The sequence below is a fragment of the Lygodium microphyllum genome, chromosome 27 (assembly GCF_053477565.2).
Source record: "Lygodium microphyllum isolate KBCC chromosome 27, Lygodium_microphyllum_v1.1.10, whole genome shotgun sequence".
NCBI lineage: Eukaryota > Viridiplantae > Streptophyta > Polypodiopsida > Schizaeales > Lygodiaceae > Lygodium > Lygodium microphyllum.
In genome coordinates, this window is record NC_141161.1 from 124,409,065 (window position 1) to 124,481,153 (window position 72,089).

The window sequence follows — 72,089 nt, forward strand, 5'->3', positions numbered from 1 at the left end:
CTCAGTAATGTCCCACACTTGAGGACCCAGTTCGTGTGTTGTCGGAGGTGCAGTGCAGAGCTTAGGGTGACAGGTCTGGAAGCCCTACCCTTGATGTGCCCTAAGCGTGAAGTGGGGAGAGGGGCTAGGGGTGAACCCTAGGTGTGGTGAGCAAAGTGAGCCTTCGTGCTTTTTTTCTCTCCTCTTTTTTTTTTTTTGAAGATTGCATACAAAGAAGGCATTTTGGCTAGTGCCTATCACCTTCAGCCGAAGCGTGGGGTGGTCGCAGGCATTGGGAAAGGCGCGGCTTTGTAGGTATTCTTTAATAGCGGCCCGGGTCTTTAGAGGCATGGATGACAAGAAGGGATGACTACACCTTGTGAAGCGGGTATCATTCATATTCTCTAAGATTTCTAGGCAAAAGGAGGGAAGCATGGTTGCCCTCATCATTAATCTAGTCATAGCCCTACTATCTATTCCTAAGTTGATGTCAAAAAAGAGGGGGGGGAAGGTGGGCTTCCTCGGCTGCAGGCCTCTGCATTAATAGGAATTTGATCAACCTAAGATATTTGCAGGTGGTTAGGAAGGTTGGATTCGGGCAAGAAGAAAAGTCTACGAGAAAGCGGTTGATGGATGGAAGGAGATCCTCTACTCTAAAAACTAGGCATTCCTTGGGATTTCGGGCATTTACATTATATATTCTAGGAAAGTCAAAATCCCCATGAATAGTGCGATCATAATCAACTCCATGCCTACGGGGGTAGGGCATGTAGGTGGGGTCGTTATGTTTTTCAGGAAGTGAGCTGCAGAAGGCGGTCCAAGCGTCAAAATTGGCATCCCAAATCCTCCTCCGCCACTTTGGCTCTGCCTCGTAGCCTTGGACAGATTTGGGAACCTGGTTCACCTTGTCCTATCAGTAATCTGCAGGCTCTTGCCTCCACTTAGTTATAATAAGGCTCCTATCTTCTATCCATCTATTTGCCAGGTCATTGGCCAGGTCCTTGATCTTGGATAGGATGCCTAGAGGCAATGCACGGTCCAGCGAGCGTGGATAGGCAAATGACAGCTCAAATGGTCTCGTCTGGAACTCTCGGTCACGCCATATGATCAATTCCTGAGGCCAATCGATAGGGTTGGGATCCCCTCGTAGTGGCAGCGGCTCGTCAGGGAATTTTTTGGGTAGTGATCGTGCTCTGCGTTGTGCGTCCTCTATCAGTTTTTGCCTTCTTCTTCTGGCTGCCACAATGCGCTCAGGCATGTGGGCATCTTCGGGCTCTTCTGGCAAGAGGCCTGATAGAGGTGGACTAGGTGTTCTTCGTTGTTCTTCTTCAGCATCCTGCTCCAAGTCCGGGCCCTCTTCGGCATTCTGCTCGGCGTTGTGCCTCCTCTGCCAGTTCCTGCCTTCTTCTTTTGGCTGCCACAATGTGCTCAGGCATGTGGGCATCTTCGGGCTCTTCTGGCGGGAGGTCTGGTAGAGGCGGACTGGGCGTTCTTTGTTGTTTTTTTGCTCCAAGTCCAGGCCCTCTTTGGCATTCTGCTCGGCATTGTGCCTTTGCTAGTTCCTGCCTTCTTCTTTTGGCTGCCACAATGTGCTCAGGCATGTGGGCATCTTCGGGCTCTTCTGGTGGGAGGTCTGGTAGAGGCGGACTGGGCGTTCTTTGTTGTTTTTCTTCAGCATCCTGTTCCAAGTCCAAGCCCTCTTCGGCATTCTACTCGGCCACTACTGGGGCCACTTGTGGTGGTGGTGCGGGCTACTCCTATTCTTCGAACCCTAGTTCCTTGAGCTCAACGGTGGAGAGACCGGCACGGTGCAGGTAGTGGAATTGCTGCTCCTTGGTGATTCCCGTGCCGGTGGGAAGCTCAAGGCCATATCTTAGCGCTCGGGTAGTCATCTCCACCTTCCTTCTCACCCTCTCCACTGAATCATTGCCCTCTACTTGGGTGACATGTAGCACGGTGCTGAGAAGGGCTTGCCTTTGTGCGTTGGCGCATATATCGGTTGCTTTGGGGCCCTGGATTCGGCAAGCACTCTCTCGCACTCAACCACCGCCAAGCGCTCCGTTAACTGCCTAATTCTTGCAAAGTTGTTCTCTTCCCATGCATTGGCTCTTTCATCCATCTTCCTCCTTCCCTCTTCCAGCTCACTTGCTCATGTGGTTACCACCTGCTGCTGTTCATTTGTTAAGACCCAGAGTTGGTACCACTCCTTGGATTTTCGAGCCAGCTGTTCTTCGGTGATTTCTTTTGCTTGATTTGCAATACTGAACCTCTGTTCTCCCTTAGCAATTAGTTTTGACTTTTATTGCGCTAGTTGCTCGTGGCTCTGGATCTCTGCAAGGTGCAGTCTTCGTTGCGTGAAGGCCATGGCCATGAGGGCCTCTGTGTCTTCCTTGGCACCCTCCAATGCACCTCGCAGTCATTGTGCCTCCTGTTGCTGCCCTTGTGCTTCTGCTGCGGGGGTTGCCGGCCTTTCCCGTGCTAGGAACTCTATCTCTCTCTCCAGCCTATCTTGTTTCTTGAGTTCATACCATAGCTTCTCTGTGGTATTCTCCTGCCGCTCGCTTGGCTCGCCCTCTTGAGCTGCCAACTGTCCATACCCTTCTAGTCTAGCTGTTCTTTGTTCTAGGTCACCATATTGCTGCACTAGCAACTTTAAGCTCCACTACTTGGCCACCTGGTTTTGCTCTTCATCCTCTAGCCTCTGTCTCAGGCGACTTTCGTTATTTTGGGCTTCTTTCGTTTTTGCCTCCAGTTGATCTTGCAGCACTTTCACCTCCCTCTTTCGATTGGCTCCTTGCCTTGAAACTTCGAGCCTCAAGGCTGCCGAAGTTTCCCTTTCCTTTTCCAGCTCCAACAGGGCCACCTTCTTTTCTTTCTTTGCTTTATCCAACTATGCCAGGAGCTCAGCCACGTAAGCTCGTAGTCCGCACCAGGTGGCATGGGGGTAGGAGCTATGGTGGTTGACACTTCTAGCTTTTGCCGTTTTGGGTCTTTCCTGGACTCAGCATCTGCAATGGCGGGACTTTTCGCTCCAGTCTCTGGCACAATCTCAGCCACTTTACTGACGAGCATCTGCATCATGCTCATCAGCTGGGCCATGAGAGGACGTGGGTTGCAGGGCAACTGTGGTGTCGGTTGGCACCGGCACGAAGGAGGAAGGCAGGGGGTGTAATAGTGACTTCCCCTTGCCTACGATCATTGGGGCTGCTTTCGCGTTGCCACTTGCTCTGGCCTCATGGTGGGGACTCAAGGAGTTGATCTCTCCTCTTCCATGAGTTTCCTCAACAGATCTACGAGAGTGGCCTCTGCCAACTCAGCTAGTTCTTTCATCCTCAGCTTGTTGGCTTCCTCCTCCGCCCTTCTTTGCCTTTCCTCTTCTCTAACTCTCTCGAGTTCTTCCTCTTCCTTCTTCCTTCGTTGCTCCTCCACTCTCCTTGACTCTCTTCGAGCCCTCTTCACCTTGACCCGCTCCTCTTTGCTCAGTCTCTCCTCCTTCTTTTTCTGGCTCTTGCCAGTCTTCATTTGCTTCTGTGGCTCGGCCGTTTGAGTGGTTGGTATTTCAGGCTCTTCTTCATCGCTTGCCGTCTTTTCGCTTGAGCCTTCTTCCTCATGGTGAGATGAGCTTGGTGCCTAGCTTGCTCTTCCTCCACGCCGACATCCTTGATAGCCTCGTCAATGATTGCAGTGAGGACACCTCCGTATCTTATTGTAGAGGCTTTTGTGGCAGGTTTCTTTCTTGTGGATCGTGTGATAGAGGCCGGAGATTCCCCACCAGCTGGTGTTGCGGCTGGAGCCAGAAGGGCGGTTGAACTCTTGATAGTCTTCTGGACAAAGCCGTTCCAGTCCACCTCCTCCGGAACTCCTACTGCAATGCTTTCCAGTAGTGGCACGCTGATTTTATTCATGAGTGCATTGTATCTGTGGCCCGAGAAAAGAGCGTGGATTATCTTAGCCTGCATCCTCATCGCAGGGTCTGAATGTTAGCCAGAATGATTCCATCAAGTGTGTCCACATCCTCTTTTTTGACTCCCAGCATGGCATACACATCTCTTTTTGGGTGTCTTTCTTTCTTGGGCACAAGCCCCAGGGCTCTCTCGACAATATCTGCGTTAAGGGGCACTTGCACCCTTCTTTCCTGATCACCCGCCCTCACTGTGATCGTGCCACAGCTCAGTCCTTCATCAAAGCTCCTTAAGAAATCCATGCACATGCTGTAGTCTACTGCCTGTTCGACATTCTCTATGTACTTTTGGAGGTTACATTTTTCCACCAGCTCCCTCACGGTCGGCTCTTCCAAGATGGCTTCATCTAGATTCATGGTATGCTTGAATGTGAATTGGCGAAATCCACACGTGTTGATTCCATACTTCGTCAGCTTCGCTTCCGTGAATGGGACTCTACCCTGTCTTGCCATGGTAGGTGCCTGTCATCACCCAAGTCAATGTTAGCATTATAACTTGATTCATTCCTAGCAAAACCCAAGAAAGAATGTGTGTGACAGTTTGCCATGAGGATTCAGAGGAATGAAACTTAGAAATAATTCACAACCAACATCTATTTCCTCCTTGCATTCTTGCCTATTTGAATTCGGTTGATCACTTTCAGCCTTTATACCTCTTGCTACATCACTTGGTTCGTCACTTGGTTGTCATTCGCTCTTCCCCCCCTTTTTTCCAAGTGTTAAGGGAATCCTTTTTAGGATTAGAAAGGGGAGGAGGAAGGCTCGCATGGGCTGTGTGGGGTGAGCTACTTGGCCAACAGCCAAGTATAAAGGTTAGGGTTATATTCAAACTGGGCATGACAATCAAGTTCACATGGTTGTATGGAAGCTTGAGTGATGTAGGTCAAGACATCATGAAAGATGTCCCCGGAGTTGAGGCGACTAGCAATGTGCAACTCCTCTTCTGTGAGAAATTGGTCAATGTATGGGTGGGCCAATACCTGATCATCTAAGTGTATGTTACGTGTAATGGCCAAAACTCTAAATGAAAGAGGTACCACATAAATAGGGTCGCGTTCAATTGTTTTGATTGCCCTCCTTTGCTCAGCATTGGTCATGATACGGTGACCTTTTTTCTCCCATTGGAGTCGTAAGGCATACCACAGTTGTAAGAATGGAGAAGCAGAGCTGGCAAGCCGCGTGATCTCCTCCAGTTCTCGTTCAGGTGTAGAGAGAGCAGGCTTGCGGTAAGAGGTGACTAGTCGTCTGAGAACAACTTGCTCCTTTGAGATTTCTCCATTAGCGATTAGCTCGGCCGCAATTTTGGGAAATTTGATGGTCATAAACTCGTAGTCTTCCCAAGTGCATTGCAATGCGCGAACATCAGAAGCACATGGTTCGTCAAGAAGTCCTAGGTCAAGCCTCTCATAGCTCCTAGCGAATGTGGTGAAGGTGTCATCCAACTCCTTGATGCATGTTACTACATCATTCCTCGAGGTCTCAGCGAGATTCTTGGCTGTTGAAAGGAAAGATCGTCTTTCGTACGAATGCTTAAGACCTGCTGGTGGTGATGGCGCAATTGGGTTGGACAGTGGTGACTCCATTGCTGGCGTCACAAATGGGACTTTGCACTCTGGAGCATTTGGAGATGCTGCAGTGGGCTTCAGTGGCATAGGAGGCGTGCTGCATTCTATTCGAGCCGGCATGGGGGTGCGCAACTCCTTTGACCCAGATGGTGTTGAGGCATCTAGCTTGGGACAATGAATGTGTTGGGGGTCCCTATGGTGCTAGTTCAGCGTTCTTTGCGGTTTGTGCTTTGTATGTGCCAGCCTGTCCAGTTGGAGTGGGGTTGCTTAGAGTTGAGCTCCTTGTGTGTCTACCCTTAGGCACCCATATCCAGGGGTTGCCCTCATAGTATCCTTGTGCTCGCAGGAGATCTTTCAATATCCATCGTGGCATGGTAATGCGCCTATGTCGATAGCATCTGGGCTGCCTCTTAGGCTGCGACGACCGATAGTTTTTGCGTTTATAAACATGTTTCTGCGGTTTACCAGGAGGTGGCCCTCGCCGTTTTGGCACCCATATGTGCGTGGGCTCTTTGGCCATGTGAATGGCTTGGGTGGGTTTGATTCTAGCAGTTGGAGCACGGGGTGAGATATCCATGCCCTTCTCCTTAGGCTTGGTCGTGGGAGTCTCTATCGGTGGCTCCACAGTTGTAGGAGGTGCAAGATGGCCCTTGCTGAAAGTAGTTACTATGCGCACATTGCCTACAGCAAGATGGATGCGATCTAGGTTGTAGTCCACATTGCACTTTGTCTGCTTTTTGAAAGTGCGGCCTAGTAGTGATTTATCACCAGCCCTCTTAGTGTTTGGTAACACATAAAAGACGACTGGGATGCTTTCAGACTCGACGGAGACAACGACTTGGCATTTTCCTAAGAGAGAGTAAGTGTTGCCCCCAAATGGGCTGAGTTGTGCATTTGTGGGCTGTAATTTAGGCTGACCGATGCGTGTCCAATGGTCACGTGTCAAGATATTACGGTCGGCACCTTCGTCGATCAGGGCATCAAAAGAATACGTTCGTTCTGCGGCGGTGATCGTGATTCATAGGTAGGCGGGTGCTACTGCTTCTTCATCTTGATCTATTAGTTCGGTAATTGTGGCCACCCAGATGTTGATAGGAGCTTCACACATAGGTGGCTCATGCAATGGATGGGAAGGAGGATAGTACTTTTTCATGCGACTGCCATTGAATAAGCCTATTCCTTCCCCTTTGAGCGTCTCCAACTTGACATTGCTCGTTTTACTAATTGCACACACCCGAAAAGGTCCCAGTCCTCGAAATTTCATTTTCTGTTTGTGACCTTTCACCGAGTAGAGTAGGACAAGGTCTCCTTGATCAAAGTTGCACTGGTTGACATGCTTGTCAAACCACATCTTTCGTCATGCCTTCTCACAAATTAGAGCGTGGGTGGCTAAAAGTTGAGTCTCCGTGAGATGCACTAACTCCACTAAGCGGTCAATCCAAGCTTCTCTTCCCTCCCAATGCTCATGAGCTGCTATTCTTAAGCTAGGGACAAAGAACTCTAAAGGTAGAATGGCCTCCGTTTCGTAGGTCAGCCTAAAGGGCGTTTGTCCGACAGCCATCTTATAAGCTGTACGATAGGCCCACAAGCCCACCATCAATTTATTATCCCAGTGTCTTCGTGATGTGGATACCATCTTAGTAAGCACATTGACTAGGATTTTATTCATGGACTCCGCTTGGCCATTTGCTTGAGGGTAGTAGGGAGAGGACCTTCTATGAACGATTAGGAAGGTTGAGAGCAGGTGGGATATCACTTCATTAATAAAGTGCATGCCTTGATCACTCACTAGTTCTATTGGACAACCAAACCGTGAAAAAACATGCTCCCACAGGAACTTTGCAGTGGTTCTAGCATCGTTCTTTCTAGTGGCTCTTGCCTCCACCCACTTTGTTAGGTAATCCATTGCCACAATGACGTAGCGTGCTTGGGAGTATTGCGCCGCAGGACTGATAGGTCCAATGAAGTCAATGCCCCATTTTTCGAAGGGCTATCGAGCTATTACGGGGGTCAACTCCATCTTGTCTTTGCGCATGGGTACCTTAGTCCTCTAGCACTCATCCCAGTGTTTGACAAACTTAGCAGCATCACGGAATAGGGTGGGCCACCATAGTTGGGATTGTAACACCTTATGGGCGGTTGTATCCCCACTAAAGTGCCCGCTAGCTATCCCGCCATGCACCTCTCTCAATACATCATGCATCTCGTGCTCACACACACATTTACGCAACAAACCGTCTTGTCCCAACCTATAGAGTTGGCCAGCAATCAGTTGGTATGGCTGGATTTTTAAGATAAGTCTTCTTAGCCTAGCTTTCTCAATAGGTCTCTCAAGCAGACCGTTCTCTAGCACTTGGATTACATCATCAGCCCAATATGGCATCAAATCAGCCCTGAACAAGTCTCCTTTGCTAGACAGGCCAAAGAGATGAGCATTCGGTAAGTCGTCAGGTATGCCTTGTCCAACAGCTTCTCCTATGGGTATGCGGGACATGTGATCCGCCATGTAGTGCTGCTTTCCCTTACATACAACCACAAAGAAATCCAACTCCAACAGGAGAAGTAACCATCTCGCTATGCGACATGTAGCGCACGGCTTGTTCACAAGATATAGCAAGGCTTGATGGTCAACGAAAAAGACGAAGGGTGTGGCCAACAGATAATGCCTAAATTTCTTTACAGCAAACACCATGGCTAGCCCTTTCCTTTTTGTAGTGGAATAGTTCATCTTTGTTTCAGGAGCTGCTTGCTGGCAAAGCTCACTGGGTAATCAAGATTATGTTCACCAGGCTGGCATAGAACATCTCCGATAGCAAACTTAGAGGCATCTATGTATACATGGAATGTTATACTCCAGTCTGGGGCTCGTAAGATTGGTGCAATGGCGAGAGCCTTCTTTAACTGTTCATACGCATGCTGGCATTCCTCAGTCCACTCGAATACAATTAGCAGCTTGTACAATGGTCTAGCAATCAGCGTGTAGTTCAGTACAAAGCGTCGGTAGTATCTCGTATGGCCTAAGAAACACTGAACGCTTTTGTAGTTAATGGGTGGTGGTAGGTCAACAATGACCCTGACTTTTGAGAAGTCGGTGGCAATGCCATTCCTTGACACTACGTGCCCTAGGATGCATTTGTGCTTCACCCAGAACTGGCACTTCAAGGGGTTCAATGAGAGTTTGTATAACCGACATCGTTCAAAGACAGCTCTCAACCTCTCTAAGTGTTCAGCCCAATTAGAGTGTATGCACAAGTCGTCTACGAACACCTCTAACTCGCTTCGTAGCATATCCTTGAAGATGGTGCACATTAATCATTGGAAGGTTACAGGTGCATTCATTAGCCCAAAGGGCATAATGATGTAGGTGAATACACCCCACTCCGTGGTGAAGGCAGTCTTGTGTTTGTCGTCAGGGTGTACTTGCACTTGATTATAGCCAGAGAAACCATCCAGGAAGCTGTAAGCTTCTTTGCCTGCCACCCTCTCTAGCATGTGCTTGGTATACGGTAAGGGATAGTTATCCCTCTTCGTAGCGGCATTAACCTTCTTGTAATTCACGCACACCCAAATTTTACCATTCTTTTTCATAATGATCACTATAGGCGATACCCAATCTGTGCGCTCAATCTCATATATAAATCCTGCCTTCATGAGCTTATCGATTTTTTCCTTCACTGCATGAGCGTGTTTGGGATTCATAGGGTAAGGTCGCTGCTTCATTAGCATTGCATCTAGAACCATTGGAATATTATGGGTCACAACCCTAGGATCGACTCCTCTAAGTTCCTCCAAGGACCAAGCAAACACATCGATATACTCTCGTGGGAGAGCAACAAGTCTAGCCTCCTCATCCTTGGTCAGGTCATCAGCAATGAACACATGTGGAGGCTTCTCACCTTCCCCTGCCAAGTCGACTTCCTTGACCTTGGCAGGTCCCTCAATTGGTTCATTGGCTTTCCCTTGTCTCTTTGCTCCTAGCAAAACCACCACTCTATCATCCTTCTTAAACTTCGTGAAGTGTTTGGGGAGGCCCTGCGGCTCTTTTGCCTCTCTGCTTCTGAGTCTTTAGTTTGCTTCTTGGTCTCCTCCCTTAACCGTCTGCACCTTAGGTGGACTGGCAAGTCCCCTTTGGTGCGTCTGACCTTAGAGGGTTGGGGTATTTCATGATCACTCTCTGTACTGACTTCAGACTCCGAGCTAAACTCACATCCCTTGCTTGAGGAAGGAGTTTCGCTAGGGGGTCGTAGTTCAGTAGGTGAATCCGTCTTTAGTATTGGAGCTACCGGTGACTGTGCCACCCTTGCCTGCTCGTAGTCCATGGCTCCCATGTGCTCAGCCAGGTCCTATCGCACTCCATCAGCATGACTCCTTTTTCATTCCAGCCTACCCTTTCCCTTCTAGGCCTAGAGTCTGCCTTGATTTGTTTGATTGATCTCCCTTCAGTGTCATATTCTATCATGTCTAACTCCTCTTCACTCTCGTCCCCCTCAAAGCAACAGTGCTCGTACCCCTCATCATCAGAATCTTGCCCCTCTGACTGCTCGTCATCCCCCAGGTTTTCCTCTCCAATCTCTTCTTCGTCGGTGACTAGAGCCCAATTGTATAATAGGTTAAAATCGTGAATTTTGGTCCATTTCCACTCATGCCCAACCAAGAGGTCACTTAGGGGTTTTAGATTAGCCACCTTGTTGCCCTTCAGTTTATCGGTTAGGCACTCTACGATTTCCTGAAGCTGCAGCTTGTTGGTGGGGATATGGAACGAGACTGGTCTCCCTGGGTCACGTGAGCTTCCTGCCATCATGTAGAGTGGCATAGTGGGCTCCTTTGCTGGCATGCTTGGTGATTTAGCAGCTTGCTTATATAGCTCTTCCTCATCTGAGAATGGTAGGTCAATGGTTGCCAAGACATGCATCCAATCTCGCTCTTCCTCAGGGCAAGGGATGTATTTGGTCAATGACCCATAGGGTTTGCTTGCATGGGCATCCCCTTTTAGCATGGTCAAGATAGCATCAAAGTCGGCTGGGGTAGTCTTCCAGGTGTCCATCTCGATCCTTACAGCTTCCGTCCTATTCCCCAAGAAGATGAGATTGTTCCCCCAATCTTCAACAACTCGCACGTTCCTCATCCAGGGTCGGCCTAGTAGTATGTTGTAGTCCACACCCTTCATGACAATGAAGTTTACGGAAAATTGCACTCCTGCGACCTTCACTGGCCAGTTCTTTAGGATCCCGAATGATCTGACCTTCATTCTGGTGGCCAATGTAACATTGAACCTAGCCGCTTCCATAGGTGGGTTTCCCCAGGCTTGTAGAATTGCGTGGTTCATGACACTGACCCCGGCGCTTGTGTATATGATTCCTTTTCGTGTTGCATCCCCCAAGGCTAAGATAGGTAGGACTGCATGCATCTCCGTGCCTTCCCAGAAAGCGTTGATGTGCAGTGACCTTGGAGCCGAGTGCAGCGTTAGGCCTTGAATTTGCATGATTGCGTCCTGCTCTTGCAAGTCAGCGGTAGTATGCTCCCCTTTTCCCTCCACCCAGTGCCTTAATTCTTGCCATAAGGGAGGGTGTTGCCGAAGCAAATCTCCCAGGCTCACGGTTACTGGGGTGGTTACTAAAGTGGTGAGGAGGTTGCTGGGTGGTTGGCTTCCTCCTTGGTCACCATTCTTTGGCCATATGTCCTGGTTAGCTGGTTGACAAGCTTCTCCTTGGTCTTGCCTCTGTGGCATCTCTCGTGGTGTGGGTGCGTTCCTCGATTGAGGTCGCAATGGCGAAATGGGTGTACTCACACTAGAGAGCTCTTCCATTCGGTCTTCCAGTATGGGTTCTACATCTTTAAGGTGTGTTCCTGGGCGTCCCTGACCCACTCCTTAACTTTGGCTATAGCCTCGAGTTGCCATCTGGGATGGGGGTACTCCCCTACCTTGGCAGTTCCTAGTTCTGCTGTCTTAGGAGCTGAGGTCTCTGCCTTGGCATCAGTGACCCCCTTTCCTACCACTAAGGTTGTAGCTTCCTCAGTCTTAAGGGTAAGTGACATGCAGTGGGATGGGCGTATCCTCATCGCCAAAGGTCTCCACACCGAATAGTCCCAAGGACACGCCTGGCACGTTGGCAGAACTACCTGATGGTTTCCATCTAGGACAGTCAGGAAATAGGTGTGTGATCCCACACTCTGTGCATTGAAGGTCAGCTTTGTCCTGGTTTGCTTGTTCCCTTTTCAGGCAACGTGATGAAATATGGCCTGGATGACGGCAAGTCCAACATGAGATTGGATCTTGACTTGGTCCTCCAAAGCCTCTACCTCTTCCTCTGCCCAGCGCCATTACCGGTACCGGTCGATAGTCCATTAGGACTGGATTGCCTTCCTCGTCATAGGAGATGTATGGGTTCACATAGCTTTCCTCTTCACTAGGTTCTTCCACATAGTGAACAGGAGCGTCACTCGGTGGTTGGGTTACATAGGGTCCTGGTGGTCTGGGTATGCCTATTGGGTTCATCTCTAGCCTAGGAATGGCTGGTCTTACATCATTTGGTGCTGGAAGCGCCAGCTGGGTTCCCCTGCCAAAGAAGTTAGGTGGCATATTGCCTAAGTATGGAGGGTTGTATTGTTGCACATATGGGAACCTCCTGGGAAATTTGCAGTGCAATGCGTCATGACCGAACCTACCACAATAGTTCGAACACAGCCTAGATCTAGGATCTTGACACTCGACTGGGAGGTGGTTTCCACCACAGTGTATACATTGCACATGAGTCTGCATAGGCTTCCTCATCTGTTCTTGCAATCGTGCAAGCTCCATTCTTACCTCAGCCAGCTCCTGGCCTGGGTCAACACCCTTTCCCTTATCCCATATGCTAGAGTTCTCTCTCTCTCTCCCAATGCCGTTGTCCGCTCTGAAGCTCTTTGGCTTGTACTGTCCTGACTGGAGTTCCTCATGCTTCGCTCCCTAAGCTGATCGTCCACCCTTATTAACTCTTCAAAAACTCTAGCCAACACGTCTCTGTGTAGGGTGGAGTTACTAGCCAAGGCCTTGTAGAGCTCCTCGCTTCGGATTCCATTTATAAACACGGTAGACATAGCCTTCTCGTTAGGTCGCTCATTGGCTGGGATCCTCTTGAAGAGGCTATGCACATGAGTGATGTAGTCTCTTACGTCTTCCTTTTCCCTCTGACTGACATTCATCAACCGGACGATGAGGTTGTCAGAGTACCTTGCCAGAGAACCTCTTGATAAAATGGTCTTTAAGATGGGCAAAGTTCGTGTGCTCGGCTGCATCTAGACTAGTGTACCAAATTCTCCCCTTATTACCTAAACACAGCTCGAAGGCTTGAGAGCGTTGTGCAAGGTCCGTGAGACCATTTGCTTCGCAAACTTGTTCGGACTGCTCCGCAAAGCTATATGGGTCATTGCTAGGTTCATACTTGTCTAGTTGCTTTGCTACAACAGGGATCCTAGATTGCCCCTTTGCCCCTTGTGTGGCCCCTAATCCCGAGAGTAATGTTATGGCTAAGGCTGTTGTGCTTTGCTCAACAGACATGTTGTCCATGAGCCGCCTGGCTACAAGTTCACTCAATGATAAGTTAGCCTCTACTGCTCGCTCTCTCTCTGCATTTGGTCCTGCTTTGGCTTCTCTAACCAGGGCTAGCCTCATACATGTCCACATCTTGTTGGAGTTTCCTAGCTTTTTGCTCGTGGTTATAGGCAATCATGGTCTCTAGCGCCCTTCTGATCGCCTTTCTTTCCTCTTCTAGGGTTGCTACCACTTCCTCTATTGGCCTACCTTGAACTACCGTCCTGGTCAACAAGTCATACTCATTGACTAACTCTTGCACTATGACTGGGAATTCTCCCAAGTCCAGTCGGTCCTCTCATCCGCCTCGTGATCCTGAATTGCTCCCACTTCCAGCTCCACAAGGTCGTCGATCAATTTGAGTAACTCCGATAGCGTCCAATCCTCTATATTGTCGCCTTCCGGATCTTCATGTCCTCTTAGGGTCCTACTGACGGGGCTTTCTAGTAGCCAGCTATGTTTTGGGATCTTCTCCTAGTAGTGGGTTCCTTGATGTTATTATGTTTCCTGATGAGCTCCTTGTTATTGAAAGCAGTCGTCAATCTTATCCACAACTTGTGCTTCGTGCTTTCTAGTGCTCAATGCGAAAATAGGCTTTTCCTTTTCTTGTAGTGCACCTTAGGTGATGAAATCAAAAAGTGAGGTGAGGATGCACAAAATGCTCAATGCAGACTCCACTCTACCCTTCACGTTCATAGCCTGATGTGGCTCTAAGTGCAGGTTCTGGCTGGGCTAAAGTTTTACTGAAAGACCCTATTGTATTCTCTATTATGCTTCAGGGTTGGTTGGTTGGCTGGTCGCCGAACGTCACGTCAAATTCCAAATTTGGTCTACTCAGTATCTAGCTGTTCGGGGTGAATCTTCGGTTATCCTATCTAGCCTCTAGCTTCTAAGGTTAAATTGGGTTCCCTGGGGGATCAGAGATGTGATCAAGGTGGCTAAGACTGTGGGACAGGTTTAAAAACCTTTTATTAAAGTTCTGGTGAACTGGTCCGATTCTAGGCTGGTCTGATTGTGGGGATCGGATGGACTGGTCCGATTCTTGGGATTGGACGGGCTGCTTTGAGTTTCCCACTAGGTATGGTGGTCAAATTCTACTTTGGTCTGATTTCCCTAGTCGGACAGGGGAGGTCCGATTACTGCAATGGGTCGAGTAGTCCAAATCCGGGACTAGGACACGCTGTCCAACTTTGACACCGAATCCGATTATAACAGTCAGATGGCTGGTCCGATTCTGGAGATCAGATCGAAAAAGTGGTCCAATTTTCAGACTGGTCTGATTTTGAAGATCAGATTGGAAAAGTGGTTCGAGTTTTGGAGTCGGACCGTTGGGCAGTCCTATTTTGGAACTCGGACGAACTGGTCCGACGGAGTGGACGATGACCCGCGGGTTGCACGTGATGCCTCAAGGTCAACGCCTACTCCACTGAATCATGCCGTGCCTTCCAAATAGATGCAAAGCAATAGAGGGAGCTGCCTGGCATACCTAGAAGCGATGTGGCGCTCGAATCGATCAGCACTTCGCGATCTCCCCGCAGCTCTCTCTCTCTTGCTCTCTCCCTGGCTCTCAAGCTCACTCTCTTCTTAGAAGGTAGAGTGTCAAATGTGGTGTTCCTGGTTCCATGGGACCCTTATTACCCCATCCCAGCTTGTTGTAAACTCAGAAAGTTGTCTACAGCAGTAGCAAAACCCTTTTGTTTTCCTTCTTTTTCCTATCCAAAACTTAACCTAATGCAACAGTAATCACAAACAAAGATGGAGATGGATTGTCCTACTCTAATATCCAACAACAAATCAAAATACTTACTTGCTCCAAAGATCAAAACCTCCTAAATCTCCTAACTATCTCAAGTACCGGTTCGGGCTGCAAACCCTACTTCTATGCTCGATTCGATGCACACGGAGCTCAAGGCTCGATTCCATCTATCTCGGCAATGGAACCAAAATGGAGGGGAGCTACAAAGCTCTACCCCGGGACCTATAGACCGCTTATTGATCAAGCGTTTCAAGCCGAGCGGCCATGGCTACCTCTCACATAGCCGACGTGCAATGCCTACCTTACGAGTGTAGTGAGCTTACCTTGATGCTCAATCGAGTTCCCTCCTCTCTCTTGAACTCCGGTAGCTCCATGATCCTTGTGGCAAGCTCCCTCTGTCAAGCTCCATCCTCCATAGCTGCGCAAGAGAAGAGAAGAGAAGATAAGAAGAGTAGATGAAGAGAGAAGATGGGGAGCTTCTTCTCCACGATCCCTCACTCTCACACACTCACTCCCTCACTCCCTCACACTCCCTCACTCAAGCACAAGCAAGAAGGCAAGAAACAAGAGGAGAAGAGGAAGAAGCTTTACCTACACACGAGAATGAACTTCTCATTCACTTTTGAACTTTATATACATGCCCTACTTTTTGGGCGGTCATCCCCACTTTTTACATGGCCGGCCATTAGCCTAGGCCCTCTTTTCCTATTTCCCACCATTCTAACTTATCCTGTTCCCACTAATGCATACATTCCAAACCCATAGGGAAGGGAAATTCGAGTACAACAATACCCTTGCTTCTGAATATTGCTATTTATAGGAAAACCACTCCATAAGAATGGTCTTCTTAACATTACGATTAGCAACCACATCTTGCACATCATCATCATCTTCGAAAAACATGTCTTCTATAAACAAGATAACCAATATCATTGATAACGGTCTCATAAACGAACTTCTTTGGGTAACCCTTTGTACACTTTCCTTTGTCCATACATGGATTGTGTAGATTAAATGGACCACATGGACCATGAACATTACATCCAATTATTGTCTCATGCAATGCCTCTGCAATACTAGGAAATTTTCTTTGTTCGATAGCTCAACATATACTATTCTGTCATAATGCTCCATTATTGTGGAAGGCTTGAATGGCTCTTCCAAAATCAATGACATATGAGTGTGTGGCAACCCCCTCTTTTGATACTCTATACCACTAACATATCTATCTATGCCACCAAATGTGGGAGGTAAAGGTGCCTGTGCCTAGTTGCTTGTGTATTACTACACTAATAGTACCCGCACACATGTACATTGCAAGTGGCAAGCACCCATCATTGTCACTTCATTCTTTATTCTTTTAGTGACATTGGATTAAGGGAAGAGTAGAGTAGTCACACATTGTGACTGTTCGAGTTTCCACATCACATGTCTCTCTCTCTTTCTCTCTCTCTCTCTCTCTCCTTCCACCATAGCTCTTACTTCCACTCACATGCTTCCACTCTGAGCTCACTCCCTTCAACTGGTATCAGAGTCATTGCAGCAGCATTGAGAAGCTCTTCCCCTTCGATTTACTTTAACTTAGATTTGAAAAGCTTCAACTCTTCAAAAATGGCAACCATGGCTTCACCTTCAATGGTATGCATTTGATCTTCCCTCCCTCCTGACTTGCTCTTACTCCCTAAGGCTTATTCCAGGGTTGGATTGGCCTTGTCCCTTAGTGTTTGAGCCTCCAGGGTAGTCAACATAGTTAGCAATAGGGCCAGCATAGCCAACATGATTTACACTTGCTGTGCTGCCCATCTTCTCTAACTTGTTACACTTCTTTTCCAACTCCCATGTGAATTTTGTCACTCTTAGACAGTTGGGACAACATCTGGCACACCTCTTGGCATTGGCCACTTGAGTTTTGGATCTCCCAACCTCCATTACTTGCTCTAAAATATAGCAAACCTGATATAATACAAGTTTGAATAGGATTTTATCAATAATTGGAGTTCACTTCAATCTCTACTAATACCCATATGCATATGCTTATATGCATTTATTATAGAGCACTAAAAATGTCAATATAAAAAATATAGATATTTGATACCTCATCTAGATGACCTCTTAGATAGACTAAGGATAGACTAACAAGAGCTAAGATATTTAGTATAATAAATCCTAAATCTAGGTACTGTAAAATTAGAATGGATTCTCCATGTGTATTTAAGACCACATTTAGGACACATTTTGGTCATTACAAATTTGTGGTACACCTTTTGACCTTACTAATGCACCTGTCACATTCACGATTGATTAATAAAATATTTCTTGGTTATCGATACTTTGTCATTGTATTCTTTGATAATATCTTAGTCTTTAGTAAATCAAAGCCATAAAGAAGAACTTCACCTTGTGTTTGCTTTACTACATATGAATTATTTGTATGCTAACCCTAATAAAATTTAATTCTTACTTGAAGATGAAACTCGAGAGGTTGAAAATATTCTTACCTTTACTTGAAACTTGTACTAAGTGGTAGGAAGGTTGGAGCTATGCTAAAGGATGCTCCACCAAAGTAAAGCCTCATTTGTCAAGATTCTTTGTCAAAATAATCATCAAACTAGCTCAACCAAGATAAGATAAGTTTTCCATCCCTTTATCCATCAAATTTAGTAAATTGAAAAGACTTACAACTTATTGTTTGATCCTTCTTCACTTGTTGAGCACTAAAGATGCCTTTTAGGATGTAAGCAATGCCATTCCTTAAGATGCTTGAGATGCCTTATAGGATGCAAGCAATGCAATTGGTTGAGATGCTTTAGTTTGGTAGCCATGCTCTGGAAGTGCTCAAGCTACTTTGGCTAGATTATGTTGAATTTTAACTTATTGTTGAAGAGAAATCGTGGGTAGAGGAGATCCCATGTCAATATTGTCAGCTTTGATAGGTCCCTACATCTTATAGCTTTTTGTAGATCCTAAAAATATGAACTTATTGAATCAGTCGGATCTATAATTTGGTTCAAGAAGAAAATTTTCCATCTTAGAGCTCACTCAATATAGTCCTTACTAATAAATATGCATGCAGTATTTTGCTTTAAGAATAAAATTTTTAGCCTCAAAGCTTGTAGAATATTGTCCTTGTTGATACATATGCTTATAATATTTTCAAGAGAAATGGGTAAAGAACAACCTCTTGAAAGCAAAATTAAATGGATTGTGGAAACAAGCTTTAGTGATTGTTTGTTATAGAGTCTTAATTAAGGCTTATATTTAGGCCTTAATAAATAGGGTTTGTGACATGAAAACATGCCACTAGGTTGAATGACAAGAAGTGATGGTGTGATGCACTCCAAGCTGTTGATTCCATGGCTAAGCATGGATGATGGTAGAAGAAGTGGTAGATGGTGGTTTTGAATGTTTGGCAAGATCAATTCCACATCCAAGGGTTGTGATTTCACTAGATCTATATGTAGTTGAAAACCACATCATAGAATAAAACCTTTAACTAGGGTGGTGGTTTTATGTGGGCTTTGATGGTTTTGGTAAATATGAAGAGCTTTGGGCCTTTATAGTAGGTGTTTTATACTATTGGTGCTAAGAAAATACTTTTAAAGCAAGAAATGTTGCGTATTGCGAGTCTCTACTAGACAAAAAGGGGATGTCTAATGATGATGATGATGGAGCCTTCTATGTATGGGATGAAGTCTTGCCTTCCTATTGAAGATTTGTTCCCCAATCACCCTTATGATTTGATTCCAATGCTATCCACCCATGCCATATAATAGTTTATTCTATATATTATTTAAATATTTGCTTCATGAACCCCCTAGCCAACCAGAAGGTTCCCAAGCCTAAAAGCCTATTGAGCCTATGTGGTAGCTATTTGGTAAAAGATTCTCTCTTTGAAACATTTGTAATCAATTTTCTAAGAAAAACTCCATCCTCCTCATAGAAAAAGGGGTATCCACTCTTTGTTCTTGCTCGTGAATAAAATATATTTGTCTCTCTCTAAACACCTCTAGGCTCTATATGCACGTGCATGCATGATGCCTAGAGAAGTAGTAGTACTGGCGCAAGTGCACATTCTAGTAATAAGTTACCAAAATTTTAGAGAACACACAAGAGATTAAGGGAATAAGAGAGACAAGAGTGCATGATAAGAGAATGGATACAATCTCCCTCCATGCATGAGTCAACACCTCCCTTGTGCGTATATTTAGTGAATTGCATTACTTTACTTTTTGTGTTCAAAAACCATGAAAAACATTCTTTTAGGATATTTGCTTTCCTTACTTGAATGACTTTCTTTTACTAATAATGGTTAATGCTTATCTAATTATTTCTAAGGCTTCTAACTTTACTCAAATAATTGTCTTCCATAAGGCCATAATACAAAGGCTATAACAATAATGAATATATCCTACAAATGAGCACACTGATGAATATTAATCCACACACTAATCGTGTTAAATAATAATCCATGCACTAAAGATGATCCTATGGTAAATACAAAAACCATTGCATCTACATTACTTTAGCTACTAATAATATACTAATCAACACAAAACATGTTGATACCTTGCCTATCCACCTAGCACAATGTGATATGTGCTGTTGAAAGCCTAGATGTGTAAAAGTCAATATTTACGTGAAAAATAAAAAAGTAGATAGAATTTACAAAATAGTTAATGACACATGCGATAAAAAAGTAGTTAATAGAATCTACAAAATACATCTAACAAATAATAAATATTCACATTTCCATAAACTAATTTAAATAGCACAATAGGTCTCTCTAATTTTGTGCCATGCTATCCCATGGCCCTTATCACCTAACATGGAGAAGGGCTCACGTCTTTGTGAGTAGGAGACAAAGTTGATATGCAAGTGAGCTTCATGAGTGGGAGAAAGTCTAGGTGAGATAGAGGTGTAGGCAAGGAGCACATGATCAAGAGGAGGAGATTGATCATTGCAAAGAGAGTAGTGATAACATAGGCCACTACAAAGAGCTTACACATCTCTCTCTCTCTCTCTCTCTCTCTCTCTCTCTCTCTCTCTCTCTCTCTCTCTCTCTCTCTCTCTCTCTCTCTCTCTCTCTCTCTCTCTCTCCCCTCATCGGTGTTGTTAGATGGTTGTGTGGACTCATTGAAAGCCATAGAGATGTTAAACAATCATGCATGAGTCAAGATAATGCATTCACATATTTCATGCCTATATGTATGATGTGCACACAATGACTATATTCAAAAATGCATCTTAGGAACTGTGTGTGTGTGTATCTCTCTCTACTATTGTTAGATGGTTGTGTGGACTCATTAAAAGCCATGTGCATCTCTAGGATGTTAAATAACTGTGCATGAGTCAAGATAATGCATTCACATATTCCATGCCTACATCTATGATGTGCACACAATGATTGTATTAAAAAATGTATCTTAGGATATGAATGCATGTACGTAAGTAATGTGTTGAAAGATATGACGATTGATGTATGCTCTAGGAAGAGATGCTCTGTATCCCATAAGCATAGTGAGGAGAGTGGAACAACCCAAAGGCTACATAAGCATGTACTTGTTTCTTATTTCAATGAAATGCTATTGTACTTTGTACTTCCAATCTATATCCTTGTCATGTCCTACTCAAGATTGTGTTTATGAGTCCAATCACTTAATCTTGGAACCTAATTCACTTGAGTAACAGCCATTGTCTCTTGTCTATGTCATCATGGCTCTAGTCTTTGCCTTTCAACCTCCATAACCAACCATGTTGAAGATATGTGTTTCTCAAGATGGTATCAAAGCCATGGTTAGCATGGTTTAGCTCTTCTCACAACCTCTCTAGCTCCCCACAACCTCAGTTAGGCTTAGCTCCATCAAATGACTTCATTTCTCACCTCCATCTTTACCCTACCTTCTTATCTGCCATAGCTAGCCCCTGCACCTACCCTACTTGGAGTTCTCATATCTCTATCTACATGGAAAATCTCACTGAGCTTCCTTATGGAGACTTCTTGTTGGACTCAGGGTGCACCATCCTACCACTTATAGCTTGAATTGCATGCTATAGGAGCCGAAATTATAGAAATTCATCATCATTCTATGCCATATCGGTTCGTACGGTCTGTTCTCCCTACACATGATGCCATCTACCTTGCAATCATAGGGCTTTTGAAGTGCACCTCATAGGCCTTCTACCCACCAGACATCTCTTGAAATGATTGCCCGTACACACTAGTGTCCGTGAAAAACTAGTTGGCCTATCAACCCTAAAACATGGCAACCATAGCCATTGACCTTCAAGCTTATAATACACTTCATTTTCTCACTCCTCTCAACTCACTCAAGTGTTTGCCACTGTGATCTAGTGCTCTTATCGGGACATAAAACGTGCCTGACATTGGCTCTAAGGCTCTAGTCAGGTCTCTATGTTCAACCAAAACAGCCCACGGCCTCACGACTAGGAGCGTCCGGAGGACATATTGATCTAACTTTTAATTTAGATATTTGCATTTGTATGGCTTGTAGTCCAACAGATAACCCTTCCCAAAGTCCTCATAGGGAGTACTCAAACATAATCGTATCACATAAACAAGGAGCATGCCTCGCCTAATTGCCATTGCTCAGTTCAACTCTTCTACACCTCAGGGATTGGTCCTGAGATGTACCGTTCAAACATAAAGCATGTACGATACATAATCCTCTCTTTTAATCAATCATTCTAGGAGATAAAAGATAATCCTCATTGATTAAGTCCCCCAAAGAAAACCGATCACTAGCCCTACAGCTTGGGATACCTCACCCTTAGCGTGGGTCAATGTTTATGAAGGCAATTGCCATGCATCCAAAATGATACCATGTGTTGGTCACATCAAAAAATAAAAAAATATCAGCATTTGTTGATAAATAAATAGAGAAAAATAGAAAAAATAGAAAAAAAAGATTTTTACACTTAAAAAATAGGAAAAAATAATACATATATTTGCGGATGTATGGTATGGTTAAAGGATGAGGTTTAGCCTTAGTTTAGGCCTATCTTTATGTTAAAGTGAGTATTTATAGCTCTTTATGGTAAAAAATACATGAAAATGCTCCCTAAACCTACCATCAAATGCACAACCCTAAACGGTAGGGAGAGGAAGGGGTAATAAGTGTTGATTATATGATGAATTTGATTTTTTAAATTCATTTTGCATATAGGATACGTGTGTTTTGAGAATTGAAGGGTTTAGTAGCACGAGCATGCTCGTTTGCTGACCCTATGCAACACAATAATTACGCTTAGAATGAATGCATGAAAAGAAATGGTTTTGCGCTGTCACAATGCTATTTTAAGTGAATAAAAATGGTTGATTACTATGAATCATCCATAACTGCATTGCTAAGAATCATTTTATTCCTCGTTTCATTCCATGAGAACACCATTAACACATCAAAACCCCCAAAATCCATGATTTACCCTAAAATCGCAATTTTGCAGGTCTTGGGTGTTCATAAAAAAATGAATAGACGACTAATTCTTGCTGAATTTCTTAATGTTTATCATAAAATAGATCATTGACAATCAAGAGCAGCCATTTTCAACAATTTGCAATCAAGATATATCATAAAACGATGAAATTTATAACTTACTCATAAAATTGTGCTTTATGCCACACGTTTCTCATATTTGGAAGGCCGCTAATGCTCGCTAGCAGCTGCTAACGCTCATTAATAATCATTAATGCTCCTCCAAACATCAATCTATGCTCCATCATGTCTTAGAGCATCATCTCCCAATCGAAATCTCTCAAATTAGCCTACCCTCTTCTCTCATTGATTGAATCATAGAAACATACATCAAGAGAAGAGAGAGAGAGAGGAGAGAGAAAGATTGATTTTTGAAGTTTCCATTTACGTAGCCATTTCATGCGATGAATCAAGCGATTGAGAGAAAAAAAAATCAAAGATTCCATGGAGATGATCAATTGGATTACTTGTTCTTGGCCTCTCACCACCCCTCTTCTACAAATCGTCATAAAGAAGGGGGGGGGGGCATTGTTTTGTTGTAGGTTGCCATAAAAAAATGCCCTCCCTTTAATTAAGATAATTTTAAATTGGCCCTTTTGTTGGGCCCTAAGGACCATGCCCACTTGAACTTTGGCCAAATTTTTGCCTTCCGGGTGCCTAGCTTTAGTTTCTTCCCCATTGTTTGGCACTTAGTTCAACATCTAAAAACTCATGTGCATCCGTTTGGAAGTCCCGAATGGCTTGGAACTTTTCTTGCTCTGATCTAGCATAAAAAGAACTTATAAAAAATCTAAAACAACTTCAAAGGTCAAACTTTCGAAGGAATTTGCATTCCTGTCTTCTACGATCCCTTAAAATTGTCAGCTTCGCGTCTTCTACTTCCGTCAGGCTTTAAATTCAACGTCCCCAAAAGGAAGCCAATTGCTAACCCTATAGCTTGGGATGCCTCACCCTCAATGTGGGTCAATGTTTATGAAGGTAATTGCCATGCATTTAGGATGATACCATGTGTTGAATGTAATGCAACTGTGAATGATTCATATAGTGATCAACCATTTTTATTAACTTAAAATAGCATTGTGATAGTGTGAAAAGAGTCGTTAGTAGCTGCATGTCTTTTGCTTCCATTGGGCTTTAAATCTAGCATTAAAATTGCATCATTCCTCTCTTTTTCAACATGTCTTGGGTATTTAAAATCTCACTCTCATTGGTGAGCATGGGATAGGGCAACTCAGCCCATCAAATCCACGAATTGATCTGCACAAAACAACAATAATAAAAATCATCAAGCTACTTACAAGATCAAGGCATGAAACACACGAGTGAGAGGTTTGGCATTATCTGATAGAAACCTAGAGCAAGTCACTAACCAACTGCTCCAACACAGATTGTGGCTAAAAAGAACCATCAAGGAGGTCAGCCTAGGTGGTGGCCTGAACTACCTATCCAACTTGGAATAACTACACCAAGAACTCCTACTAGGCGAGGATTCCTATAGCCTGCTCAGCATATTGTTTCATTTTATGATATTTTTCCTTTAAGTTTTTATACTTGGGCATATAAAAAGGAGGGAGCTGAGCGTAGTGACCCAAGGAGAATAGGGCATCGGCCTCAGGTGTCCTGACTCAGTACCCAAGAACCTACCAAGCCCTCGTGAGGCAACACTTAAGTCTTTGTTTCTTCCACACTCACTTTTATTTTCACTCCAACTGTCCTTAGTATTTTTCCTAGCTAGATGCTACCCTGACTCGTTCCTAAGAACCTACAGGCCCTCGCAAGGTGATGATCAACTGCTCTTAAGATGTTTCTTTTTTTTCTTTTCTATTTTAGGGGTTAGAATCCCTTTTTACATACCTTTGTATTTCTATATTTGAAATTTTTTGTTCTTTTTATTTTGGCAGGCTTCTCTAACGGCCTCACTACTAACAAAAGCTCTTAGAAATAGCTGCCTAGCAGGCTTGTAGAACATGGTCACTAGGACTACATTCTAAAATAGTTCTTAGAATGCTTGACAATGTCTTAACAAGAGGCAGCCAATTGCTCAGACCTCCCTTACCCACACCTAACCTTACCTTGGGACTTCATGCCTTAATTGCTAGTTCCCAACAAAAGAAAAATCCCCATGAGTACATAAACACATATAGCACAAAAAGAAAGTACTCATAAAGGAAAAATATCACCTGGACTTGGCCACAAGAGGCTTTTGTGCAACAAGAGGCTCCCCTAGGTTCCATTGAATCTATATAGCACAGCACTAACACATAAAACCATTAATTGCACCAGTACTAGACAGACACATGGCTCTCTTGGCCTAATGAAATATAGTACTTCACTGCAGAATAATTGGCCCTCTTAGCCTAACGAAATAATTCATGAAATGATCATTCAACAACCTACTGTTGAAACAAACCCTTGGTCTCGACATAACTCTATTGAAGCATAAAATTGACCAATGTTGAGGGATCCTTTGGTCCTATAGTGCATCAGGTTATTTGCTAAACCCCTGCATAAGTAGCAAGGGGTGTTCAACGAATATGATGATAAATGATCCTATGTGTCCATGACAGAATACGAAGGTGATCAACCGCCACACTTGATTCATAATCCATACTAACCAGTGACAACCAAAATCAGACATGTTAGCAAGAAATCCCCAAAGTAGCAATGAGCTAATATTAGGAGGTAATTGTAAGATTGCCCTAGGACCATAATTGAAAAAGATATCCTCAACAAAAGCATAATTGACCAGGGAATCTACAAAGCGATTTCACTATCGGGGAATAACTTGGCAAGTCACTGCCTCAAAAATATGCATAATATCCAAGGTTGCACAGTGGTACATCTGCATAATAGGATCCCTTGCACTGTAGGTCCCATTCAATTGATTGATCACTAGTTGTGAGGTACCTTTTCACCAATAACCCATGGATACCACCACGTCAAACTCCATTCAGTCCCATGATTAAGGCCTTGTATTCTGCCATGTTATTCGTAAAAGCAATGCCAAGATATGCTTCCATTGTCATAACAACTCTACGCCAGGGATCTCTAATGACCACACCAACACTCACATGATTATCGAGCCCTCTAGAAGATACAAAGTATAGACCTAGTCTTCATTGATAGGCCATACCATACTAATTAGCTCACTCATAATTATGATAATCAAAGTGGAGCTGGCAGAGAGGATGTGTAATAGGTATAATCGCTCCTTCCTTGTTGAACTCAATAGGGACACTCGTAAGAATCCCTTGACAATGGTGGCAGTAGACCTTAATATCCCACATGAAAGATCAGTCTTGCCACTCAATAACTTGATAACCTTTACTCCGTGTTAAAGCTAAATCTTGAAGGACCTACATATGCACCAAGCCCAACATCAGCCCCTTACACATAGTAAGGATTTAACTTATTAAAATTTATCTTATTTTTAAATTCTATCCCTTGCAAGTATCCTAAAAGGAATGTTGAGCCATTCTTTCCTATACAAACAATTTTATATGGCCCATCCCATTCGGGTTCTATTTTACCAAGAAATAGCTCACAACAAGCATCATAGTACATCACCAATTGACCCTTGACAGATTTATATTTATTAGCCCAAAGGTCGTGAAGTGCTTTCATTCTCTTCTTCCCTACCTCATGATGTAATAGAGCCTGCAATCAAATTTCATCAAGATGTGCAAGGTAAATAATTTCTCTTGCAATGCTTTTGCCTCACCCAACAAATGATTGAGAGCAAATCACACAGTGGGTAGCTCTATTTCCAATGCTAAGACACACTCTTTCCCATATATCAGCTGGAACGGGGTGTGGCATGTAGCTCTCTTGAATGTCATCTTGTAGGCCCAGATTGCCACATACAAATTCTTATCCCAATCTCGCTTACTTTCAGACACTATCCTGGATAAGATCCCTACAAGTTATTTATTTGTACTCTCGACTTGACCATTTGCTCGTGGATTATATGGGGTTGTTTTATTGTGTTTAATCTTCAAAGCTTTTGTTAAGGCTACTATAACCTTATTCAGAAAGTGTGTCCCTCGATCAACAGACATTAACTCCTTAGGTGGATCAAAATGGCAAACAATTTTCTCCATAATAAAACTGGCCATCTCCTTAGGGTTATCCTTCATTGTTGCTCAAGCTTTAGACCACTTTGAAAAGTAGTCCATCACTACAATCATATAATGCTTTCATGTAGTTGACGAAGGGTGTATTGGTCCAACAAAATCGATACCCCATTTTTCGAAGGGTAGCATAACTAAAATACGATTTGATGACTGCTTACAGATCTCCCTAGCATCATGTCTTTGACTGACATCCATCACTTAACATAATTGAAAGCATCTTGGAAAATCGGTAGCCACCAATATTTAGTACATAGAGATTAGCCACCCAATGAAATGTCCACCACATGCTGAATCATTGCATTCCTAAAAAATAAATGGTACCTCATTAGAGGTACTACACATCGATGATAAATCTCATCCACACCTTTTCGATACAAGACACCTGGTATAAACAAAAAGCATAGTGCTTTTGCTACTTAATCTTTCTCTTCTCAAACTTTGATAGAGTAGCCCTAACCTCTCCTGTAGATAGATAATACGTTACAGCTACATAGTAGGAAGGGATGTAAGCTATATCAATTTTGAATAAACCTTCAATGTTACTTTCTTTAGCTAGAATTTCCTTTGGCTCCCCAAAATCCACAAGACCTTCCAAATGCTATGTAGTTTTTGGTGGCTTACTCCTAATCTCATAGTAGAACTCCTGCAAAGTGATTAACCACTTTGCTAAACAGTCAGGCGCATCTACAACCTATTCATCAGTAGCCCAAGTCCGTTCGCCATTGTAAAAATACCATATTCTCATAGAGAATATAGTGCTTAAATTTCTTTGTCTCAAAAAACATTCCAAGGCACAATTTCTCCATATAAGTATAATTAACTTCAGATATTCCCCCCATCAGCTAGCAAAGACAATTGGATGATACCATTTCTCTTCCCAAATTTGGGCTAGACAATAGTTAATACTATGCATTGTTGCTGCTGAAAACATATAGAAGACCTCACCTCTTTTAGGTGCTTTTAATATTGGTGCTTTTGCTAGTTCTTGCTTCACATCCTCAAAAGATACCTAACATGCTTCACTCCAATTAAACAGATAGTTAAAAGATAACAGCTTTGTCAATGACAACATTATTTTTGCCAATGCATTGATAAATTTTCGATATTATCCCATTGATGATGACACAAAGCTATGTATCTCTTTTGGAGTGCGTGGCAGACTCATAGCGATTATGACCTTTATCTTTTCAAGGTCAGTTGCAATCCCTACTGAGCTAACCACATGGCCTAGTAACAACCCATAGGGCATCCCAAAGACACACTTTCTTGGATTAAGAGCAATGCAGAATTATTTGCAACACTCAAAATATTTTCTTAAAATGATCAACTGTTTATCCCTTATGGTAGTTGCCCCCAGATCATTGATGAAAACTTTTAACTCCTCTGGGTAGATGTCACCAAAAGTCTTATAAGCTGTATGTTGTGAACAACTAAGCACATTGCATAACCCAAAGGCCATCATGTGATATGCCAAGCTATCGAAGATAGTGATAAACATCATTTTTAGCTTATCTTCCTCTGTAATAGCCATTTGGTTATATCTAGCAAAGCAATCCATAAATGAATAGATCTCTCTACCCGCTAATTGATCTAAAATTTGATCACAATGAATGGTAATGGATAGTAATCCTTAACCAACTTCTTTTTATTAAGCTCTCTGAAATCTATGCAAAGCTGAATTTGATTATCATTCTTCTTCCTGATAATGACTAGTGAACACCACTTTGTGTGTTGTACTAAAAATATCAAGCCAGCTTTATGTAATTTTGTCAATTCTTGGAATAGCCCATCCCTTAGTTTGAAAGGCATACACCTTACTTTTTGACGCACAGGGTAGCTACCTCCCTTTAGGGGAATGGTATGAAGAGCCAGGCTAGGAGGAATATCTCTCAACTCGTGATAACTCCAAGTAAAGATGTTGCTGAATTCTTACATCAAGGACACATAGTTCTCCCTTTCTTCCAAACTGAGCATGGATCCTAATTTAATTGCCCATGAATCATTCATCATTCCAAGGTCGAACTCAATTATGTCTATGTCTCTTATCCTATCTTGAGCTTCTATCGGTTCATTTAAAGTTACATAATAGATATCCTTTGTATAGTGGACTCCTCTTTGGATTCATTAGTTAATGACATCTCACTAGTAGATGGATCCTCTAATACATCTAACTTCATAGAGGATAAAGGAATTCTCTCCCTTTGAGGAGATTTAGGGTAGGCATCTACTACTACATGTTTGGCACCTCTATTAAAGATCAATCAACTAGCGGGTATATCAACCTGATAGTCCACTTGTAAGATCCATGGTCTATTTAGCCATATTTGATAGCTAGGCTACCTTTTGCGAATATGATAACCCTAAAGTCCAAAATGCATTCCTCATTAGCGACGATGACGATATTCATGTGGACTTTAGTGATGCAACCTTTAGGTTATCTTAAATTGTCATAAACCATTTGGAGAATCGTGGAGGCATCTTTTTGGATTTCTAATTCTAATCTTTCCATTAATCTTGAACTCATGATGTTGACAGAGGATCCCGTGTCTACAATAGCATGTTCTACTGATATGCCATCGACATATGCTGCTACCCTTGGACAATGCTTTTCAGCATGCTCAAACCAATCATCTCCTGCTTGCACTATGCTCAAGGGCTCCACAATATACTCAATGTGCAAAATCTTCTTGATTTCCTTGTGCACTCTTGGAGATAGCTTAATCAATTGCAGGAGATTCACCTCGAGCTTCACCTTGCAAAGAGAAATCACTAAATCAAATTTATGATAATTAGCAATGGTTCTCTTTTCTTGTAAGACCATTCCCTCCTTTGGTATTTTAGAAGGCTTTGGTGCATCTTTCTTGGCTTTTGCCTTCTTTTTTGGTAATTCCTTATCCTTCTTGGGGTCAGCCACCTTCCATGTCAGGTTTAAGGACTTGCATTCCCTTGTCATCTTGCTTAGGATTTCCCTTGACAGGCTTTACCTTGTCTTTGTCATTGTTTTAATCCTTTTAACCTCTTATAGTGACCCCTAGATTAGAAGCTTCGGTGCCACTGACACATACAACTTCAATAGGGCTGACTCTTTTGCCACTAAGTAGCTCCTCTATAATAATCTTCCCTCTTTGTAGTATTTGTTTCGATTCCTCATCTTGTTGGAGATTATTTCCTTATGCTCAATGGTTGAGTGGACATGGCTGTTTGCTTCCTTGCGCTTGAGAGAGCTAATCTAAGTGGCAAGACTTGCTGCATATGTCACATTTAACATTTGGAGAATTCTTAGGGAAATGTTGGCCGCTACACCACTTACAACTGAATCTTGAGGGGGCACCCTCTTCAAGGCATTGACTCCTTATCATATTTTACTGCTTCTTTAGGAAATTAACATTTGAGGCTATTTGTCTATACTATTCTATTATCATACTGGTGTAGTGCTTCATCATGTTCTTAAGTTTGCTAAGGATATTCGAGGCACTTGACTCATAGCTATGATTGTCCACTTGTTGTTCCATTGGCCTAACCACTTGATTGGGAATGGGCTTTGCCGATTCCCTAGAACAACATTAGAATTTTGTCATTTGGCTTCCAACATTTGGTAGAGCCATCTAACTGACTATAGGCATGGTCAATTGGGAAGAGTTGACAACATGGGCACATTATGAATCATGCTTTTTCTCCCATTGGAAGTACTCATGGGTGTCCCTTGACCTCCATTTGTCAATGCCAAAGTGTTTCTAGCACCTAGACTCATATTCCAGTTTTCCATAGAGGTATAGACCACTTGTAATCGCGACTCTACCTCCTTTGCTTGTGTAATAGCCATATCAATATCGGTAAGAACAACATTGCTCAATTGCACCTAGATATTAAAGTCTAGCCCATGGAAAAAGTATTGTAGTAGCTAAGCAACAACTAGAATGGGAATATAAGTATGAAACTTATGAAATACTTCCTTCAGTTTCTTGTTGGCATAGCCTTGAGCATTCTCATGAGGTTCTTGATGTGTTACATTGAGAACACATAGCCAATATTGACCTCCCCCATTAGGGACAAACTCTCTTTGAAAGGGCACGAAAAATAGATCTATCGTAGTTATGGTTCCAATCTCTAAGCTATGATACCATACTATAGCTCATCCTTTCAGAGTCATATTAAAGAACATCATCAACTGTCCTTTATCTTGGATTCGACAGTTGAACATTAAATTTTGGAACTCATTAATATGAAGTTTCACATATTCCTTTGCTAACCCATTAAAAATGGAAAGAGGAAATCCTAACGCTGGCAAGTTTGGCATCCCTACTGGGATTGCAATGGGTTGTGTCATAACGACCAGATTTGCTAAGTGTCCCTAAACTATGGGAACTATTATCCCACTCGAAGTGGGCAGACTAACTGGAAGAGGAAAAGTACTGGAACCTCCTCCTCCTCTCCTAACTGACTATTCGAGAAACTAGGGTTGCTAAAACCCCCCCCTTGTAGGCATATTAGACCATTCCATTGAGGAGAATATCTCCTAATAATTTTGGCTTGCCATCGATCCCTTTCAACTCTTTCTTGCTTCTGAAGCTCAGCTTGATGATCATTTGGATCTATTTCATTGTCTTTTGGCATACACTAATAAAATTTCAGACCTCGCCACTTATTAGCGGCTCTCGATAAATGCACCGCCTCTGTCAGGACCTAAAACGGACTGGACACTGGCTCTAAGGCTCTAGTCATCTCTTTGCTCAACCAAAATATCCCATGATATGGCTGTCAGGAGCGTCCAGAGGCTACACACCGATCTAACTTCTAATTTAGATATTTGTGTTTGTATGACTCGTAGTCCAATAGACAACCCTTCCCAAAACTCCTCACAAGGAGTACCCAAACATAATCATATCACATAAACATGGAGCACCCCTCGGCTAACTACTGTGGTCAACTTTAGCTCTCCTATAGCTCAGGGATTGGCTCAAAGATATGCCATTCAAACATAAACCATGCACGATACATGGTCTCTCTTTTAATCAATTGTTCTAGGAGATAAAAGATAATCCTTAGTGAGTAAGTCCCCCAAAGGAAATTGATCTCTAGCCCTACAGGTTGGGATACCTCATCCTCAACGTGGGTCAATGTTTATGAAGGCAATTGCAATGTATCCAGGATGATATCATGTGTTGAATGCAATGCATTTGTGAATGATTCATAGTGATCAATCATTTTTATTCACTTAAAACAGCATTGTGATAGTGCGAAACCAATTATTTTCATGCATTCATTCGAAGTGTAATTACTGCATTGCATAGGGTTAGCATTAAGCATGCTCGTGCTAGTGGAACCTTTAATTCTTAAAACACATGTATCCTCTATGCAAAATGCATCAGAAAAAAAATGAGATTTAGCATGTAGTCAACACTTATTCCCCCTCCTCTCCCTACTGTTTAGGGTTGTTCATTCGATGGTAGGTTTAGAGAGCATTTTGATGTATTTTTCTTCATAAAGAGCGATAAATACTCACTTTAACATAAAGATAGAACTAAATTGAGGCTAAACCTCATGCTTCAGCCCTACCATACATCTATAGACATATATATTAATTTTTTCTATTTTTAAAGTGTGAAAAACCTATTTCTTTCTATTTTTCTCTATTTATTTATCAATAAATATTGATATTTTCCAATTTTTTGATGTGACTTGATTAAACTTATTGAGAATTATTTTATTCCTTATTTCATCCCATGAGAACATGATTAACACATCAAAACCCCAAAAATCCATGATTTACCCTAAAATCACAATGTTGCGAGTTTTGCATATTTATAGAAAAATCAATAGACAGCTGATTCTTGTTGAATTTCTTAATGTTTCTCATAAAATGGATCATTGATAATCAAGATCAATCATTTTCAACCATTTGCAATCAATACCTATCATAAAACAATGAAATTTATCACTTACTCATAAAATCGCGCTTTATCCCACATATATCTTGTATTTGGAAGGCCGCTAATGCTCACTAATAGCCATTAATGCTCCTCCAAATATTGATCTATGCTCCATCATGTCTTAGCATCATCTCCCAATCGAAATCTCTCAAATTAGCCCACCCCCTTCTCTCATAAATTGAATCATAGAAACATACATCATCAGAGAGAGAGAGAGAGAGAGAGAGAGAGAGAGAGAGAGAGAGAGAGAGATTTTTAAAGTTTCCATTCAGAGGCAATCATTTCATGTGAGGAATCAGGCAATTGAGAGTGAAAACATCAGAGATTTTATGGAGATGATCAGTTTGATTACTTGTTCTTGGCCTCTCACCACCCCTCTCCCACAAATTGTCATGAAGGAGAGAGGTGTCATTTTGTTGCAGGTCATCATAAAAAAAGGGCCCTCCATTTAATTAAAATAATTTTAAATTGGCACTTTTGTTGGGCCTTGAAGACCATGCACACTTGAACTTTGGCCAAATTTTTGCCTTCTTAGTGCTCGCCGACTTCAATTTCTTCCCCCTATCTAGCACTTAGTTCGACATTTGAAAAATCCTATGCATCCGTCTTGAAGTCTTGAATGGTAGGGAACTTGTCCTGCTCCAATTTGAGATATGAAAAACTTATGAAAAATCCAAAATCATTTCAAAGGTTGAAATTTTGAAGGAATTTGCATTTCCGTCTTCTATGGTCCCTTAAAATCCTCATCTCCACGTCTTTCCTTTCCCTCGAGCTTTAAATTTAGCATTAAATTTACATCATTCCACTCTTTTCTGGTATGTCTTGGGTGTTTAAAATCCTGCTCTCAGCTCCATCAGTTTCTAGCACTTCAAATAAGTAAGGAGGGGAGAAATCATGCAACAAAATCAAGCTCAACATCAAGTTCTTCAAAGCATAGTATCTTTTGATACTCATTTTAGAGCTTCTTGGCACTTGTGTTTCTTGACACATCCAAGAACAACTCAGTTGTTGGTTTTACTTCAGTTCCTTTAATGATAAACATGAATATTTCTAATGTGGAATGCTCAATTTATTAAATCCCTTATCTCATTCTAAAAGGATAGACATTGCCCGAGTATACTCGCCGAAGACCTCCTTCAAAATGTCTAAACTTGAGCAGATAGCCAAATTCAATGGTGAAGGCTTTCACACCTAGAAAGAAAAGACAATGTACCATCTCATGAGAAAAGACCTTTGGGATCTATTTGAGGATGATATAAGAGATGCAAATGGCAAGAAGGAAAATGATGAAGATGGGTTTGTTGAAAAAGTCCAGCTCAAGACAAACGAGTGGAAAAAGATGAACAACAAGGCTCTAGGCATCATTGCATGGGGACTATATGATGATGTATTGCACCATATCTCCCGCATCAAAGATGCAAAAAAGGGATGGGATGAGCTTGACAGGATCTTTGGACTCAAGCTAAAAACTCAAAAGTAAAATTACTCATGTAGTCTTATAAGCTAGATGTAAAGGATAATTCTTCTATGATCATGCACATTAACAAGTTTAAGAGCCTAAAAACTCAACTTGCAACTTTAAAGAAGAACATAGATGAGGATGAAGCCATAGCATTGCTACTAGCAAGTGTAAATCAAGAACCATATGAGAATCTTGTGTCTACCCTCAATAATGTTCCTAATCTCTCACTCAAAGACATTGAGTATTCTCTACTTGATGGAGAAAGTAAACTTAAAAACAAGGATGCAAAAGAAATAATCTCAAAGGACAATCTCTTGTATACCAAGGAAACTTATGGAGCAAAAGGACATGGAAGAGGATTCAACACCAACAATAAGGATCGGGTCACATTTCATTATTGTAGTAAGACTGGACACATGGTTGGACACATGGCCAGTGAATGTTTCCACAGGAAAAGAGCACATAACTGTAGAATGTTAACCATCAAAATTAGTTCATGAATGAAGAAGATGCTTCCGCTATTGACAACAACTTTGATGGATTGTTTCGAAGAAAATTTTATTGTATCTTTCCCATAATGGATCTTGTGTTGGATTTTGTTTCCCTTAGTGGATTTGCTTTGTAAAAAAACCCTTGCCAAAGATGTATAGTTTCAAGCTTTAACTTGACTAGGCTGCCTATGAGAGCTAGTCTCTTGGGCCATGTCATCATGTAGGGGGGGTAAAAGCCAACAAGTGTAGAAACTCATTTGAGGGGTTGTGTTGAAAGATATGACAAATGATGTATTCTCTAGGAAGAGATGCTATGTATCCCATAATCATAGTGAGGAGAGTGGAACAACCCAAAGGCTACATAAGCATGTACTTGGCTCTTATTTCAATGCAATACTTCTGTACTTTGTACTTCTAATCTATGTTCTTGTCATGTCCTACTCAAGATTGTGTTTATGAGTCCAAGCACTTAATCTTGGAACCTAATTCACTTGAATAACAGTCATTGTCTCTTGTCTATGGCATCATGGTTCTAGTCTTTGCCTCCCAACCTCCATAACCAACCATGCTCAAGATCTGTGTTTCTCAACATAATGAATATATCTATAAATGCATGTAAGTTACATATGATAATGTGCATGCATATAAAAATGTATCCATAAATTTATGTAAGCTATAAGTATATGCAAATATACTTTGAATGCATATATAATTGTATGCTCATTGTATGTAGGTTATGTATGAATGTGCCTTTTGAGTGGCCAATCCAATATTTACTATGATTGGTACTTATGCATATGTGCTTCTTTGGTGGCATCCTATGGAAGCACACAAATTTCTTTTCTCTCTTTCTTTAACATGGAAATATGCACCTAAATTTTTGTGTGTACACTACATATTATAAACTTGAATGCCCAAAGAGACATTACTCTAACCACTTAGTCATTGGAATACCAAACTATGTGGCATGGATAATGCTCAACTCTTCATTTACTAGGTCTTTGAAAGAACTTTGAATGGCCTTCTGCATTTTCTATCCTACTATTACTAAGTTCCATGGGTTGACAACCACCCCCTGCAATGTAGGGAAACTTAATACCAATATACCATCTATTAGAATGACATCCAATGGTCTCAAAAGCCTTGGATGCTTCTATTGCAAGTAGCCCCATTTTTTCTCTCCAAGTTTAAGTGTGTAGTATTTTCTGTGATGTCAAGAAGCACAATGACAATATTTTTCATCCATTTGGACACTTATAAACATGAGATTCAAGGAGGCATATATAGATCTATTGTTAAAGAGCTTCAAAGAATCATAGAGAAAATCGTAAGAGACTTCAATACAATTGATCCTCGACATTTATAAATGATAATGACTAGAGGATTTGTGACAAATGCCATAGTTCATGAGAAAGATGTTCCCATGACTGACATTGAAATCTCAATAATGCTTGAGGAAATCCAACCACTTTGTCGGGACCTAAAACGGGTCTGATACTGGCTCTAAGGCTTTAGCCGGGGGTCTCTTTGCTCAACCAAAACACCCCATAGCCTTGTGGCTAGGAGCATTCGGAAGCTACACACTGATCTAACTAATTAAGTATTTTTATGGCTTGTAGTCCAATGGATAACCCTTCCTAAATTCCTCATAAGGAGCCCCTACACATATTGGTATTATACACAATGTGAAACAGACATAGGGAGCACCCCTTAGCTAATTGCAATGGCCCCTCTATGGCTCTCCTATACCTCAAGGATTAGCCTTGAGAGATGCGCCGTGAACACATATAATACATACGACATATAGTCCTCTCTTTTGATTAATATAGAATATGATCCTCTCTTTGCACACTCCCCAAAGAAATCAATCACTAGCCCTACAACAGCTTGGGATACCTCACCCTTAGTGTGGGTCAATGTTTATGAAGACAATTGCTATGCATCCCCAGGATGGCACTTCTTGTTGGAGAAAGTTGTATGATTTTCTAGCATCAGCAATATCCTCATATATGGTATCCAAGAAGGTAGTCAGAGCTTGCTAGCATTGCAAATGGAAACTTGTAACTAAAATAGGAAATCAAATAAAATAAATAATTAACCATGAAGCAAGTAGTATTCCATTCAATCTCCATTCAATTCACATTTTTGCTTGGCATGAATACCACTTAGAGAGTTCATGAGGATAATTTCTTTGGTGAATACATTGATATATATAAGACTGCAACGGTCCTCTGCAAAGCAAAATGTTAGTAAGAAACAAATAGAACAACAAAGAAGTATATGTTAACCCTTTTGGAAAATTGCATACCTGTTGATGTAAGGAAATAATATATATAGTTTGTGATGGAATCAAAAGATTTGAAAAACATTGCTATGGTAAGGATCTCAAAGGCTTTTTCATCAATACAGTAGGCAAGGGCCTCAATACCTTGTCAAACTTGTATCTGATTCTATTGACCATGCTAAGATTTTTGTTCATCAAGGTGATCCTATGAGCATGGGCAGTAGCAATGTAGGCATCATTCATAAAGTCAATTATGAAATCTTCACTTGCCTCTTAAAGACAAAGAATCGCTACAAGCTTCTATTTCTTTTGAAGGCCAGATTTAGAGCACACTCTTGATAATCTATTAGGAATGGCATGCTGTGTGGATCTCTGGGTCCTTCTTATCTCACTAGAACACTTTTGTACATGGTAAGACCTAGATCTTCTCTTTCTTCTTGTCTTGGAAGGCTCAGTTCCTTGAGTAGAAGAGGGTCTAGCTTGATCCGTTGGTTGATCAGGTGCTCTAGGGGAGGTTGGGACCTTGGTAATTGGAGGAGAGGACTATCTACCAAGATCATAGGATATTGGTCATTAACCACATGGACCTTGCCTTGACTAGAAGAAGAGGACACAATCTCTACACTTGATTGCTTTGATCGCATAGTAGGAGATTCGAGAGAACCAGGGGTAGGAGTGATCTTGGGAGCAATAGCCTCTAGAACCTCTAATGGCCTAGCCTCTTATGCACTATCCTTGCTCTCTATATAATCTTTCTTTGATGTCTGTTTTGTCCTTGATATCAATGCCTGACAAAAAATGACAAGAAGAGCAAACAAAAAATATTTGACTAGGGGCCGTAGCGTAGAGGAGGAAGCCAGCAGGAGCCGATACAAAGAGAACAAAAACCGGTCTATCTCTCTCCCCCCTCTCTTCTGCATAGAGGCTATTCATGTGCAAGAAATCAAGAAGAAGAGGGGATGAAGAATGCTTGTCCGGCTGTGATCGGATTGCTTTAAGATGAAGAGGAGGATGAGGTAAGAGGTTCAACATAGAAGAATGGTTGCTGGTGGGTCTGTGGGCTGCTCAGAATAATGATTAAAAAACCCGCAACACGCAAGACATGCAGTATGGTTCAATTTTACAAAGAAATTTGATTGTTTTTATTGTTTCATGGTCCAAATGTTGTTCATATGCAATGAAATTTTGTTTGAACCTTGTTTACATCATGATTGAGGACTGGAATTACAGAAATATAGAACCCATAATGATTTAGAGTCGTTATTAATTTGTTAAAACCCGTAAACTGTCATTTTTAATGGAGATTAGTGGTTTTTTCGATATTGAGTTGGAGAAAAGGGATGAAAATGGGATAAAATCAGAGACAACGTTAAGTTTCAGTCAAAATGATAAGACAATACAAATAAATTAGAAAATACCTATTTTCCATGAATAATAAATAGGAAAAAATAGTAAAAAATTGGGGAAAATTGGGTTTTTCGCACTAAAAAAATATGGAAAAATAAGATTTATGTATGTGAATATTTGGAAAGGTTAAAACATGAGGTCAAGCCTCAGTTTGGCCTTGGCCTTTGTGTTATATTCCGTGTTTATCACTTTTTACATACAAAAATGATACAAAACAACCATTTACACCTATGCACCGCAGCGACACCTAAACCGTGAGGGGGGAATGAAGTTTGTGCAATGATTTAATTGCTGAAAAGATACAAATTCTAATTTTCCTCTTTGTGCATAGCATTTAGGGATCATTCCATAATTAAATATAGGCGAATAGTAGCACGGAAGATCCGGTGCTAGTCCCTAAAGCAGCGCAGCATGTAATGCTTAGTTAAAATTCATGAAAGGGCTGTTTTCCGCACCCTACATGGCTGGTTTTTTAATCATAAAATGGTTGTGCACCATTGTTATACACCTTGCATCAAGCATGCCATGTGGTATCTCCTGGAATGCATTGCACTTGTTTGATAAACTTTGACCAATGCTGAGAGTACAGGAAACCCAAGTAGTTGGTTAGACGGGTGTTTCCGTTGGGGAAAGTTTTGTGAGGCAAATCAAAATCTCCTGGAACACTGAATTATGAAAGAGTGGAGTTTGTGCGAATATTCTATCTGTTAGCGATGCATCTTGGGGCCAATCCCCAAGGTATAGGAGAGTTGCAGTGGAGTCACGACAATCAACTGAGAGATGCTTCCCTATGTGTGTATTACGAGGCATTATGCCTATATGTTATGGGATCTCCCTCTGATGGGAAGGGAAGATGAATGTTGGACTACATATTGAATACAAATGCAAAATCGTTATAAGCATTTAGTGCAAAGTGAGTTTTAGACGCTCTTGGCCTGCGAGACCGTGTGGTGGGGTTGTCTGTCGTATGCATGAGGTCCCGCTAGTGCTATAGCCAATGCGAACCCATTTTAGGTCCCATCAATGGTGCGTCTGCCAGGAGATGCCTATAAGTGGTGGTTTCCGAATCTTGGTCTTATAAGGGCCCTGCTAGCTTTATTATATAGTTGATAGCCGCCTTGAAGCGGTGGATGCTAAAACAGGCGGATTAAAGTTTCAGCCATGAGCATGATGATGAAACCAAGGAATCCTCGTACCCCTAAAGATACCTTTTCCATTCTAAATGGTGTAGTGGGATCTTTGGCTAGAAATGTGGCCGATTACTTTACCCTTTGCCCTGAAAGTGACACCATACTGGAGTTTGGGTCACTATGGGGAAATACCCATGGAGTAATCATGAGAGATAGTCCATGGGAGCTAGAGGAAAGATTAGGGAGCAAAAGTGATGTTAGGATGGCATACTCATTTGTGACCCTCAAAAGAGATAAGTTTTTGAAGGAAAAGACCGTGATGCCACTAGTCAAAGTAATATATGCCTATGAGCAGGAGATACCTCCGGTGCTAGGGCCTAATGCAATTGGGTTCCAAAGCACAATTTTGCAGATCCATAAAGCATTGGACGATATCTACATATGTGGAAAATCCTTATTAGAAAGGAAGGTTCTATTAGGACCTACCTTCGATTCTGGGGAAACAATAGCAAATGAGGATAGACTTACTAAAACACAAACATCAAGCGATGGAGTAGACTCCTTATTGCGTAGCATAGGACTCCCTAGACCACTTTGTGAGTTGGGAGAAAGGGATAGCAAGGATGATATTAACCTTACTACACCAGCAAAGGTGGAAATGGAAGAGGTTGGAGACCCCAAGACACTAGAGTTAGGTCATGATTATGAGGATTTTAATGGCCCAGTGCTGATCCCAAAGGAAAGGACTAAATGCCCTCCTCCTTATAGGGATCTCCCAGTGTTTCATGGGATGGTTAACGAGGATCCGATGGTGCATTTACGAGAATACGGCCTAACTTGCCTTGTAAGTGGGTTCAATGATATTCATCGGATGCTCGTATTCTGAAGTACCCTAAAGGGAGAGGCTAGAAAATGGTACTTGAGCCTCCCAAGGGGGTCTATTAAATCCTTTGAGGAGTTGAGTGATGGATTTTTAGATGAATATGAGAAGAAGGTGCCTATGACCCAAGTTTTAGGGCAATTGATGCAGATTAGGCAAGAGTCCTATCCTTTTGTTAAAGAATACGCTAGAGCCATTGATGATATTCTGAGGCTTTGGCCAAGAAGAGCTATTGCTTTGCCAGGTGATGTGCTATGTGCACTCTTTTTGAGTGGCTTAGAGATTAACATGCGAATCCAAGTGGGATTGCGCAATCCTTAGTTGTTAAGGGAAGCAAAGATGCATGCCATTGATTATGAGGGACATATTCAGAGATGTTGGGAAAACTTTTGGAGTTTTCCCCGCTCAGTACAAGTGCATCCTAGCTTCCAACCATTGCTACAAGGAGACAACTCACTTGTTGATAGCCTATGCGAGGAACCTTGGTAGCCAAAATCTCCAAGCAGAAAATGGCAAGTAGTAGGGATAATATACCCTGTAGGGATACAAAGATTCCATGCCCAGTAAGTCCCATCAAGGCTTGCAACACTTTCATGACAGGTAGTTGTGATGGTGGAATTGATAGAACCATTAGGTCTACAAGCTTAGATGAGCATGCTATGAGTGGCTCTAGTTGTGCTCCTAGTAAGGCTCTTGAGAGACCTTTTCGATTGATAGATGAATCGTGCTTTCGAGTGGATGCTATTCCTTTTAGTAAAAGCATGGTTCCTTTGGCGGCTAAGCAGTTGCATAGTGAACAAAGGCAAGTAAAGACATCTCGTGTAGAGAAGATGTGGCACGCCAAAGGTCCACCTTTACTAAAGAGAAGCCATAAGGTTATGAGGTCATCTGGTAATGGTGATAAATCCATTGTGAGTCCATTGGACCAATGTGGGCAGATAAGGCAGTCTAAGAATATGAAAAGGAATATGAGATGGGTTTGGAGGCCCAAAAACCCTAAATACTGTTGGTGTGTCAGATGAAGGGCCAAGAATTGCACGTGGACATGCTTTGATGGAGTCCCAAGAGGATGCGACTAAAGGCCATAATGCGACATGTGACAATAGGGACCGCCGCCCTGAGATGCATCTATGTGATGGGTCTAGGCTTGAAGCTCTATCTAGTTTGGATCGTGTCATTGACATATGTAATGGTCCAATTAGAGAAGAGTTGAATGATCATAAATCCATGATTCTCCATGTAGGAGGAGTTACTGGAAAGTTGGGACAAGCGATCCATTTGAATGATGACCAAGGGGATGAGATATAACAACCTAATGATGTCATTCATTCAGCTCATAGTACCGAAGAAGAGATGGCCATTATTACTGAGATATTAGTAGAAAGGCTTAGGCTAGTGGATCTACAAAGAGCGTAGATCAAGCTTTTAGCTGACTCACATGAGTAGCATGAGGCTAGTCCTCCTATTTTATGCTATCCTGATTAGCTTGATAGGATGTGCTGTATATGCCAAGGAGATCATATATTGCATGGATTAGAATGAACTATCCATTTTAGGCCAAGAGGGCTAGTTGCTTTAAGTAGTTAATGTCTTATTTCATTAGGCCAAGAGGGCCAGTTAGTTTGCAGTGAAATGTGCTATTTCTTTAGGCCAAGAGGGCCCTATCTTTGTTTGGTACAGGTACATTTAATGCTTTGTTGTTTTAGTGATTACACCATACAGGTTAACGAAGTCGTTGGAGGGAGCCTTTGCTGCGAAGAAGAAGCTTCTTGTGGCCATTCCAGGTGGTTTTGTCCCTTTTTCTAGTTTTTCCCTTAAGCAATTAATGATATATGTGCGGGCGAGGGGTACTTTATTTTGTTTGTTGGGGACCGGGAATAGAGGCATGAAGTCCCAGGTTTAGGTTATGTATGTCTGCGGGAGGTCTGAGTAGTCCTTGTGTCTGGCAAGGCATTGTCAGGCATTGAAAGACCTATTTTACATGGGAGTTCTAGTAACCCTGTTATCGGATTGCTTCAAGATGAAGAGGAGGCCGAGGAAAGAGGTTCAACATTGAAGAATGGTTGCTGGTCGGTCTGTGGACTGCTCAAAATAATGATTAAAAAACCCGCAACACGCAAGACATACGATATGCTTCAATTTTACAAAGAAATTTGATTGTTTTTGTTGTTTCATGGTCCAAATGTCGTTCATATGCAATGAAATTTTGTTTGAACCTTGTTAACATCATGATTGAGGGGTTGAATTACAGAAACACAGAACTCGTAATGATTTAGAGTCGTTATTAATTTGTTAAAACCCGTAAAATATCATTTTTAATAGAGATTAGTGTTTTTTTTCGATATTGAGTTGGAGAAAAGGGATGAAAATGGGATAAAATCAGAGAAAATGTTAAGTTTCAGTCAAAATGATAAGCCAATACAAATAAATTAGAAAATACCTAGTTTTTATGAATAATAAATAGAAAAATAGCAAAAAATAGGAAAAATTAAATTTTTTGCGCTAAGAAAATATGGAAAAATAAGATTTATGTGTGTGAATGTTTGGTAAGGTTAAAGCATGAGGTCAAGCCTCATTTTGGCCTTGTCCTTTGTGTTATAGTCCGTGTTTATCACTTTTTACATACAAAAATGATATAAAACAACCATTTACATCTATGTACCGCAGCAATACCTAAACGGTGAGGGGGGAATGAAGTTTGTGCGATGATCTAATTGCTGAAAAGATACAAATTTTGATTTTCCTCTTTGTGCATAGCATTTAGGGATCGTTCCATAATTAAATATAGGTGACTAGTAGCACGGAAGATCTGGTGCTAGTCTCTAAAGCAGTGCAGCACGTAATACTTAGTTAAAATTCATGAAAGGGCTGTTTTCCGCACCCCACATGGCTGGTTTTTTAATCATAAAATGGTTGTGCACAATTGTTATACACCTTGCATCAAGCATGCCATGTGGTATCTCCTGGAATGGATTGCACTTGTTTGATAAACTTTGACCAATGTTGAGAGTACAGGAACCCAAGTCGTTGGTTAGACGGGTGTTTCCGTTGGGGAAAGTTTTGTGAGGCAAATCAAAATCTCCTAGAAAGTTGAAATATGAAAGAGTGGAGTTTGTGCGAATGTTCTATGTGTTAGCGACGCATCTTGGGGCCAATCCCCGAGGTGTAGGAGTGTCACAGTGGAGCCACGTCAATCAGCCGAGAGGTGCTTCCCTATGTGTGTATTACGAGGCATTATGCCTATACGTTATGGGATCTCCCTCTGATGGGAAGGGAAGATGAACGTTGGACTACATATTGAATACAAACACAAAATCATTATAAGCATTTAGTGCAAAGTGAGTTTTAGACGCTCTTGGCCCGCGAGACCGTGTGGTGGGGCTGTCTGTCGTATGCATGAGGTCCCGCTAGTGCTATAGCTAGTGCCGGCCCATTTTAGGTTCCATAAATGATGCGTCTACCAGGAGCTGCCTATAAGTGGTTGTTTTGGAATCTTGGTCTTATTAGACACCTGCTAGCTTTATTATATAGTTGATAGCCGCCTTGAAGCGGTGGATGCTAAAATAGGCGGATTAAAGTTTCAACCATGAGCATGATGATGAAACCAAGGAATCCCCGTAACCCTAAAGATACATTGTCCATTCTAAATGAATTAGTGGGATCTTTGGCTAGAAATGTGGCCGATTACTTTACCCTTTGCCCTGAAAGTGACACCATGTTGGAGTTTGGGTCACTTTGGGAAAATACCCATGGAGTAATCATGAGAGATAGTCCATGGGAGCTAGAGGAAAGATTAGGGAGCAAAAGTGATGTTAGGATGGCATAGTCATTTGTGACCCTCAAAAGCAATAAGTTTTTGAAGGAAAAGACCGTGATGCCACTAGTCAAAGTAATATATGCCTATGAGGAGGAGATACCTCCGATGCTAGGGCCTGATGCAATTGGGTTCCAAAGCGCAATTTTGCAGATCCATAAAGCATTGGATGATATCTACTTATGTGGAAAACCCTTATCAGAAAGGAAGGTTCTATTAGGACCTACCTCCGATTCTGGGGAAATGATAGCAAATAAGGATAGACTTACTAGAACACCAACATCAAGTGATGGAGTAGACTCCTTATTGCGTAGCATAGGACTCCCTAGACCACTCTGTGAGTTGGTAGAAAGGGATAGCAAGGATGATATTAACCTTACTACACCAATGAAGGTGGAAATGGAAGAGGTTGGAGACCCCAAGACACTAGAATTAGGTCATGATTATGAGGATTTTAATGGCCTAGTGCTGATCCCGAAGGAAAGGACTAAATGCCCTCCTCCTTATAGGGAGCTCCTAGTGTTTCATGGGATGGTTAATGAGGATCCGATGGTGCATTTACAAGAATACGGCCTAACTTGCCTTGCAAGTGGATTCAGTGATATTCATCGGATGCTCGTATTCTCAAGTACCCTAAAGGGAGAGGCTAGAAAATCGTACTGGAGCCTCCCAAGGGGATCTATTAAATCCTTTGAGGAGTTGAGTGATGGATTTTTAGATGAATATGAGAAGAAGGTGCCTATGACCCAAGTTTTAGGGCAACTAATGCAGATTATGCAAGAGTCCTATCCTTTTGTTAAAGAATACGCTAGAGTCTTTGCTGATATTCTGAGGCTTTGGCCAAGAAGAGTTACTGCATTGCCACATGATGTGCTATGTGTGCTCTTTTTGAGTGGCTTAGAGATTAACATGCGAATGCAAGTGGGATTGGGGAATCCTAAGTCGTTAAGGGAAGCAAAGTTGCATGCCATTGATTACGAGGGACATATTGAGAGATGTTGGGAAAACTTTTGGAGTTTTCTCCGCTCAATACAAGTGCATCCTAACTTCCAACCATTGCTACAAGGAGACAACTCACTTGTTGATACCAAGGCGGCCTATGCGAGGAACCTTGGTAGCCAAAATCTCCATGCAGAAAATGGCAATAGTAGGGATAATATACCCCCTAGGGATACAAAGATTCCATGCCCACTAAGTCCCATCACGGCTTGCAACACTTTCATGAGACGTAGTTGTGACAGTGGAATTGATAGAACCATGAGGTCTACAAGCTTAGATGAGCATGCTATGAGTGGCTCTAGTTGTGCTCCTAGTAAGGCTCTTGAGAGACCTTTCCAATTGATAGATGAATCATGCTTTCGAGTAAATGCTATTCCTTTTAGTAAAAGCATGGTTCCTCTGGATAAGCAGTTTGCAGAGTGGACAAAGGCAACTAAAGACATATCGTGTAGAGAAGATGCGGCATGCCAAAGGTCCACCTGTACTAAATAGAAGCCATAAGGCTGTGAGGCCATCTGGTAATGGTGATAAATCAATTGTGAGTCCATTGGACCAATGTGGGCTGATACAAGGTAGTCTAAGAATATGAAAAGGAAAATGAGATGGGTTTGGAGGCCCAAAACCCCTAAAAATACTGTTGGTTTGTTAGATGAAGGGCCAAGAATTGCACGTGGACATGCTTTCATAGATTCCCAAGAGGATGCGACTAAAGGCCATAATGTGACATGTGACAATAGGGACCGTCGCCCTGAGATGCATCTATGTGATGTGTCTAGGCTTGAAGCTCTGTCTAGTTTGACATATCTAATGGTCCAATTAGAGAAGAGTTGAATGATCATAAATCCATGATTCTCCATGTAGGAGGAGTTACTCGAAAGTTGGGACAAGCGATCTGTTTGAATGACAACCAAGGGGATGAGATACATCAACCTAATGATGTCATTCATTCAGCTCATAGTACCGAAGAAGAGATGGCCGTTATTACTGAGATATCAGTAGAAAGGCTTGGGCTAGTGGATCTACAAAGAGTGTAGATCAAGCGTTTAGTTGACTCACATGAGTAGCATGAGGTTAGTCCTCCTATTTTGTGCTATCCTGATTAGTTTGATAGGATGTGATGTATATGCCAAGGAGATCATATATTGCATGGATTAGAATGAACTATCCAGTTTAAGCCAAGAGGGCCAATTGGTTTAAGTAGTTAATGTCTTATTTCATTAGGCCAAGAGGGCCAGTTAGTTTGCAGTGAAATGTGCTATTTCTTTAGGCCAAGAGGGCCCTATCTCTGTTTGGTGCAGGTATGTTTAATGCTTTGTTGTTTTAGTGATTGCACCATACAGGTTGATGAAGTCGTTGGAGGGAGTCTTTGCTGCGAAGAAGAAGCTTCTTGTGGCCATTCCAGGTGGTTTCGTCCCCTTTTCTAGTTTTTTCCTTAAGCAATTAATGATATATGTGCGGGCGAGGGGTACTTTATTTTGTTTGTTGGGGACCGGCAATCGAGGCATGAAGTCCCAGGTTTAGGTTAGGTATGTCTGCGGGAGGTCTGAGTAGTCCTTGCATCTTGCAAGGCATTGTCAGGCATTGAAAGACCTATTTTAGATGGGAGTTCTAGTGACCTTGTTCTGCCAGCCTGCTAGGTAGCCGTTCTATGAGTTCCTGCTAATGTTGAGGTAGTTAGAGAAGCCTACTAAAATAATGATGGAAAGAGACAAAACCCTAAAGGTCTGAAAGACAATATATGAATATATGGAGGTGTGTAAAAAGGGGTTTGACCCCTATAAAAATAGATAAGGAAAGAAAGAAAAATCCTTAAGGTGTTGTTTATCACCTTGCGAAGGCCTGGTAGGTTCCTGGGGACGAGTAAGACTCGGGGCCGATGCCTTGTCTTCCTTTGGGTGACATCTTGCCATAATAGAAGAAAATACAAGAAGGTTGGAGCGAAAATAAAAGTGAGCATTAGAAAAGGATTAAGTGTCGCCTTGCGAGGGCTTGGTAGGTTCTTGGGTTTCAAGACAAGACCTGAGGCTGATGCCTTGTTCTCCTTGGGTAACTGTGCTCAACTCCCTTCTTTTTACATGCTCGAGTATGGAAAATGAGAGGTTAACAGAGTAATGTCCTAAAAGAAACTATTTCTTGATTAGGCTATAGGAGTCCTGGCCTAGGAGGAGCTCCTGGTTGCATTGTCCTTAGTTAGGTAGGTAGTTCAGACCACCACTTAGGATGACCTCTTTGATAGTTCTTTTTAGCGTGTTGCAGCAGTTGGTTAGTGACTAGCTTCAGACTTTCCATCAAATTATGCTGGGCCTACTCCTCGTGGATTTCATGCCTTGGTTTTGTCAGGGGGTAGGGTATGAGTTGTGATGTGTATTTTTTGTATCAGTTTGATGATCCTTTTTGTTGTTTATGTGCAAATCTATTCGTGGGATTTGACGGGTTGAGTTGCCCTATCCCGTGGTCGCCAATGACTGATGATTTTTGATGTCGAGAAGTGCTTAAGAATAGCCAAAAATTACGAGTATACGGGGAAAAATAGATTTCGTTGAAGGCGGCGGTGGCAATCAGTACGATTTTAAGCGGCAAGTCGCTAAAGCGCTAGTGCTTATTTTCATGGAAATCAAACGGTGGCCGATGGTCGAACTAGAGTTTTCCTAGATGTAAAATGTCGTCAGGAATCCAACGCAAGTGTCAGATCTCCGTTCCGAGGTCATTTGATCCCCCATTTAATCCCCGCAAGGTTCGGGATTGTGAAGCAGGTACTAGATCCAGAAGCCGAGAAGAGCATGACGGGGCCCATCTTTGTAGATTTCGAGACCACGGAGTCACCCGTCCAGACGGATCTCAATTCCGATGTTGTTTGCCCCGTCAAAACTGAAAAAACCACTTGCCAGAAGTGTGAATGCAAGAGGCTTGAACTAGATAAGTGGATTGGAGTTTTAAGGCTCTAATTAAAAGAGTTGAAGGGGGAAAATCCCATGAAATGAAACGATGGGGGGGTGGGGGTGTTAGTTTTTTGCGCCCCCTTCTTTATCCCATAATCATGGATTTCTGATTAGGTGAAGCAAGAAGAATGCTCCTGGGCTAGAAATGCTTCTATCTTCGCCCTCCATTGCCGTAAACCGATCGAAAAATGATGCATTGAGTGAAGAGAAAAAAAACCAGTCTTTCTCTCTCGTCCCTCTCTCTCCTGCATAGAGGCTATTCATGTGCAAGAAACCAAGAAGAAGAGGGGATGAAGAATGCTTGTTCGGCTGTTATCGGATTGCTTCAAGATGAAGAGGAGGCCGAGGAAAGAGGTTCAACACTAAAGAATGGTTGCTGGTCGATCTGTGGGCTACTCAAAATAATGATTAAAAAACCCGCAACACGCAAGACATGTGATATGCTTCAATTTTACAAAGAAATTTGATTGTTTTTGTTGTTTCATGGTCCAAATGTCGTTCATATGCAATGAAATTTTGTTTGAACCTTGTTTACATCATGATTGAGGGCTGGAATTACAGAAACATAGAACCCGTAATAATTTAGAGTCGTTATTAATTTGTTAAAACCCGTGAAATATCATTTTTAATGGAGATTAGTGGTTTTTTTCGATATTGAGTTGGAGAAAAGGGATGAAAATGGGATAAAACTAGAGAAAATGTTAAGTTTCAGTCAAAATGATAAGACAATACAAATAAATCAAAAAATACCTTTTTTAAATGAATAATAAATAGAAAAAATAGCAAAAAAGAAAAAAATTGGATTTTTTACACTAAGAAAATATGAAAAAATAAGATATATGTGTGTGAATGTTTGGTAAGGTTAAAGCATGAGGTCAAGCCTCAGTTTGGCCTTGTCCTTTGTGTTATAGTCCGTGTTTATCGCTTTTTACATACAAAAATGATATAAAACAACCATTTACATCTATGCACCGCAGCAATACCTAAATGGTGAGGGGGGAATGAAGTTTGTGCGATGATCTAATTGCTGAAAAGATACAAATTCTGATTTTCCTCTTTGTGCATAGCATTTAGGGATCGTTCCATAATTAAATATAGGTGACTAGTAGCATGGAAGATCTGGTGCTAGTCTCTAAAGCAGTGCAGCACGTAACGCTTAGTTAAAATTCATGAAAGGGCTGTTTTTCGCACCCCACATGGCTGGTTTTTTAATCATAAAATGGTTGTGCACAATTGTTATACACCTTGCATCAAGCATGCCATGTGGTATCTCCTGGAATGCATTGCACTTGTTTGATAAACTTTGACCAATGTTGAGAGTACAGGAACCCAAGTCGTTGGTTAGACGGGTGTTTCCGTTGGGGAAAGTTCTGTGAGGCAAATCAAAATCTCCTAGAAAGTTGAAATATGAAAGAGTGGAGTTTGTGCGAATGTTCTATGTGTTAGCGACGCATCTTGGGGCCAATCCCCGAGGTGTAGGAGTGTCGCAGTGGAGCCACGTCAATCAGCCGAGAGGTGCTTCCCTATGTGTGTATTACGAGGCATTATGCCTATACGTTATGGGATCTCCCTCTGATGGGAAGGGAAGATGAACGTTGGACTACATATTGAATACAAATGCAAAATCGTTATAAGCATTTAGTGCAAAGTGAGTTTTAGACGCTCTTAGCCTGCGAGGCTGTGTGGTGGGGTTGTCTGTCGTATGCATGAGGTCCCACTAGTGCTATAGCCAGTGCCAACTCATTTTAGGTCCCATCAATGGTGCGTCTGCCGGGAGCTGCCTATAAGTGGTGGTTTTCGAACCTTGGTCTTATAAGGGACGTGCTAGCTTTATTATATAGTTGATAGCCGCCTTGAAGCGGTGGATGCTAAAACAGGTGGTTTAAAGTTTCAGCCATGAGCATGATGATGAAACCAAGGAATCCTTGTACCCCTAAAGATACATTGTCCATCCTAAATGGTTTAGTGGGATAGTTGGCTAGAAATGTGGTCGATTACTTTACCCTTTGCCTTGAAAGTGACACCATGCTGGAGCTTGGATCATTATGGGGAAATACCCATGGAGTAATCATGAGAGATAGTCCATGGGAGCTAGAGGAAAGATTAGGGAGCAAAAGTGATGTTAGGATGGCATAGTCATTTGTGACCCTAAAAAGCGATAAGTTTTTGAAGGAAAAGACCGTGATGCCACTAGTCAAAGTAATATATGCCTATGACCAGGAGATACCTCCGATGCTAGGGCCTGATGCAATTGGGTTTCAAAGCGCAATTTTGTAGATCCATAAAGCATTGGATGATATCTGCATATGTGGAAAACCCTTATAAAAAAGGAAGGTTCTATTAGAGCCTACCTCCGATTCTGGGGAAAGATAGAAAATGAGGATAGAATTACTAAAATACCAACATCAAGTGATGGAGTAGACTTCTTATTGCATAGCATAGGACTCCCTAGACCACTCTGTGAGTTGGTAGAAAGGGATAGCAAGGATGATATTAACCTTACTACACCAATAAAGGTGGAAATGGAAGAGGTTGGAGACCCCAAGAAACTAGAGTTAGGTCATGATTATGAGGATTTTAATGGCCTAGTGCTGATCCCGAAGGAAAGGACTAAATGCCCTCCTCCTTATAGGGATCGCCCAGTGTTTCATGGGATGGTTAATGAGGATTCGAGGGTGCATTTACGAGAATACAGCCTAACTTGCCTTGCAAGTGGATTCAATGATATTCATCGGATGCTTGTATTCTCAAGTACCCTAAAGGGAGAGGCTAGAAAATGGTACTGGAGTCTCCCAAGTGGGTCTATTAAATCCTTTGAGGGGTTGAGTGATGGATTTTTAGATGAATATGAGAAGAAGGTGCCTATGACCCAAGTTTTAAGGCAATTGATGCAGATCAGGCAAGAGTCCTATCCTTCTATTAAAGAATACGCTAGAGTCTTTGATGATATTCTGAGGCTTTGGCCAAGAAGAGCGACTGCATTGCCATGTGATGTGCTATGTGCGCTCTTTTTGAGTGGCTTAGAGATTAACAAGCGAATCCAAGTGGGATTGGGGAATCCTAAGTCATTAAGGGAAGCAAAGATGCATGCCATTGATTACGAGGGACATATTCAGAGATGTTGGAAAAACTATTGGAGTTTTCTCCGCTCAATACAAGTGCATCCTAACTTCCAACCATTGCTACAAGGAGACAACTCACTTGTTGATACCAAGGCAGCCTATGCGAGGAATCTTGGTAGCCAAAATCTCCAAGCAGAAAATGGCAATAGTAGGGATAATATACCCCCTAGGGATAGAAAGATTCCAAGCCCAGTAAGTTCCATCAAGGCTTGCAACACTTTCATGAGAGGTAGTTTTGATGGTAGAATTGATAGAACCATTAGGTCTACAAGCTTAGATGAGCATGCTATAAGTTGCTCTAGTTGTGCTCCTAGTAAGGCTCTTGAGAGACCTTTCCAATTGATAGATGAATCATGCTTTCGAGTAGATGCTATTCCTTTTAGTAAAAGCATGGTTCCTCTGGCTAAGCAGTTGTTGCAGAGTGGACAAAGGCAAGTAAAGACATCTCGAGTAGAGAAGATGTGGCATGCCAAAGGTCCACCTATACTAAATAGAAGCCATAAGGCTATGAGGCCATCTGGTAATGGTGATAAATCCACTGTGAGTCCATTGGACCAATGTGGGCAGATATAAGGTAGTCTAAGAATATGAAAAGAAATATGAGATGGGTTTGGAGGCCCAAAACCCCTAAAAATACTGTTGGTGTGTCAGATGAAGGGCCAAGAATTGCACATGGACATGCTTTCATGGATTCCCAAGAGGATGCGACTAAAGGCCATAATGCGACATGTGACAATAGGGACCGCCGCCCTAAGATGCATCTATGTGATGGGTCTAAGCTTGAAGCTCTGTCTAGTTTGGATCGTATCATTGACATATGTAATGGTCCAATTAGAGAAGAGTTGAATGATCATAAATCCATGATTCTCCATGTAGGAGGAGTTACTTGAAAGTTGGGACAAGCGATCCGTTTGAATGATGACCAAGGGGATGAGATATATCAACCTAATGATGTCATTCATTCAGCTCATAGTACCGAAGAAGAGATGGCCATTATTACTGAGATATTAGTAGAAAGGCTTGGGCTAGTGGATCTACAAAGAGCGTAGATCAAGCTTTTAGCTGACTCACATGAGTAGCATGAGGCTAGTCCTCCTATGTTATGCTATCCTGATTAGTTTGATAGGATGTGCTGTATATGCCAAGGAGATCATATATTGCATGGATTAGAATGAACTATCCATTTTAGGCCAAGAGGGCCAGTTGCTTTAAGTAGTTAATGTCTTATTTCATTAGGCCAAGAGGGCCAGTTAGTTTGCAGTGAAATGTGCTATTTCTTTAAGCCAAGAGGGCCCTATCTCTGTTTGGTGCAGGTACATTTAATGCTTTGTTGTTTTAGTGATTGCACCATACAGGTTGATGAAGTCGTTGGAGGGAGCCTTTGTTGCGAAGAAGAAACTTCTTGTGGCCATTCCAGGTGGTTTCGTTCCCTTTTCTAGTTTTTCCCTTAAGCAATTAATGATATATGTGCGGGCGAGGGGTGCTTTATTTTGTTTGTTGGGGACCGGGAATCGAGGCATGAAGTCCTAGGTTTAGGTTAGGTATTTCTGGGGAGGTCCGAGTAGTCCTTGCCTGCAAGGCATTGTCAGGCATTGAGAGACATATTTTAGATGGGAGTTCTAGTGACCCTGTTCTGCCACCGTGCTAGGCGGCCGTTCTAAGAGTTCATGCTAGTTGTGAGGTTGCTAGAGAAGCCTACTAAAATAATGATGGAAAGAGACAAAGCCCTAAAGATCTGAAAGACAATATGTGAATATACGGAGGTGCGTAAAAAGGGGTTTGACCCCTATAAAAATAGAAAAGGAAAGAAAGAAAAATCTTTGAGGTGTTGTTTATCGCCTTGCAAAGGCCTGGTAGGTTCCTGCGGACGAGTGAGACCTAGGGCTGATGCCTTGTCTTCCTTGGGGTGACATCTTGCCATAAAAGGAGAAAATATAAGAAGGCTGGAGCGAAAATTAAAGTGAGCATTAGAAAAGGATTAAGTGTCACCTTGCGAGGGCTTGGTAGGTTCTTGGGTTCTGAGACAGGACTTGAGGCCGATGCCTTGTTCTCCTTGGGTCACTACGCTCAGATCCCTCCTTTTTACACGCCCGAGTATGGAAAATGAGAGGTTGACAGAGTAATGTGCTAAAAAAAACTATTTGTTGATTAGGCTATAGGAGTCCTCACTTAGGAAGATCTCCTGGTTGCATTGTCGTTAGTTAGGTACGTAGTTCAGACCACCACTTAGGATGACCTTGTTGATAGTTCTTTTTAGCTTGGCTGTGTTGCAGCAGTTGGTTAGTGACTAGCTTCAGACTTTCTATCAAATTATGCTGGGCCTACTCCTCGTGGATTTCATGCCTTGGTTTTGTCAAGGGGTAGGGTATGAGCTGTGATGTGTCATGTTGTGTATTTTTTGTATCAGTTTGATGCTCCTTTTTGTTGTTTATGTGTAGATCTATTCGTGGGATTCGACGGCTGAGTCACCCTATCCCGTGGTCGCCAATGACATATGATTTTTGATACCGAGAAGTGCTTAAAAATAGCCAAAAATTATGAATATACGGGGAAAAATAGACTTCATCGAAGGCAGCGGTGGCAATCAGTACAATTTTAAGCAGCAAGTCGCTAAAGCGCTAGTGCTTATTTTCATGGAAATCAAACGGTGGCGGATGGTCTAGCTGGAGTTTTCCTAGATGTAAAATGTGGTCAGGAATCCAACACAAGTGTCAGATCTCTGTTCCGAGGTCGTTTGATCCCCCATTTAATCCCCCCCAAGGTTCAGGATTGTGAAGCAAGTACTTGATCCAGAAGCCGAGAAGAGCGTGACATGGCCCAGCTTTGTAGATTTCGACTCCATGGAGTCACCCGTCTAGACGGATCTTAATTCCGATGTTGTTTGCCCCCTCAAAACTGAAAAAACTACTTGCCAAAAGTGTGAATGCAAGAGGCTTGAACTAGATAAGTGGATTGGAGTTTTAAGGCTCTAATTAAAAGAGCTTAAGGGAAAAAATCCCATGAAATGAAACGATGGGGGGGTGGGGGCGTTAGTTTTTTGCGCCCCCTTCTTCTCCCAAAATCATGGATTTCTGATCAGGTGAAGCAGGAGGAATGCTCCTGGGCCTAGAATGCTTCTATCCTTCGCCCTCCATTGCCAAAAACGGATCGAAGAATGATGCACTGAGTGAAGAGAACAAAAACTAGTATTTCTCTCTCCTCCTTCTCTCTCCTGCTTAGAGGCTATTCATGTGCAAGAAATCAAGAAGAGGGGATGAAGAATGCTTGTCCGGATGTGATCAGATTGCTTCAAGATGAAGAGGAGGCCGAGGAAAGTGGTTCAACACTGAAGAATGGTTGTTGGTTGGTCTATGGGCTACTCAGAATAATGATTAAAAAACCCACAACACGCAAGACATGTGATATGCTTCAATTTTACAAAGAAATTTGATTGTTTTTGTTGTTTCATGGTCCAAATGTTGTTCATATGCAATGAAATTTTGTTTGAACCTTGTTTACATCATGATTGAGGGTTGGAATTACAGAAACATAGAACCCGTAATGATTTAGAGTCGTTATTAATTTGTTAAAACTCGTAAAATGTCATTTTTAATGGAGATTAGTGGTTTTTTTCGATATTGAGTTGGAGAAAAGGGATGAAAATGGGATAAAATCAGAGAAAATGTTAAGTTTCAGTCAAGATGATAAGCCAATACAAATAAATTAGAAAATACCTATTTTTCATGAATAATAAATAGAAAAAATAGCAAAAATGAAAAAAATTAGGTTTTTCGCGCTAAGAAAATATGGAAAAATAAGATATATGTGTGTGAATGTTTGGTAAGGTTAAAGAATGAGGTCAAGCCTTAGTTTGGCCTTGTCCTTTGTGTTATAGTCTGTGTTTATCACTTTTTACATACAAAAATGATACAAAACAACCATTTACACCTATGCACCGCAGCAATACCTAAACGGTGAGAGGGGAATGAATTTTGTGCGATGATGTAATTGCTGAAAATATACAAATTCTGATTTCCCTCTTTGTGCATAGCATTTAGGGATCGTTCCATAATTAAATATAGGCGACTAGTAGCACGGAAGATCTGGTGCTAGTCTCTAAAGCAGTGCAGCACGTAATGCTTAGTTAAAATTCATGAAAGGGCTTTTTTCCGCACCCCACATGGTTGGTTTTTTAATCATAAAATGGATGTGCATAATTGTCATACACCTTGCATCAAGCATGCCATGTGGTATCTCTTGGAATGCATTGCATTTGTTTGATAAACTTTGACCAACGCTGAGAGTACAGGAAACCCAAGTCGTTGGTTAGACGGGTGTTTCCGTTGGGGAAAGTTTTGTGAGGCAAATCAAAATCTCCTAGAACGTTGAATTATGAAAGAGTGGAGCTTGTGCGAATGTTCTATGTGTTAGGGACTCATCTTGGGGCTAATCCCCGAGGTGTAGGATAGTTGCAGTGGAGGCATGACAATCAACCGAGAGATGCTTCCCTATGTGTGTATTAGGAGGCATTATGCCTATATGCTATGGGATCTCTCTCTTAGGGGAAGGGAAGATGAACGTTGGACTACATATTGAATACAAACGCAAAATCGTTATAAGCATTTAGTGCAAAGTGAGTTTTAGACTCTCCTGGCCTATGAGACCATGTGGTGGGGTTGTCTATCATATGCATGAGGTCTGGCTAGTGCTATAGCCAGTGCCAGCCCATTTTAGGTCCCATCAGTGGTGCGTCTGCCGGGAGCTGCCTATAAGTGGTGGTTTTCGAACCTTGGTCTTATAAGGGATGTTTTAGCTTTATTATATAGTTGATAGAAGCCTTGAAGCGGTGGATGCTAAAACAGGCGGTTTTAAAGTTTCAGCTATGAGCACGATGATGAAACCAAGGAATCCCTGTAACCCTAAAGATACATTGTCCATCCTAAATGGTTTACTGGGATCTTTGGCTAGAAATGTGGCCAATTACTTTACCCTTTGCCTTGAAAGTGACACCATGTTGGAGTTTGGGTCACTATGGGGAAATACCCATGGAGTAATCATGAGAGATAGTCCATGGGAGCTAGAGGAAAGATTAGGGAGCAAAAGTGATGTTAGGATGGCATAGTCATCTGTGACCCTCAAAAGTGATAAGTTTTTGAAGGAAAAGACAGTGATGCCACTAATCAAAGTAATATATGCCTATGAGCAAGAGATACCTCCAATGCTAGGGCCTGATACAATTGGGTTCCAAAGCGCAATTTTGCAGATCCATAAAGGATGATATCTACATATGTGGAAAACCCTTATCAGAAAGGAAGGCTCTATTAGGACCTACCTCCAATTCTAGGGAAACAATAGCAAATGAGGATAGACTTACTAAAACACCAACATCAAGCGATGGAGTAGACTCCTTATTGCGTAGTATAGGACTCCCTAGACCACTCTGTGAGTTGGGAGAAAGGGATAGCAAGGATGATATTAACCTTCCTACACGAGTAAAGGTGGAAATGGAAGAGGTTGGAGACCCCAAGACATTAGAGTTAGGTCATGATTATGAGGATTTAAATGGCCCAGTGCTGATCCTGAAGGAAAGGACTAAATGCCCTCCTCCTTATACGGATCTCCAAGTGTTTCATGGGATGGTTAATGAGGATTCGATGGTGCATTTACGAGAATATGGCCTAACTTGCCTTGTAAGTGGGTTCAATGATATTCATCGGATGCTCGTATTCTCAAGTACCCTAAAGGGAGATGCTTGAAAATGGTACTAGAGCCTCCCAAGGGGGTCTATTAAATCCTTTGAGGAGTTAAGTGATGGATTTTTAGATGAATATGAGAAGAAGGTGCCTATGACCCAAGTTTTAGGGCAACTGATGTAGATTAGGCAAGAGTCCTATCCTTCTATTAAAGAATACGCTGAGCATTTGATGATATTCTGAGGCTTTGGCCAAGAAGAGCTATTACATTGCCAGGTGATGTGCTATGTGCGCTCTTTTTGAGTGGCTTAGAGATTAACATGGGAATCTAAGTGGGATTGCGGAATCCTAAGTCGTTAAGGGAAGCAAAGATGCATGCCATTGATTATGAGGGACATATTCAGAGATGTTGGGAAAACTTTTGGAGTTTTCCCCACTCAGTACAAGTGCATCCTAGCTTCCAACCATTGCTACAAGGAGACAGCTCACTTGTTGATACCAAGGCAGCCTATGTGAGGAACCTTGGTAGCCAAAATCTCCAAGTAGAAAATGGCAATAGTAGGTATAATATACCCCCTGGGGATATAAAGATTCCAAGCCCAGTAAGCCCCATCAAGGCTTGCAACACTTTCATGAGAGGTAGTTGTGATGGTGGAATTGATAGAACCATTAGGTCTACAAGCTTAGATGAGCATGCTATGAGTGGCTCTAGTTGTGCTCCTAGTAAGGCTCTTGAGAGACCTTTCCAATTTATAGATGAATCATGCTTTCGAGTAGGTGCTATTCCTTTTAGTAAAAGCATGGTTCCTCTGGCTAAGCAGTTGTTGCAGAGTGGACATAGGCAAGTAAAGACATCTCGTGTAGAGAAGATGCGGCATGCCAAAGGTCCACCTGTACTAAATAGAAGCCATAAGGCTGTGAGGCCATGTGGTAATGGTGATAAATCCACTGTGAGTCCATTGGACCAATGTTTGATACTTTGCTAGTCAGTTTTAATCATAAATTGAGATCCCATCAGATAGTGTTTCCATTGACATAAGGCTTAAATGATAGCTAGCAATTCTTTATCATAGGTGGAATAATTCAACTTACAAGGTTTAAATTTGGAACGAGAATAGGCTATGGGATGTGAATCTTGCATGAGGACAGCTTCTATTCCTGATCCGCTAGCATCAATGACTACTAGGAAGACTAAAATCAGGTAATTGCAAAATAGGTGCATGTGTTAAAGCATGTTTCAACAAATCAAAAGACTTTTACTGCTTGTCAAACCATCTATACACAACACCTTTCTCTACAATTTCGTCAAAGGCAATACAAGCAATGAAAAATTTCTCACAAATTTTCTATAAAAGTTGACAAGGCCTAAGAAAGAACATAACTCATACACATTTTTAGGGATTGGCCAATTCAAAATTGCCTCTATCTTTTTAGGATCAATACGAATACTATTAGAAGAACAATGTGGCCTAAGTATTCAATTTGAGTTTGGAAAAATTCACTCTTGTCAAGGTTAGCATACAATTGATTCTCTTTTAACAATTTGAAAACTAAAGATAGATGTTCACAATGCTCATTCTCATCCTTACTGAAAACCAATATATCATCAAAGAAAACAATCACACAATTCTGATACTTCAAAAATATACGATTTATCATATGACTAAATGTAGCTGGTGCATTGGTCAAACCGAAAGGCATAACAAGAAATTCATAATGACCAAACTGAGTTCTAAATGCAGTCTAAAAAATGTCAGGTGTATCTAAGCGTACTTGATGATATCCAGACTTGAGATCTATGTTGCTAAAAACAGTGGCCCCTTGTAGTTTATCCATGAGGTCCTAGGGATTGGATATCTATTCTTAACAGTGATTTTGTTTAGGACACAATAGTCAATGCACATCCTATAGGTATTATTTTTCTTCTTAACTAATAAGACAGGTGCACCAAAATGAGAACTATTAGGCCTAATGAGTCCTCGGTTCAATAGTTCCTCAACTTGTGTTTGGCTTTCTTTTTGTTCAATCAGATTGTGTCTATAAGGTGCTTTACGTGGTGGTTGAGAACCTGGGATTAAATCTATTTTATGGTCTTTAGGACCTGTAGGTCGTAAACCAAGTGGTAAATTAGCAGCAAAACAATCTTTAAATTGTGAAAGAAATTGTGCATGCCTAGGATGCATCTTATTTTCCTTAGCTTCAATTTCATTCACCCATAGTAAATATGATTTACTATCTTTTCTCAATGCACGTTTAGCCTTTGTGTGACTAAGCAGTGGAATTGTGCAATCCATGTAATGTGATTTAGTTTCCGTTAAAATGAATTTTCATGGAATGTGTGGAACAATCTATATCAAGGTTATATTTGTGACGCCAAGGCATTCCTATAATAATATCACTAGCTTGTAAAGGCACAACCAAATTTTTTTTGCACTCAACATAATCACCGATTTTAATCTCTAAATCATGAACTTCTTGTTTACCATTATATCTAGTGCTTAAGAATGTAGCCTTTATGCGATAATCAATTGGAACAGGAGATAAATTCAATTCTTTTACCAACTTTGCAGAAATAAAATCATGCGTGCTTCTATCATCGTGCAAAATAACCTTTTCTTGACCATGTACAAAACATTTCATTGTTAATAACGAATGAGGATTTGGCATACCTGGTAAAGTATTTGAAGCATCACTGATATCATCATCATCTTCAGTGAAGTTTGGCATATCTTCATGGTCCTCGTCATTAGTTACTCCCAAGTGATTGATTTGAATAGCTTGCTTCTTGGACTTACAATTCATTGCTAAGTGTCCAGGCTGATGACACTTGTAGCAAATCATAAGCTTTGCTTTGGAGACATTGTTGGTAAGGGCTCGAAGTTTGGGTATATTGGGATTTGGCTCTGGAGGGAAGGCTTAGGGTTTGAATTAGTAGTTGATGGTAAAGCAGGAGGTCGAGTCCAGGATTTATGAAAAGAAGAAGGAGTAAAGCGATTTTGATTGAAATTTCCAAAATCAGAATTGAATTTCTTTGTACCAAAGTTACCATTAACCAAAAATTATTGCGATCACTTTTCTCGTCTACGAATTTTATCCTCTGCATCATGCGCTAAAGAAATCGCATCCTCCAAAGTCTTTGGCTTGAACATATTCACTTCCTCATAGAAGTGACCAAGTAGACCAGACATGTACTTGCGCTTGTGGGTCACCTCTCAGGAACATCTTCAAGCATTTGAAGTTGAAGTAAGGCACTCTAGAAACGCTCAGTGTATTGCAGGATGGATTCATGATCTCTTTGTTGCAGGAGATCCCACTATTTGATAGCTTTCTCGTGGAAGGAGATTTTGCAAAAATTTCTTTTGAAAGGCTTCCCAAGTAGAGTGACAATCAACACTCTTGCGAATAACAGTCCACCATATTGATGCTCTGTCTGCTAGATGGTTAGTGACGCATTTAAGTTTATATTTTTCAACATATTGCTCTTCATGAAAATAGTTGTCAAATTGACTAATGAAAGCAAGAACAATTTTGCAATCACGTTGCTCATTAAAAGTGCAAAATTTAACATTGATTTTACTTATCTTGGCCTCTTTCCTAAGAGCTTGTGTATCGAGCGTCGCATCAATAGTACGTCAAATGATATCTTCAGGTTTTGCTTCGTCTTGCTCCACAATGGATTGTTGAAGTGCAGCCAATTGTGCTTGCAAGTTTTGACATTTCCTAATTCACTCTTCTTGAAGCTACATCATGAGTAGATTCAATTTGTGTTCCATAGTCAGCTATGGCAAATCGCCTTCACCCATAAAATCGTCCACGTTATGATCTGACATCCTAGATTTGATTAAGGATTAGTCATTCGTCCTCTATGTTGAGAAATCAAATGATGTATGCCTAGAAAAGGCTTTGTATAAGAGAGATGCTCCAGAAGAGATGTCCAAAATCCCATAAGCATAGAGAGGAAGAGTGGTACTATCCCAAAAGGCTATATAAGCATGTACTTGACAATCATTTTAATGTAATGGCATTATCAATTTGATTCACTCAAGATTGTGTTTACGAGTCCAAGCTAATCTATCTTGGAACCTAATTCACTTGAGTTACAAATCTCTCATTCTTGATAATGTATCGTGTGTTCGATTTACACCCACCATAGTTAACTAGCTCTAGATCCGTGTTTATCAACATGGTATCAGAGCCATGGCTGAGCTAGATAGCTAGTGGGTATAACTTCTTAACATTTTCTTCTTTCTTGAATATTCTAAATCAGCTCATTCTTCTCCTTGTACAAGCCTACTTCCCATCTCAAATACCTCAAGCTTCAAAAATTCTTAGAGGCCTTCCCTTTAGCACTCTTCTTTGTCTCATTAGCGTGCGCCCCCACCTCAAGAAGAAGATTGTCTGCTACTGTTTAAAGTGGTTTTTTGGTCTGTTTTTTAAAACGTTGACCTTGTTATGAGGCGGAACTAGAAGCTGTAACAGGAAGAGATAGAGAAGAAGTGATAGAGCTTTAAGCTCTAAAGCTTGGCAATGATTTGAGCCTTACTTCTCTGAAATTACAAGTAATTGAAGAAGCGCGTGAACATGGTCAGAGGGAGATCAATGAGGCAAGAGGATGAAGTGTGGCTGGATTAGTGGAAACACGTGAGCTCGTTGGACAGAGGGGCGGCAGCCGCCAGGGGAGCAGGCCAGAGGAGGACGAAGACTGGCTGGAGGGTGCGTCTGTTGCGCAGAAGGCACGCACGGGCTGGACAACAGGCACAAGTGCCAGGCGGACTCCTGTATTGAATGGGAGGAGGGACACGATTCTGAGCAAGGCCGCTATTGTGGGAGAGGCTCTGTGGAGCAGGGCTCTGCTGAGCCTGATACTCCTCCTGTGTGCGAAGCAAGCGCACGAAATTTGAGAGGTAGCCATGCTGGGTGGACTTCCAGCAACTCACGATTCAATTCTTAAAGAGCCTTATCTCTAAGGCCTCAATAAGTTGTTTTAAAATACCCTTGTTCACACCCTCACACTCTAAGCTATTCACGACGATCATATCGATTTTCTACTCTATCAAGTTTTTTTTTAGACACTAGAATTTGGTGCCATTTCTTCAAAATCCGAAGCACTTGTACGGGATTAGACACTGCCATTGAGCAAGATTGCCAATTGGTAAGACCTTCCCGCATAAAATTATTTGCTTGCACAATTATCGAATCCCTTATCTTCTTGTAAAAAAGGATAGACACTGCCCGAGAGTTCTCGTGGTAAGACCTCCTACTAAAAATGACTGAAGTGGAACATATAGCAAAATTTAATGGTGAAGGCTTCCATGCTTGGAAGGAGAAGACCATGTACCATCTTATGCGGAAAGACTTATGGGACTTATTTGAAGATGATGCAGATAACAAGAAGGAAGATGATGAAGACGGGTTCGTTGAAGAAGACCAGTTCAAATCCAAAGAATGGAAGAAGATGAATAATAAGGCACTAGGCATCATTGCTTGGGGATTAAGTGATGATGTGCTACATCATATATCTGGCATTAGAAATGCTAAAATCGCATGGGAGGAACTTGATAAAATGTTTGGTACTCAAGCAAAGAATTCAAAGGTAAAACTTCTCATGCAGTTTTATAAACTGGATATCAAAGACAGTGCTTCTATGACCATACACATTAATAAGTTTAAGAGTTTAAAAACTCAACTTGCATCTCTTAAAAAGAATATTGAGGAAGATGAAGCAATAGCCGTAATGCTTGCAAGTGTAAACAAGGATCCATATGAAAATCTTGTGTCCACTTTGAGTAATGTTCCAAGCCTCACACTTAAAGATATTGAGCACTCACTACTTGACGAAGAAGGCAAAGTAAAAACCAAGAATGCAAAAGACAATGTCTCATCATCTAGGGAAAATCTTTTGTACACCAAAGGAGCTGCTGGACCTAAAGGAAGAGGTCGAGGATTCATCAACAACAATAACAAGGATCGGATTACATGTCACTATTGTGGTAAGACTGGCCATGTAGCCAGTGAATGTTTCCACAAGAAGAGAGCCCAACAATTGCAAAGTGATCATCACCAGAACCAATACATGGAGGAAAAAGAAGAAGAAGAATATGCTTCCACTACCATCAACAACTCTGACAGATTGTTTTGAAGAACTTTCATTGTATCTCTCATATGTTAGTGAATTTGATTTATATAACCCTTGCCAAGATGTAAAGTCTCAAGCTTTAACTTGACTAGGCTGCCTATGAGCTAGTCTTCCGGGCCATGTCATCATGAAGGGGGGGCAAAAGCCAGCAAGTGTAGGGACTCATCATTTGAGGGGGGGTGTTGAGAAATCAAATGATGTATGCCTAGAAAAGGCTTTGTATAAGAGAGATGCTCCAGAAGAGATGTCCAAAATCCCATAAGCATAGAGAGGAAGAGTGGTACTATCCCAAAAGGCTATATAAGCATGTACTTGACAATCATTTTAATGTAATGGCATTATCAATTTGATTCACTCAAGATTGTGTTTACGAGTCCAAGCTAATCTATCTTGGAACCTAATTCACTTGAGTTACAAATCTCTCATTCTTGATAATGTATCGTGTGTTCGATTTACACCCACCATAGTTAACTAGCTCTAGATCCGTGTTTATCAACACTCTAGTCATGTGTGAATAAGACTACCACAAACTTGCTTTGTTTATTAATATGCTTTTTCTTTTACGATATTTCTTTTCTTGGGTACGACAATCGAAAATGGTCTTCTTCCAAGCAAAATAGTCTTTCGCATAGACTGCGCGTGACAGTCTACTTGCTGTAAATTTGTTTAGCCAAGTTGTAGGTGGAAACAGGGGCTTACTGAAGCTTCAGAACTTGTTCGGAGTACCACAATATGAACATATGCTATGTAAAATATTGGTAGTTAAGCTCAATAGCTTAAGCAAAAAAAAAAAAATCTTAAGTAATTCGTTTGAATCAACACAGGTCGACGGTATGCGTTTGTTGGAGTCAATGTCAGTGAGTACATGCTAAAGTCCTAGTGTTAGGAGTTTTAGAGCTTAAGCTCTCTAAGCTTAAACATAAAGCTTAGCATTATCATTAATATAAATTACTTTCTTAGTCTCATCTCTAAAAATAAACGACTTGTAGAAGAGACTTCTTGAGTGGTCTTTCGTCTCTTGCGCATGGTCCTTCATGATCAAAGGGTACAACAGGGGGTTCTTTATCGCCAAGAACACGCTTGTGTCGTTAGTTCATCGCGAGACAGCCTATAGAGTCCATTCGTTCCAGGAGCTTTGCCTTTGTGTGAGATGGCAGGCGATTGGAAGCTCTTGATCTCAGCTCTACTCTAATACCATTGTTGCACAAATCAGATGGTAGATGCATGTGTAGTGAATGTTGGAAGGTCCCCAAGAACAAAGAACTCTACAAATCTTCATAATTTCAAGTAAAAAGCAAAAAGAAAATTTGCACGACATGAGAAAAAAGAGATAAATTGGGTGCAATCTCCCCCTTATGCCTTTTATGAGCACTTCATAAGGCATGCATTTATAGAATTATTTATCTTCAAGCTAAAAAATAGACCACTTGTATGCTTTTACTTTTGTGTTTGCGTTTGCCCAAATATAAAGCAGGGAATTTGAGCATCCAAAAGTCAGGGATGTGTCCAAATACAAATATGAAATAATGAAGTATTTAACCGAGTGCCTATGCACATATAAGATAATAAATGTTTTGTCAAGCGCTTTCATAAATAAGCGCACTTAAATAAATATTGGTGCCACGCCTTTAGTGATAAGGTACGTAGCCATAAAAAATAGTAATTATTCTAGGCGTTTGGATTCATGCCATCGCCCGGTGCTACCCAATGCCACTGCCGCCTGCTCTACACATCAACTGAAGCATTCACAATTGTTAGAAAATAATTAAATAAAACCCAACAAAAGTGAATACCTAGCAGCCTTTAGCTACAAAATAATTAAGTAGGTTGAAACTCTGTCCTAACCTTAATTTAATTCAACTGCGCACTCTAAACTCATAAATGTCCATTAATTTAATATGTATTTTACGAAATCACCTGCTATGGAATCACCCACATGCACATTAAATTAATTTGATGGCAAAAAAGGACAAGCGTCCCCATCAGCTTCTTGCACAAGGAATCCACCTTGTGTATGAGTCCCAGCAAATAAATAATTTTACGAAAATCATCGTGGTCACGGAATCCATCATGAAATATGCCTCTTGGCATCAAAATGACTCTTGGACCATTGTGGGATGACTAAAATGAGCCATGTAAGCCAAGGTCCATCTTATATATGTGGTAGGCCCATGATACATGGCATTATATCATTGGCTAGGATTTGTGAGATTGTTAATGTGGCAAGGTGCTCAGGGGGTATGTAAATAAAGTGGCAAGGTCTTCATACACTTTTTTACCCGATCTTGCACCTTGATTGTCCTATGCTTTTAGAGCTATTTCTGAGTCTTCCTTCTCATTTTTCATGCTTTTTCCTTTTGTTTGTTATTTAAAAGATGATAAGAAGTGAGGACAACCGTTCTCAGGCGTGCAAGTGTTTTTGGTGCCATATTGACATTGCAGAATACAAAGTGAGAACGTATTTTTGATGTGGTCGGGTTCCTCTCTTTGCATCATATCATGGACCCTCTGATGTCTGATGAAAAAGATTTTCAAGGCTCCTCGGATGTGGGCACACCAAATAGGAAAAGAAGAAGGTTATCTTTAGGATCAAGGGGCTCTATTTTTGTTGCCTTTACTCCTAAAATTTCCTCAACTTCTGCTCCATGCTCAATATTGTTGAGAATCTGCCAATCACACCTATGTATGCCCCTTTGTATGGAACAGCTAGGGTAGGGAGATGCAGTTCATTCTAGGAAGAGAGGCAGATCCCATAGGCACAGTGGATGTAGTGTGCTACCAAGAAATCCTATATAATGATGTACTTGACTATCACTTTCATATGATGATAATGCAATAGTACTTGTCTCTTTCTATCAAGTGTCTATTTCATTGTCAGTACTACACAATAATGTCTTTATGAGTCCAAGTCTCAATCTTGGAACCTAATTCACTTGTGTGATAACAGTTGTCTTCTTTGTCAATGTCATCATGAGGTCTCTCTTCATCTTCCATCCTCCATAGCTTCCACCTCTGCCATGCTCTAGATCTCGCAACTTTGACATGGTATCAGAGCCCAGATGGGCATGGCACTACTCCTTCAGCTTCATTTCACATTTATCTAGCTCAACTTGAGCTCAGTCCAACTCAAGACTTCATCTTCTACTCTTTTTTCTCACTGCCCTGTTTAGCAGCCATAGCCAAACCTGCACCTACCTGCCTTTGAGGCCTTGGATCTCCCAAAAAAAGCAATATCTCCACATGCTTCCTTCTGGAGGATTGTTCCTAAACTCCTTGCGCTTCCCTCTGTTGCATAACAGTCCCCGTCTACGATCCAGCATTGCTCAAATTCGTGGTCGCTGTTCAAATCTGCGCTGTTCCCTGTCGTACTACTGAATCTCTAGGCACAAGCTGCAATACATCCTGCACCTATAGGGCTTCTTTAGCCCTTGACATAGGCTATCTAACCACCAAGTTCCAGCCCCAATGATTGCGCCTATCTCCTACTTCAGACGAAAACACAGACATTGCCTTAGAAACCCTAACAGAGACTCCATAGCTACTTTGTGTCAAACTTCTCTTCCACTTCATTTCTCTCTCCTGCCACTTAAAGCAAGTCTAAGCCACTCTGATCAGAATCCTCCAGGAAGATTTCAACATCCAACAAGCAATCCTTGAAGATCTTGAAGACTTGGAAGGTTCGAAGCATTCAAGGACAAGCATTGTGAGATCCCACTACTTGTGTCCCTTAACACATTTGGTTGCTGATCAATCTCAGTCAAGTGAAGCCATTGTGAAACTCAGAAGATTTGGAAGATTCTTGAAGTTTTGAAAAGACCTCAAGATCAAGTTCAAGATTGAAGGACACGCATCAAGAACCATCATCAAGTTCAGCCATAGTATCTTTTGATACTACATAGGGCGTTTTCACACTGACATTGGTTGTGTCTTTTGACACATTAGATTTCAACTCTCTTGCTCGTTATTCTTAGTCATTTGCTACTGATTTCCTGTCACGGGAATGACCAATATGAAGATTTGCTATGTGGATACACTTCATGAAGAGTTACACGAACTATGTTGCTCATCTACACTACATGGAAGATTTTTTTGATCTACTTGCAGAGAGACATGGAGCTGCTCACACTAAAGTGCAATCAATGATTCCATCTAAAGTTTTTGCAGACACTCCAGCTACCTTGGCCATGAAGAATGAGATGTCTTTGCTTGAGGGGGACAAAGACATGGACATGAAGACTGAAGCTGCAAGTAAAGTCAAAGAAGAAGCAGACCAAAAAGACCATGAAGAAGAGAAGGACAAGAAGAAGATCTGCCATGAAGACCAAAATATCACATCATTCAAAGTTGAAGAACCAAAGATTAAAGACAAGAAGGTTTTCCATGATGACAAAGAAATAGTAGATGCTGAAAAAGACCACAAGGGCCTATCAGTCCTTGTCTCTCATTTTTTGTTTTAAAAAGCATTGTACCTGCCTTAATGTTCCTTTCATAAGCTTGTAAAAACTCCTCATGTAGCCTTGTACTACAACCTCTGTACACTTTGTGAGGCCCCTGTTACAGCCTCTGGATGTCCACCATGTTTATGGTACCCACACTTAGCCTTTTTTGCGATAGCCTATGGTGTTTTGCCATGTTTGTGGTATACCCACACTTTGCAGGTGTTGCTCTCACTAAAGCCTCTACACACTTTGTACTTTCAGGTTGTGATTGAGGAGGGGTGTTGAGAATCTGCCAATCACACCCTATGTATGCCCCTTTGTATGGAATAGCTAGGCTAGGGAGATGCAGTTCATTCTAGGAAGAGAGACAGATCCCATAGGCACAGTGGATGTAGTGTGCTACCAAGCAATCCTATATAATGATGTACTTGACTATCACTTTCATATTATGATAATGCAATAGTACTTGTCTCTTTCTATCAAGTGTCTGTTTCATTGTCAGTACTACACAATAATGTCTTTATGAGTCCAAGTCTCAATCTTGGAACCTAATTCACTTGTGTAATAACAGTTGTCTTCTTTGTCAATGTCATCATGAGTTCTCTCTTCATCTTCCATCCTCCATAGCTTCCGCCTCTACCATGCTCTAGATCCCACATCTTTGACAAATATCAAGTGTGAGAATGCCTAAGAAATCTCTAGGCAAAGGTTACCATTGAGGGTTTCTTGGATTGTCTCAAATCACAGAGGCTTCTCACTTAGAAAGGCTCTTAGACTTTCTTCTTCAGAATGGCATGGAGTTATCTTATTATGCAATTGCAAATGATATTTTCAACCTTCATTGGGATAGTATTGACAATGTGGTAAACTCTTGCAAAAAAGGTTTGTGTGGACGATTTTGATGAGTTTGAAAGTCTAGCTTTACTTGTGGTTGAAAAGGATACAAAGGAATATGTTCATATACCTATTGGACCTCACCTTTAGAGAATCCACTGTTCACAAGGAAGTGTGGAGCTCATTCTCTCGATAGGTTTTGTGCAACATATGTGATTTGTTGTGCTCATTCTAGGAAATGTAGGGTCAAGTCAAAAGTAGCTGCATTCATTATATATACTCTTGTTAAATATCTTATTAAATCTGATGAACAACAATTGGAGGTAGCAAAATCCTTTACCTTCTACCTTTTGATGAGGTGGTAAATGAGAAGGATGTAGAGGAATGTTTTGATCCTTAGCAAGAAGCATATATTGCTGACAAAATAGATGTGGCCCAATTCAGAGCTGATACCATTATTGAAGAAAACCATGTAAATGTAGATATTGTGTCTGATTCTCCTTCTTTCTATGTTGTTTCTTCTCTTCCAACTTTTCCTATTAAGGACAAGGAATATATACTACTATCAAACATCCAAAAGCCCTTTAATCTTAGGGAGAATTATTGTTTAGCAATCATTGCAGAGGCTTTTGATGCTGCAAACGGCATAGTTGATGTCGAAAATGAATCCAATGAAGAGTTACTTAAATTGAATTTGAAATTGCAAATGACAAGTTTATTGATGAAGGAGATACCCTTTTTCTTTATTTCAACACGGCAAAGGATGTTGAGAAAGAGTTGGAGATTATTGATAAGGAGTTTAACCCTCTTCAAGACAAACTTGGAATATCCAATTTTGGAAGAGAGCAGTCGGATTATGTTAAAGAATTATAAGATACCAATGAGACATCATCATCAATTAATCTATAGAATCCAACAAAGCTAGAGCATCATCATCAATTAATATATAGAATCCAACTACAAAAAAGATGAATATAAAATGAAAGTACTTTCATTTGATATTCATCTTTTTTGCAGTTGGAGATTAAAGATTCTGGTAACTTCTTGGGACAGGGCAAAGGGTATAGAGCTAGTGGTAGTTCATTGAGGGATGTTGCACTTGTCAAGGATTGACCCTCATGTTTTCTTAGTATTCAATTACATCTTCTCAGAGGAAGCAACATAGCCTATACTATGTATTAAGATACTTACAAGGCTACTTAGTTTCTCTGGATTACAATATAATGCACACAAGGCGATGTTTTTGGAGAAGACAATAGCAATTGGGATTTTTAGTTACAGTCTTGGTTTCTCTACTTCTAGAGTAGGATTCTTTTTGGCCCTCTCATCTTGTGCTTTGGTAGTAAATTGAATTGATATAAAATGCATAGTTGGCTACAAGAGAAGAAAATTTGGTAATGGTGATAAATCAATTGTGAGTCCATTGGACCAATGTGGGCTGATACAAGGTAGTCTAAGAATATGAAAAGGAAAATGAGATGGGTTTGGAGGCCCAAAACCCCTAAAAATACTGTTGGTTTGTTAGATGAAGGGCCAAGAATTGCACGTGGACATGCTTTCATAGATTCCCAAGAGGATGCGACTAAAGGCCATAATGTGACATGTGACAATAGGGACCGTCGCCCTGAGATGCATCTATGTGATGTGTCTAGGCTTGAAGCTCTGTCTAGTTTGACATATCTAATGGTCCAATTAGAGAAGAGTTGAATGATCATAAATCCATGATTCTCCATGTAGGAGGAGTTACTCGAAAGTTGGGACAAGCGATCTGTTTGAATGACAACCAAGGGGATGAGATACATCAACCTAATGATGTCATTCATTCAGCTCATAGTACCGAAGAAGAGATGGCCGTTATTACTGAGATATCAGTAGAAAGGCTTGGGCTAGTGGATCTACAAAGAGTGTAGATCAAGCGTTTAGTTGACTCACATGAGTAGCATGAGGTTAGTCCTCCTATTTTGTGCTATCCTGATTAGTTTGATAGGATGTGATGTATATGCCAAGGAGATCATATATTGCATGGATTAGAATGAACTATCCAGTTTAAGCCAAGAGGGCCAATTGGTTTAAGTAGTTAATGTCTTATTTCATTAGGCCAAGAGGGCCAGTTAGTTTGCAGTGAAATGTGCTATTTCTTTAGGCCAAGAGGGCCCTATCTCTGTTTGGTGCAGGTATGTTTAATGCTTTGTTGTTTTAGTGATTGCACCATACAGGTTGATGAAGTCGTTGGAGGGAGTCTTTGCTGCGAAGAAGAAGCTTCTTGTGGCCATTCCAGGTGGTTTCGTCCCCTTTTCTAGTTTTTTCCTTAAGCAATTAATGATATATGTGCGGGCGAGGGGTACTTTATTTTGTTTGTTGGGGACCGGCAATCGAGGCATGAAGTCCCAGGTTTAGGTTAGGTATGTCTGCGGGAGGTCTGAGTAGTCCTTGCATCTTGCAAGGCATTGTCAGGCATTGAAAGACCTATTTTAGATGGGAGTTCTAGTGACCTTGTTCTGCCAGCCTGCTAGGTAGCCGTTCTATGAGTTCCTGCTAATGTTGAGGTAGTTAGAGAAGCCTACTAAAATAATGATGGAAAGAGACAAAACCCTAAAGGTCTGAAAGACAATATATGAATATATGGAGGTGTGTAAAAAGGGGTTTGACCCCTATAAAAATAGATAAGGAAAGAAAGAAAAATCCTTAAGGTGTTGTTTATCACCTTGCGAAGGCCTGGTAGGTTCCTGGGGACGAGTAAGACTCGGGGCCGATGCCTTGTCTTCCTTTGGGTGACATCTTGCCATAATAGAAGAAAATACAAGAAGGTTGGAGCGAAAATAAAAGTGAGCATTAGAAAAGGATTAAGTGTCGCCTTGCGAGGGCTTGGTAGGTTCTTGGGTTTCAAGACAAGACCTGAGGCTGATGCCTTGTTCTCCTTGGGTAACTGTGCTCAACTCCCTTCTTTTTACATGCTCGAGTATGGAAAATGAGAGGTTAACAGAGTAATGTCCTAAAAGAAACTATTTCTTGATTAGGCTATAGGAGTCCTGGCCTAGGAGGAGCTCCTGGTTGCATTGTCCTTAGTTAGGTAGGTAGTTCAGACCACCACTTAGGATGACCTCTTTGATAGTTCTTTTTAGCGTGTTGCAGCAGTTGGTTAGTGACTAGCTTCAGACTTTCCATCAAATTATGCTGGGCCTACTCCTCGTGGATTTCATGCCTTGGTTTTGTCAGGGGGTAGGGTATGAGTTGTGATGTGTATTTTTTGTATCAGTTTGATGATCCTTTTTGTTGTTTATGTGCAAATCTATTCGTGGGATTTGACGGGTTGAGTTGCCCTATCCCGTGGTCGCCAATGACTGATGATTTTTGATGTCGAGAAGTGCTTAAGAATAGCCAAAAATTACGAGTATACGGGGAAAAATAGATTTCGTTGAAGGCGGCGGTGGCAATCAGTACGATTTTAAGCGGCAAGTCGCTAAAGCGCTAGTGCTTATTTTCATGGAAATCAAACGGTGGCCGATGGTCGAACTAGAGTTTTCCTAGATGTAAAATGTCGTCAGGAATCCAACGCAAGTGTCAGATCTCCGTTCCGAGGTCATTTGATCCCCCATTTAATCCCCGCAAGGTTCGGGATTGTGAAGCAGGTACTAGATCCAGAAGCCGAGAAGAGCATGACGGGGCCCATCTTTGTAGATTTCGAGACCACGGAGTCACCCGTCCAGACGGATCTCAATTCCGATGTTGTTTGCCCCGTCAAAACTGAAAAAACCACTTGCCAGAAGTGTGAATGCAAGAGGCTTGAACTAGATAAGTGGATTGGAGTTTTAAGGCTCTAATTAAAAGAGTTGAAGGGGGAAAATCCCATGAAATGAAACGATGGGGGGGTGGGGGTGTTAGTTTTTTGCGCCCCCTTCTTTATCCCATAATCATGGATTTCTGATTAGGTGAAGCAAGAAGAATGCTCCTGGGCTAGAAATGCTTCTATCTTCGCCCTCCATTGCCGTAAACCGATCGAAAAATGATGCATTGAGTGAAGAGAAAAAAAACCAGTCTTTCTCTCTCGTCCCTCTCTCTCCTGCATAGAGGCTATTCATGTGCAAGAAACCAA